The sequence below is a fragment of the Heptranchias perlo genome, chromosome 2 (genome assembly GCF_035084215.1).
Source record: "Heptranchias perlo isolate sHepPer1 chromosome 2, sHepPer1.hap1, whole genome shotgun sequence".
NCBI classification, from domain to species: domain Eukaryota; kingdom Metazoa; phylum Chordata; class Chondrichthyes; order Hexanchiformes; family Hexanchidae; genus Heptranchias; species Heptranchias perlo.
The window spans coordinates 166,376,526-166,448,614 of NC_090326.1; the positions used below are offsets into that span (position 1 = coordinate 166,376,526).

Here is a 72,089-nt window from a genome sequence, read left to right on the forward strand (position 1 = left end):
GTTCAAGCCCCACTCCAGAGGCTTGAGCACATAATTTTGGCTGACATTCCAGTACGGTACGGAGGGAGTGCTGCACTGTCAGAGGTGCCGTCTTTCAGATGAGATGTTAAATGGAGGCCCAGTCTGCCCTCTCAGGTGGACTTAAAAGGTCCCATGGCATTACTTCAAAAATGAGCAGTGGATCTCTCCCTGGTGTCCTGGCCAATTCTTATCCCTCAACCAACATCACTAAAACATTATTTGGTCATAATCACATTGCTGTTTGTGGGACCTTGCTTGTGTTCAAATTGACTGCTGGGTTTCCAACATTACAAAGTCACTATACTTCAATCCATGCCAGTATATTACCCCCAATCCCATCTGCTTTAGAGTCATAGAGAGTCATAGAGTCATACAGCACGGATAGAGGCCCTTCGGCCCATCGTGTCCGCGCCGGCCATCAGCCCTGTCTACTCTAATCCCATATTCCAGCATTTGGTCCGTAGCCTTGTATGCTATGGCATTTCAAGTGCTCATCCAAATGCTTCTTGAATGTTGTGAGGGTTCCTGCCTCCACAACCCTTTCAGGCAGTGAGTTCCAGACTCCAACCACCCTCTGGGTGAAAAAGTTCTTTCTCAAATCCCCTCTAAACCTCCCGCCTTTTACCTTGAATCTATGTCCCCTTGTTATAGAACCCTCAACGAAGGGAAAAAGCTCCTTAGTATCCATCCTATCTGTGCCCCTCATAATTTTGTACACCTCAATCATGTCCCCCCTCAGCCTCCTCTGCTCCAAGGAAAACAAACCCAATCTTCCCAGTCTCTCTTCATAGCTGAAGCGCTCCAGCCCTGGTAACATCCTGGTGAATCTCCTCTGCACCCTCTCCAAAGCGATCACATCCTTCCTGTAGTGTGGCGACCAGAACTGCACACAGTACTCCAGCTGTGGCCTAACCAGTGTTTTATACAGCTCCATCATAACCTCCTTGCTCTTATATTCTATGCCTCGGCTAATAAAGGCAAGTATCCCATATGCCTTCTTTACCACCTTATCTACCTGTTCCGCCGCCTTCAGGGATCTGTGAACTTGCACACCAAGATCCCTCTGACCCTCTGTCTTGCCTAGGGTCCTCCCATTCATTGTGTATTCCCTTGCCTTGTTAGTCCCTCCAAAGTGCATCACCTCGCACTTTTCTGGGTTAAATTCCATCTGCCACTGTTCCGCCCATCTGACCAACCCATCTATATCGTCCTGCAGACTGAGGCTATCCTCCTCACTATTTACCACCCTACCAATCTTTGTATCATCAGCGAACTTACTGATCATACCTTTTACATTCATATCCAAGTCATTAATGTAGACCACGAACAGCAAGGGACCCAGCACCGATCCCTGTGGTACCCCACTGGCCACAGGCTTCCAGTCACAAAAACAACCTTCGACCATCACCCTCTGCCTTCTGCCACTAAGCCAGTTTTGTATCCAAAGTGCCAAGGCACCCTGGATTCCATGGGCTCGTACCTGCTTGACCAGTCTCCTGTGGGGGACTTTATCGAAGGCCTTACTGAAATCCATGTATACCACATCCACTGCGTTACCCTCATCCACACGCCTAGTCACCCCCTCAAAAAATTCAATCAAATTAGTCAGACATGATCTTCCCTTGACAAAGCCATGTTGACTATCCCTGATTAATCCTTGCTTCTCCAAGTGGAGACTAATTTTGTCCTTCAGAATTTTTTCCAATAATTTTCCTACCACTGATGTTAGGCTCACTGGCCTGTAGTTCCCCGGTTTTTCCCTACTCCCCTTCTTGAATAATGGTATTACATTAGCGGTTCTCCAGTCCTCTGGCACATCCCCTGTGACCAGAGAGGTTCTGAATATATGTGTCAGAGACCCCGCAATCTCCTCCTTTGCACACTAACCTCTCATATGGGACTTTATCAAAGGCCTTCTGCAAATCCAATACAACATATCCACTGGTTTTCCCTTTTCTATTCTACTAGTTACATCCTCAAAAAACTCCAGGAGGTTTGTCAAACACTATTTCCCTTTCATAAATCCATGTTGACTTTGTCTAATAAGGTTGATATTTTCTAAGTGTCCTGTTATCACATCCTTTATAATAGACTCCAGCATTTTCCCTCCTATTGATGTTAGTAGGGAAAATGCTAGAGTCTGTTATAAAGGCTGAGATAGATTTTTGGACTCTCGGGGAATCAAGGGATATGGGAATTGGGCAGGAAAGTGGAGTTGAGGTGGAAGATCAGCCATGATTAAATTGAATGGCGGAGAAGGTTTGAGGGGCCGTATGGCCTACTCCTGCTCCAATTTCTTATGTTCTTATCTTCTCCCTAAGGGAGTGCTGCACTGTTGGCGGTGCCATCTTGCAGAGGTGATGTCTGCCCTCTCGGGTGGACGCAAAAGAGCCCGTGGCAGTATTTTGAAGAAGAGCAGGGGAGTTCTGCCTGGTGTCTCGGCCAATTTTTAGCCCTCATCACTAAAACTGATTGGCTACGCATTTCCTACATTACAACAGTGACTACACTTCAAAAGTACGTGATTGGCTGCAAGGGGCTTGGGGACGTCCTGAGATTGTGAAAGGTGCTGTATAAAAAATGCAAGTCAAGTCAATTCACAGAGATTATCTCCCCCTCTAAATCCCTTCAATTCATAGAGGCACTCTATCCTTTTAAACACTCCTCCCACTTCACAGGAAAACTGACTCAGTAACGAACCAGAATCGATCTTGGGACCTTTTGGTTTCCGTGGTTTAACATTTACTGAGCGGTAACCTGGCCTTGATTGACCTTGACGGGCTAACTGAGCTGTGAAGTTCACCATATCCCGAATTGTGGACAAGAACCAGTGCCTTGCTGTTCAGTCCCAGAGTGTTGGATCACCAATTCTCAAATACCTTCCACGTCTTTCTCTGAAACAAACCTAAATGTCTTTCAATTTGAGGCTAGCTGTAATTGTACTTACGGTGTGTAGACCGTGACACATCGAGTGAATCTGCACTCATTGAATATGCTGCCATTAAAGAAAGGAGAAGGTCTCAGTGCTCACATTATACATCAATGAAAGTGCTGAATACGATTAGCTGGTCATTAACAGTAAATGTGCCCCAGAATGTAGACAGACAGAGCTCAGATCTGTGACTCGCTCTCTATTCTACAACGTTCCTACCTGGGCCTGTTGGAGATGAGTATACGGAACACCTATTCGGTTCTCAATGGGGGTTAATAAAGGAACTTGACTTGAATGTGCACACAGCAGCAGCCTGTATGGTCAGTTACTATCAGACACGATGGTCCGCAGGATATCTGTCCCTCATTGTGCTTGTGTCCCTTCAAATTGCTACGGGGAAGAAATTCAACTGATCATTGCCCAATTTTCAGGGGTAAATGTTGGCTGGGCCTGCAGGTTTTGGGTGGCCACCTCACGTGCCTGATCAGCACTGCAAGTGAGCCGATCGCCATATTCGAAGCAGCGCCTTTTAGGTGACCAAGAAGCCTGGCTGCAATGGGCGTAAGTCATCTTGCATATGCAAATCAGGGTCCGAAGGACAGTTGCAGGGCACTAGTGCAAAACTTGGGCATAAAATGGTCAATAGGTCAGCACATTTAAGGTCCTAATAGGGTTGCCAACCTTCCAGGATAGTCCAGGAATCTCCAGGAATTGAAGATTAATTTCCTGGACACTGCTGCTAGCAAATCCAGGAGAAAAATCGTAGGACAATTAATGAAAGATTGACTTTTTTTCCATTTCCATTAAGCACTTTCATTTTATTAATTAGAAAAGTATTGGAGATTCTGATGGTCAGGAATCGTCCAATCGGATAATGAAGAGTCCGTTCGCTTGTTGGTCGGCCGAGGTGGTGACGTCTTCCTGCCTGCAATCCCCCACAGTATAATCTCCAATTCTAACCCCCCATACAGAGATACTCTCCCCTTCTAATCCCCCATACAGAGATACTCTCCCCTTCTAACCCCCCATACAGAGATACTCTCCCCTTCTAACCCCCCATACAGAAATATTCTCCCCTTCTAATCCCCCATACAGAGATACTCTCCACTTCTAACCCCTCATACAGAGATACTCTCCCCTTTTAACCCCCCATACAGAGATACTCTCCACTTCTAACCCCTCATACAGTGATACTCTCCCCTTCTAACCCCCCATACAGAGATACTCTCCACTTCTAACCCCCCATACATAGATACTCTCCACTTCAAACCCGCCATACAGAGATACTCTCCCCTTCTAAGCCCCCATACAGAGATACTCTCCCCTTCTAACCCCCCATACAGAGATACTCTCCCCTTCTAACTCCCCATACAGACATACTCTCCCCTTCCAACCCCCCATACAGAGATACTCTCCCCTTCTGACCCCCCATCCAGACATACTCTCCCCTTCCAACCCCCCATACAGAGATACTCTCCCCTTCTAACACCCATACAGAGATACTCTCCACTTCTAACCCCTCATACAGAGATACTCTCCACTTCGAACCCCTCATGCAGAGATACTCTCCACTTCTAACCCCCCATACAGAGATACTCTCCACTTCTAACCCCCTATACAGAGATACTCTCCACATCTAACCCCCCATACAGAGATACTCTCCACTTCCAACCCCCCATACAGAGATACTCTCCCCTTCTAATCCCCCAAACAGAGATACTCTTTCCTTCTACCCCCCCCATCCAGAGATACTCTCCCCTTCTAACCCCCCATACAGAGATACTCTCCACTTCCAACCACTCATACAGAGATACTCTCCCCTTCTAATCCCCCAAACAGAGATACTCTGTCCTTCTACCCCCCCCCATACAGAGATACTCTCCCCTTCTAACCCCCCATACAGAGATACTCTCCACTTCTAACCCCTCATACAGAGATACTCTCCACTTCCAACCCCCCATAGAGATACTCTCCCCTTCTAACCACCCATACAGAGATACTCTCCCCTTCTAACACCCCAAACAGAGATACTCTTTCCTTCTACCCCCTCATACAGAGATACTCTCCCCTTCTAACCCCCCCCATTTGGAGATATTTTTCCCTCTCTAATACACAGAAGTTCTCCTCACTTTATCCCCTGATAGAGATACTCACCCTCTTTAATCCGTCTTGCAAAGGTACTCTGCATTTTAAATCCCCCCAATATAGGTTTCAGCTGTGACTCGGTGATTACACTTGCACCTCTGAGTCAGAATGATGTGGGTTCAAGCCCCACTCGAGAGGCTTGAGCACATAATTTTGGCTGACATTCAAGTACGGTACGGAGGGAGTGCTGCACACTCAGAGGTGCCGTCTTTCAGATGAGATGTTAAATGGAGGCCCAGTCTGCCCTCTCAGGTGGACTTAAAAGATCCCATGGCATTACTTCAAAAATGAGCAGTGGATCTCTCCCTGGTGTCCTGGCCAATTCTTATCCCTCAACCAACATCACTAAAACATTATTTGGTCATAATCACATTGCTGTTTGTGGGACCTTGCTTGTGTTCAAATTGACTGCTGGGTTTCCAACATTACAAAGTCACTATACTTCAATCCATGCCAGTATACTGCCCCCAATCCCATCTGCTTTAATTTTGCACACTAACCTCTCATATGGGACTTTATCAAAGGCCTTCTGCAAATCCAATACAACATATCCACTGGTTTTCCCTGATCTATTCTATTAGTCATGATGTGGATGTTACTATTCTATTAGTAACATCCTCAAAAAGCTCCAGGAGGCTTGTCAAACACTATTTCCCTTTCATAAATCCATGTTGACTTTGTCTGATAAGGTTGATATTTTCTAAGTGTCCTGTTATCACATCCTTTATAATAGACACCAGCATTTTCCCTCCTATTGATGTTAGTAGGGCAATTAGGGATGGGCAATAAATGCTGGCCTCGCCAGCGACGCCCACATCCCGTGAACGAATAATTTAAAAAAAATTTCCTACATGACAACAGTGACTACACTTCAAAAGTACATGATTGGCTGTAAGGGGCTTGGGGACGTCCTGAGATTGTGAAAGGTGCTGTATAAAAAATGCAAGTCAAGTCAATTCACAGAGATTCTCTCCCCCTCTAAATCCCTTCAATTCATAGAGGCACTCTATCCTTTTAAACACTCCTCCCACTTCACAGGAAAACTGACTCAGTGACGAACCAGAATCGATCTTGGGACCTTTTGGATTCCGTGGTTTAACATTACCTGAGCGGTAACCTGGCCTTGATTGACCTTGTCGGGCTAACTGAGCTGTGAAGTTCATCATATCCCGAATTGTGGACAAGAACCAGTGCCTTGCTGTTCAGTCCCAGAGTGTTGGATCACCAATTCTCGAATACCTTCCACGTCTTTTTCTGAAACAAACCTAAATGTCTTTCAATTTAAGGCTAGCTATAATTGTACTTACGGTGTGTAGACCGTGACAAATCGAGTGAATCTGCACTCATTGAATATGCTGCCATTAAAGAAAGGAGAAGGTCTCAGTACTCACATTATACATCAATGATAGTGCTGAATACGATTAGCTGGTCATTAACAGTAAATGTGCCCCAGAATGTAGACAGACAGAGCCCAGATCTGTGACTCGCTCTCTATTCTACAACGTTCCTACCTGGGCCTATTAGAGATGAGTATACGGAACATCTATTCGGTTCTCAATGGGGGTTAATAGCTCTCAGTAAAGGAACTTGACTTGAACGTGCACACACCAGCAGCCTGTATGGTCAGTTACTATCAGACACGATGGTCCGCAGGATATCTGTCCCTCATTGTGCTTGTGTCCCTTCAAATTGCTACGGGGAAGAAATTCAACTGATCATTGCCCAATTTTCAGGGGTAAATGTTGGCTGGGCCTGCAGGTTTTGGGTGGCCACCTCACGTGCCTGATCAGCACTGCAAGTGAGCCGATCGCCATATTCGAAGCAGCGCCTTTTAGGTGACCAAGAAGCCTGGCTGCAATGGGCGTAAGTCATCTTGCATATGCAAATCAGGGTCCGAAGGACAGTTGCAGGGCACTAGTGCAAAACTTGGGCATAAAATGGTCAATAGGTCAGCACATTTAAGGTCCTAATAGGGTTGCCAACCTTCCAGGATAGTCCAGGAATCTCCAGGAATTGAAGATTAATTTCCTGGACACTGCTGCTAGCAAATCCAGGAGAAAAATCGTCGGACAATTAATGAAAGATTGACTTTTTTTCCATTTCCATTAAGCACTTTCATTTTATTAATTCGAAAAGTATCGGAGATTCTGATGGTAAGGAATCGTCCAATCGGATAATGAAGAGTCCGTTCGCTTGTTGGTCGGCCTAGGTGGTGACGTCTTCCTGCCTGCAATCCCCCACAGTATAATCTCCAATTCTAACCCCCCATACAGAGATACTCTCCCCTTCTAACACCCATACAGAGATACTCTCCCCTTCTAACCCCCCATACAGAAATACTCTCCCCTTCTAATCCCCCATACAGAGATACTCTCCCCTTCTAACACCCATACAGAGATACTCTCCACTTCTAACCCCCCATACAGAGATACTCTCCACTTCTAACCCCTCATACAGAGATACTCTCCACTTCTAACCCCCCAAACATAGATACTCTCCACTTCAAACCCGCCATACAGAGATACTCTCCCCTTCTAAGCCCCCATACAGAGATACTCTCCCCTTCTAACCCCCCATACAGAGATACTCTCCCCTTCTAACTCCCCATACAGACATACTCTCCCCTTCCAACCCCCCATACAGAGATACTCTCCCCTTCTGACCCCCCATCCAGACATACTCTCCCCTTCCAACCCCCCATACAGAGATACTCTCCCCTTCTAACACCCATACAGAGATACTCTAAACTTCTAACCCCTCATACAGAGATACTCTCCACTTCTAACCCCTCATGCAGAGATACTCTCCCCTTCTAACCCCCCATACAGAGATACTCTCCACTTCTAACCCCCCATACAGAGATACTCACCACTTCTAACCCCTCATACAGAGATACTCTCCCCTTCTAATCCCCCAAACAGAGATACTCTTTCCTTCTACCCCCCCCCATCCAGAGATACTCTCCCCTTCTAACCCCCCATACAGAGATACTCTCCACTTCTAACCCCTCATACAGAGATACTCTCCACTTCCAACCCCTCATACAGAGATACTCTCCCCTTCTAATCCCCCAAACAGAGATACTCTTTCCTTCTACCCCCCCCCCCCATACAGAGATACTCTCCCCTTCTAACCCCCCATACAGAGATACTCTCCACTTCTAACCCCTCATACAGAGATACTCTCCACTTCCAACCCCCCATAGAGATACTCTCCCCTTCTAAACACCCATACAGAGATACTCTCCCCTTCTAACACCCCAAACAGAGATACTCTTTCCTTCTACCCCCCCATACAGAGATACTCTCCCCTTCTAACCCCCCCCCATTTGGAGATATTTTTCCCTCTCTAATACACAGAAGTTCTCCTCACTTTATCCCCTGATAGAGATACTCACCCTCTTTAATCCGTCTTGCAAAGGTACTCTGCATTTTAAATCCCCCCAATATAGGTTTCAGCTGTGACTCGGTGATTACACTTGCACCTCTGAGTCAGAATGATGTGGGTTCAAGCCCCACTCCAGAGGCTTGAGCACATAATTTTGGCTGACATTCAAGTACGGTACGGAGGGAGTGCTGCACACTCAGAGGTGCCGTCTTTCAGATGAGATGTTAAATGGAGGCCCAGTCTGCCCTCTCAGGTGGACTTAAAAGATCCCATGGCATTACTTCAAAAATGAGCAGTGGATCTCTCCCTGGTGTCCTGGCCAATTCTTATCCCTCAACCAACATCACTAAAACATTATTTGGTCATAATCACATTGCTGTTTGTGGGACCTTGCTTGTGTTCAAATTGACTGCTGGGTTTCCAACATTACAAAGTCACTATACTTCAATCCATGCCAGTATACTGCCCCCAATCCCATCTGCTTTAATTTTGCACACTAACCTCTCATATGGGACTTTATCAAAGGCCTTCTGCAAATCCAATACAACATATCCACTGGTTTTCCCTGATCTATTCTATTAGTCATGATGTGGATGTTACTATTCTATTAGTAACATCCTCAAAAAGCTCCAGGAGGCTTGTCAAACACTATTTCCCTTTCATAAATCCATGTTGACTTTGTCTGATAAGGTTGATATTTTCTAAGTGTCCTGTTATCACATCCTTTATAATAGACACCAGCATTTTCCCTCCTATTGATGTTAGTAGGGCAATTAGGGATGGGCAATAAATGCTGGCCTCGCCAGCGACGCCCACATCCCGTGAACGAATAATTTAAAAAAAATTTCCTACATGACAACAGTGACTACACTTCAAAAGTACATGATTGGCTGTAAGGGGCTTGGGGACGTCCTGAGATTGTGAAAGGTGCTGTATAAAAAATGCAAGTCAAGTCAATTCACAGAGATTCTCTCCCCCTCTAAATCCCTTCAATTCATAGAGGCACTCTATCCTTTTAAACACTCCTCCCACTTCACAGGAAAACTGACTCAGTGACGAACCAGAATCGATCTTGGGACCTTTTGGATTCCGTGGTTTAACATTACCTGAGCGGTAACCTGGCCTTGATTGACCTTATCGGGCTAACTGAGCTGTGAAGTTCATCATATCCCGAATTGTGGACAAGAACCAGTGCCTTGCTGTTCAGTCCCAGAGTGTTGGATCACCAATTCTCGAATACCTTCCACGTCTTTTTCTGAAACAAACCTAAATGTCTTTCAATTTAAGGCTAGCTATAATTGTACTTACGGTGTGTAGACCGTGACAAATCGAGTGAATCTGCACTCATTGAATATGCTGCCATTAAAGAAAGGAGAAGGTCTCAGTACTCACATTATACATCAATGATAGTGCTGAATAAGATTAGCTGGTCATTAACAGTAAATGTGCCCCAGAATGTAGACAGACAGAGCCCAGATCTGTGACTCGCTCTCTATTCTACAACGTTCCTACCTGGGCCTGTTGGAGATGAGTATACGGAACATCTATTCGGTTCTCAATGGGGGTTAATAGCTCTCAGTAAAGGAACTTGACTTGAACGTGCACACAGCAACAGCCTGTATGGTCAGTTACTATCAGACACGATGGTCCGCAGGATATCTGTCCCTCATTGTGCTTGTGTCCCTTCAAATTGCTACGGGGAAGAAATTCAACTGATCATTGCCCAATTTTCAGGGGTACATGTTGGCTGGGCCTGCAGGTTTTGGGTGGCCACCTCACGTGCCTGATCAGCACTGCAAGTGAGCCGATCGCCATATTCGAAGCAGCGCCTTTTAGGTGACCAAGAAGCCTGGCTGCAATGGCCGTAAGTCATCTTGCATATGCAAATCAGGGTCCGAAGGACAGTTGCAGGGCACTAGTGCAAAACTTGGGCATAAAATGGTCAATAGGTCAGCACATTTAAGGTCCTAATAGGGTTGCCAACGTTCCAGGATAGTCCAGGAATCTCCAGGAATTGAAGATTAATTTCCTGGACACTGCTGCTAGCAAATCCAGGAGAAAAATCGTAGGACAATTAATGAAAGATTGACTTTTTTTCCATTTCCATTAAGCACTTTCATTTTATTAATTAGAAAAGTATTGGAGATTCTGATGGTCAGGAATCGTCCAATCGGATAATGAAGAGTCCGTTCGCTTGTTGGTCGGCCTAGGTGGTGACGTCTTCCTGCCTGCAATCCCCCACAGTATAATCTCCAATTCTAACCCCCCATACAGAGATACTCTCCCCTTCTAATCCCCCATACAGAGATACTCTCCCCTTCTAACCCCCCATACAGAGATACTCTCCACTTCAAACCCGCCATACAGAGATACTCTCCCCTTCTAACCCCCCATACAGAGATACTCTCCCCTTCTAACTCCCCATACAGACATACTCTCCCCTTCCAACCCCCCATACAGAGATACTCTCCCCTTCTGACCCCCCATCCAGACATACTCTCCCCTTCCAACCCCCCATACAGAGATACTCTCCCCTTCTAACACCCATACAGAGATACTCTAAACTTCTAACCCCTCATACAGAGATACTCTCCACTTCTAACCCCTCATGCAGAGATACTCTCCCCTTCTAATCCCCCAAACAGAGATACTCTTTCCTTCTACCCCCCCCCATACAGAGATACTCTCCCCTTCTAACCCCCCATACAGAGATACTCTCCACTTCCAACCCCCCATAGAGATACTCTCCCCTTCTAACCACCCATACAGAGATACTCTCCCCTTCTAACCCCCCAAACAGAGATACTCTTTCCTTCTACCCCCTCATACAGAGATACTCTCCCCTTCTAACCCCCCCCATTTGGAGATATTTTTCCCTCTCTAATACACAGAAGTTCTCCTCACTTTATCCCCTGATAGAGATACTCACCCTCTTTAATCCGTCTTGCAAAGGTACTCTGCATTTTAAATCCCCCCAATATAGGTTTCAGCTGTGACTCGGTGATTACACTTGCACCTCTGAGTCAGAATGATGTGGGTTCAAGCCCCACTCCAGAGGCTTGAGCACATAATTTTGGCTGACATTCAAGTACGGTACGGAGGGAGTGCTGCACACTCAGAGGTGCCGTCTTTCAGATGAGATGTTAAATGGAGGCCCAGTCTGCCCTCTCAGGTGGACTTAAAAGATCCCATGGCATTACTTCAAAAATGAGCAGTGGATCTCTCCCTGGTGTCCTGGCCAATTCTTATCCCTCAACCAACATCACTAAAACATTATTTGGTCATAATCACATTGCTGTTTGTGGGACCTTGCTTGTGTTCAAATTGACTGCTGGGTTTCCAACATTACAAAGTCACTATACTTCAATCCATGCCAGTATCCTGCCCCCAATCCCATCTGCTTTAATTTTGCACACTAACCTCTCATATGGGACTTTATCAAAGGCCTTCTGCAAATCCAATACAACATATCCACTGGTTTTCACTGATCTATTCTATTAGTCATGATGTGGATGTTACTATTCTATTAGTAACATCCTCAAAAAGCTCCAGGAGGCTTGTCAAACACTATTTCCCTTTCATAAATCCATGTTGACTTTGTCTGATAAGGTTGATATTTTCTAAGTGTCCTGTTATCACATCCTTTATAATAGACACCAGCATTTTCCCTCCTATTGATGTTAGTAGGGCAATTAGGGATGGGCAATAAATGCTGGCCTCGCCAGCGACGCCCACATCCCGTGAACGAATAATTTAAAAAAAATTTCCTACATGACAACAGTGACTACACTTCAAAAGTACATGATTGGCTGTAAGGGGCTTGGGGACGTCCTGAGATTGTGAAAGGTGCTGTATAAAAAATGCAAGTCAAGTCAATTCACAGAGATTCTCTCCCCCTCTAAATCCCTTCAATTCATAGAGGCACTCTATCCTTTTAAACACTCCTCCCACTTCACAGGAAAACTGACTCAGTGACGAACCAGAATCGATCTTGGGACCTTTTGGATTCCGTGGTTTAACATTACCTGAGCGGTAACCTGGCCTTGATTGACCTTGTCGGGCTAACTGAGCTGTGAAGTTCATCATATCCCGAATTGTGGACAAGAACCAGTGCCTTGCTGTTCAGTCCCAGAGTGTTGGATCACCAATTCTCGAATACCTTCCACGTCTTTTTCTGAAACAAACCTAAATGTCTTTCAATTTAAGGCTAGCTATAATTGTACTTACGGTGTGTAGACCGTGACAAATCGAGTGAATCTGCACTCATTGAATATGCTGCCATTAAAGAAAGGAGAAGGTCTCAGTACTCACATTATACATCAATGAAAGTGCTGAATACGATTAGCTGGTCATTAACAGTAAATGTGCCCCAGAATGTAGACAGACAGAGCCCAGATCTGTGACTCGCTCTCTATTCTACAACGTTCCTACCTGGGCCTATTAGAGATGAGTATACGGAACATCTATTCGGTTCTCAATGGGGGTTAATAGCTCTCAGTAAAGGAACTTGACTTGAACGTGCACACACCAGCAGCCTGTATGGTCAGTTACTATCAGACACGATGGTCCGCAGGATATCTGTCCCTCATTGTGCTTGTGTCCCTTCAAATTGCTACGGGGAAGAAATTCAACTGATCATTGCCCAATTTTCAGGGGTAAATGTTGGCTGGGCCTGCAGGTTTTGGGTGGCCACCTCACGTGCCTGATCAGCACTGCAAGTGAGCCGGTCGCCATATTCGAAGCAGGGCCTTTTAGGTGACCAAGAAGCCTGGCTGCAATGGGCGTAAGTCATCTTGCATATGCAAATCAGGGTCCGAAGGACAGTTGCAGGGCACTAGTGCAAAACTTGGGCATAAAATGGTCAATAGGTCAGCACATTTAAGGTCCTAATAGGGTTGCCAACCTTCCAGGATAGTCCAGGAATCTCCAGGAATTGAAGATTAATTTCCTGGACACTGCTGCTAGCAAATCCAGGAGAAAAATCGTAGGACAATTAATGAAAGATTGAATTTTTTTCCATTTCCATTAAGCACTTTCATTTTATTAATTAGAAAAGTATCGGAGATTCTGACGGTCAAGAATCGTCCAATCGGATAATGAAGAGTCTGTTTGCTTGTTGGTCGGCCTCGGTGGTGACGTCTTCCTGCCTGCAATCCCCCACAGTATAATCTCCACTTCAAACCCCCCCATACAGAGATACTCTCCCCTTCTAACCCCCCATACAGAGATACTCTCCCCTTCTAACCCCCCATACAGAAATACTCTCCCCTTCTAACTCCCATACAGAGATACTCTCCCCTTCTAACTCCCATACAGAGATACTCTCCCCTTCTAACCCCCCATACAGAAATACTCTCCCCTTCTAACACCCCATACAGAGATACTCTCCCCTTCTAACTCCCCCCATACAGAGATACTCTCCCCTTCTAACCCCCCATACAGAGATACTCTCCCCTTCTAACCCCCCATACAGAGATACTCTCCCCTTCTAACCCCCCATACAGAGATACTCTCCCCTAACCCCCCATACAGAGATACTCTCCCCTTCTAACCCCCCATACAGAGATACTCACCCCTTCTAACCCCCCATACAGAGATACTCTCCCCTTCTAACCCCCCATACAGAGATACTCTCCCCTAACCCCCCATACAGAGATACTCTCCCCTTCTAACCCCCCATACAGAGATACTCACCCCTTCTAACCCCCATACAGAGATACTCTCCCCTTCTAACCCCCCATACAGATACTCACCCTTTCTAATCCCCCATACAGAGATACTCTCCCCTTCTAACCCCCATACAGAGATACTCTCCCCTTCTAACCATCCATACAGAGATACTCACCCCTTCTAACCCCCCATACAGAGATACTCCCCCCTTCTAACCCCCCATACAGAGATACTCTCCCCTTCTAACCCCCCATGCAGAGATACTCTCCCCTTCTAACCCCCCATACAGAGATACTCTCCCCTTCTAACCATCCATCCAGAGATACTCTCCACTTCTAACCCCCCATACAGAGATACTCTCCCCTTCTAACCCCCCATACAGAGATACTCACCCCTTCCAACCCCCCATGCAGAGATACTCTCCCCTTCTAACCCACCATACAGAGATACTCTCCCCTTCTAAGCCCCCATACAGAGATACTCTCCCCTTCTAACCATCCATACAGAGATACTCTCCACTTCTAACCCCCCATACAGAGATATTCTCCCCTTCTAACCCCCCATGCAGAGATACTCTCCCCTTCTCACCCCCCATGCAGAGATACTCTCCCCTTCTAACCCCCCATACAGAGATACTCTCCCCTTCTAACCATCCATCCAGAGATACTCTCCACTTCTAACCCCCCATACAGAGATACTCTCCCCTTCTAACCCCCCATACAGAGATACTCACCCCTTCCAACCCCCCATGCAGAGATACTCTCCCCTTCTAACCCACCATACAGAGATACTCTCCCCTTCTAAGCCCCCATACAGAGATACTCTCCCCTTCTAACCATCCATACAGAGATACTCTCCACTTCTAACCCCCCATACAGAGATACTCTCCCCTTCTAACCCCCCATGCAGAGATACTCTCCCCTTCTCACCCCCCATGCAGAGATACTCTCCCCTTCTAACCCCCCATACAGAGATACTCTCCCCTTCTAACCTTCCATACAGAGATACTCTCCCCTTCTAACCTTCCATAGAAAGGAGAAGGTCTCAGTGCGCACATTATACATCAATGAAAGTGCTGAATACGATTAGCTGGTCATTAACAGTAAATGTGCCCCAGAATGCAGACAGGCAGAGCCCAGATCTGTGACTCGCTCTCTATTCTACAACGTTCCTACCTGGGCCTATTAGAGATGAGTATACGGAACATCTATTAGGTTCTCAATGGGGGTTAATAGCTCTCAGTAAAGGAACTTGACTCGAACGTGCACACACCAGCAGCCTGTATGGTCAGTTACTATCAGACACAATGATCTGCAGGTTGGACATCTGTCACTCATTGTGTTTGGGTCCCTTCAAATTGCTACGGGGAGGAAATGTAACTGATCTTTGCCCATTTTTCAGGGATAAAATGTTCGCTGGGCCTGCAGGTTTCGTGTGGCCACCTCACGTGCCCGATCAGCACTGCAAGTGAGCCGCTCCCCATATTCGAATTGAGGCCTTTTATGTTGGGCCCCAGCTGTTTACAATCTATATCAATGATTTGGATGAGGGGACCAAATGTAATATTTCCAAGTTTATGTCCAAGACACAAAACTAGGTGGGAATGTGAGTTGTGAGGAGAATGCAAAGACGCTTCAAGGGGATATAGACAGGCGAAGTGAGTGGGCAAGAACATGGCAGATGGAATATAATGTTGAAATATGTGAAATTATCCACTTTGGTAGGAAAAACAGAAATGCAGAGTATTTTTTAAATGGTAAGAGATTGGGAAATGTTGATGTTCAAAGGGACCTGAGTGTCCTCCAATTCTCGAATTCCTTCCAATGGCTTTTTCTGAAACTAACCTAAACGTCTTTCAATTTAAGGCTCGCCATAATTGTACTTACGGTGTGTAGACCGTGACACCTCGAGTGAATCTGCACTCATTTGACACGCTGCCATTAAAGAAAGGAGAAGGTCTCAGTACTCACATTATATATCAATGAAAGTGTTGAATACGATTAGCTGGTCATTAACAGTAAATGTGCCCCAGAATGTAGACAGACAGAGCCCAGATCTGTGACTCGCTCTCTATTCTACAACGTTCCTACCTGGGCCTGTTGGAGATGAGTATACGGAACATCTATTCGGTTCTCAATGGGGGTTAATAGCTCTCAGTAAAGGAACTTGACTTGAACGTGCACACAGCAGCAGCCTGTATGGTCAGTTACTATCAGACACGATGGTCCGCAGGATATCTGTCCCTCATTGTGCTTGTGTCCCTTCAAATTGCTACGGGGAAGAAATTCAACTGATCATTGCCCAATTTTCAGGGGTAAATGTTGGCTGGGCCTGCAGGTTTTGGGTGGCCACCTCACATGCCTGATCAGCACTGCAAGTGAGCCGGTCGCCATATTCGAAGCAGGGCCTTTTAGGTGTCCAAGAAGCCTGACTGCAATGGGCGTAAGTCATCTTGCATATGCAAATCAGGGTCCGAAGGACAGTTGCAGGGCACTAGTGCAAAACCTGGGCATAAAATGGTCAATAGATCAGCACATTTAAGGTCCTAATAGGGTTGCCAACCTTCCAGGATAGTCCAGGAATCTCCAGGAATTGAAGATTAATTTCCTGGACACTGCTGCTAGCAAATCCAGGAGAACAATCATCGGGGAATTAATGAAAGTTTGTGTATTTTTTTCATTTCCTTTGAGCACTTTCGTTTATAAATTATAAAAGTATTGGAGATTCTGACGGTCAAGAATCGTCCAATCGGATAATGAAGAGTCTGTTTGCTTGTTGGTCGGCCGGGGTGGTGACGTCTTCCCTCCTGCAATCCCCCACAGTATAATCTCCACTTCTAACCCCCCATACAGAGATACTCTCCCCTTCTAACCCCCCATACAGAGATACTCTCCGCTTCTAACCCCCCATACAGAGATACTCTCCACTTCAAACCCCCCCATACAGAGATACTCTCCCCTTCTAACCCCTCATACAGAGATACTCTCCACTTCTAACCCCCCATACAGAGATACTCTCCACTTCTAACCCCCCATACAGAGATACTCTCCCCTTCTAACCCCCCATACAGAGATACTCTCCACTTCTAACCCCCCATGCAGAAATACTCTCCACTTCTAACCCCCCATACAGAGATACTCTCCCCTTCTAACCCCCCATACAGAGATACTCTATCCTTCTAACCCCCCATACAGAGATACTCTCTCCTTCTAACCCCCCATACAGAGATACTCTCCACTTCTAACACTCATACAGAGATACTCTCCACTTCTAACCCCCCATACAGAGATAATCTCCACTTCTAACCCCCCATACAGAGATACTCTCCCCTTCTAACCCCCCATACAGAGATAATCTCCACTTCTAAGCCCCCATACAGAGATACTCTCCCCTTCTAACCCCCCATTCAGAGATACTCTCTCCTTCCAACCCCACATCCAGAGATAATCTCCCCTTCTAAACCCCCAGATACACTCGACCCTTCTAACCCTCCATACAGTGATACTCTCCCCTCCTAACCCTCCATCCAGAGCTACTCTCCCCTTCTAACCCCCATACAGGGATCCTAGGTGCTAAATTGGGCTGTGTAGCACCCGTTGTTTTGACGCGCCACGGCCTCTCCGACATCCAAGATGGCGTCCTGGATGTGCACGCATGTTTCCTGCGTGACTTGCGCCAGACACCATCTTGGTATAGGAGTTAGCACAGGCTCAGATAACAAACGCTGGAATCATGTAAAGTAGGGAGAAAATGGCTTTAATCAGCGTGCAATGCTGATTTAAAGTGATAGACACCATTTTGGGACTTAACGCTCAACTCAATGCACAGTCTTAACCCCGACCATCTGAATGTGTCTTAGAGTACATGGAGGACCCCCCACCAGCGCTATTTAAAGGGATCATGCAAGATTTACAGGTTTGTGGCTGGATTATTGCTTCAGGCTGCCGAGACATTTGTAACTGTCTTTGGAGGTCTCCTAGACGTCAATACTAGACATAGTCTAATATTTAGAGCCAGGACGTGCAGGAGTGAAGTTAGGAAAGGCTTCCACATGCAAAGGGTGGGAGAGGTTTGGAACGCTCTTCTGCAGACGGCAGTTGATGCTAGCTCATTTGTGAAAGTTAAATCTGAGACTGATAGATTTCTGTGAACCAAGGGTATTCAGGGATATGGGGCTAAGGCGGGTATATGGAGTTAGGTCACAGGTCCACCATAATCTCATTGAATGGTGGAACAGGCTCGATAGGCTAAATGACACTGCTACATGCTGCCCCTTGATATGTGCCACCTTCTGTAAGAAAACGGGACATGTGTTTGGATGATGTGCCTTTTCTTTATTCGTTCATAGGATGTTGGCGTCGCTGGCAAGGCCAGCATTTATTGCCCATCCCTAACTGCCCTTGAGAAGGTGGTGGTGAGCCGCCTTCTTGAACCGCTGCAGTCCGTGTGCAGCTTGTCATGGTTGAATAGCTGCTGTGTGTGTGGCCTGTGAGTTGTGGGTGGGCGGCTTGCAACAGTGGTAATGTGTAAGGTGAGAGGAAGTATCTGGTTGGAAGAGTTGAGTACTGATGGAAGGAGTTTGTTGGTAGGTGGAGGATGGGGGTGTTGTGCGTGGTGCAGTTGGTGGGAGACGCCACTTGACAGTTGACCTCACTCACCTTGACCACTCATGTCAAAGCATTGAACTTCTTCCTGCACTGCATCCATGTTCATGATACTGTGCGCCCGGCATTGACTTCGTCCCCCGCTGCCTCCCACTGCCTTTTGGATATATGTCTCGAGGGCCTCTTACCCACCCAACCCCACCCCCGCCCCCAATGGGAAATGGGAAATAGGATTTCCCTCCTTCTGTCCACCTCTTGCACCAAGGTCTCTAGTGCATCAGCAGAGAACCTTGGTGCACGCACTCTCGCAGGCCTGGTACCAACTCAGTTCGGCAGATTGGTGAGGTCTGGTGTGCAGATTGGAGGGTGTGGCATTTAGTAGTGTGCAACCTTTATTCAATGTTTTAAAAAAATTCATCAGTGTGCAAACATAGGGATAGAATCATAGAATCATAGAAGTTTACAACATGGAAACAGGCCCTTCGGCCCAACATGTCCATGTCGCCCAGTTTATACCACTAAGCTAGTCCCAATTGCCTGCACTTGGCCCATATCCCTCTATACCCATCTTACCCATGTAACTGTCCAAATGCTTTTTAAAAGACAAAATTGTACCCGCCTCTACTACTGCCTCTGGCAGCTCGTTCCAGACACTCACCACCCTTTGAGTGAAAAAATTGCCCCTCTGGACCCTTTTGTATCTCTCCCCTCTCACCTTAAATCTATGTCCCCTCGTTATAGACTCCCCTACCTTTGGGAAAAGATTTTGACTATCGACCTTATCTATGCCCCTCATTATTTTATAGACTTCTATAAGATCACCCCTTAACCTCCTACTCTCCAGGGAAAAAAGTCCCAGTCTATCTAACCTCTCCCTATAAGTCAAACCATCAAGTCCCAGTAGCATACTAGTAAATCTTTTCTGCACTCTTTCTAGTTTAATAATATCCTTTCTATAGTAGGGTGACCAGAACTGTACACAGTATTCCAAGTGTGGCCTTACTAATGTCTTGTACAACTTCAACAAGACATCCCAACTCCTGTATTCAATGTTCTGACCAATGAAACCAAGCATACCGAATGCCTTCTTCACCACCCTATCCACCTGTGACTCCACTTTCAAGGAGCTATGAACCTGTACTCCTAGATCTCTTTGTTCTATAACTCTCCCCAACGCCCTACCATTAACGGAGTAGGTCCTGGTCTGATTCGATCTACCAAAATGCATCACCTCACATTTATCTAAATTAAACTCCATCTGCCATTCATCGGCCCACTGGCCCAATTTATCAAGATCCCGTTGCAATCCTAGATAACCTTCTTCACTGTCCACAATGCCACCAATCTTGGTGTCATCTGCAAACTTACTAACCATGCCTCCTAAATTCTCATCCAAATCATTAATATAAATAACAAATAACAGCGGACCCAGCACCCTGAGGCACACTGCTGGTCACAGGCCTCCAGTCTGAAAAACAATCCTCTACAATCACCCTCTGTCTTCTGTCGTCAAGCCAATTTTGTATCCAATTGGCTACCTCACCTTGGATCCCGTGAGATTTAACCTTACGTAACAACCTACCATGCGGTACCTTGTCAAAGGCTTTGCTAAAGTCCATGTAGACCACGTCTACTGCACAGCCCTCATCTATCTTCTTGGTTACCCCTTCAAAAAACTCAATCAAATTCGTGAGACATGATTTTCCTCTCATAACCATGCTGACTGTTCCTAATCAGTCCCTGCCTCTCCAAATGCCTGTCGATCCTGTCTCTCAGAATACCCTCGAACAACTTACCCACTACAGATGTCAGGCTCACCGGTCTGTAGTTCCCAAGCTTTTCTCTGCCGCCCTTCTTAAACAAAGGCACAACATTTGCTACCCTCCAATCTTCAGGCACCTCACCTGTAGCTGTCGATGATTCAAATATCTCTGCTAGGGGACTCGCAATTTCGTCCCTAACCTCCCATAACGTCCTGGGATACATTTCATCAGGTCCCGGAGATTTATCTACCTTGATGCGCGTTAAGACTTCCAGCACCTCCCTCTCTGTAATATGTACACTCCTCAAGACATCACTATTTATTTCCCCAAGTTCCCTAACATCCATGCCTTTCTCAACCGTAAATACCGATGTGAAATATTCATTCAGGATCTCACCCATCTCTTGTGGTTCCACACATAGATGACCTTGTTGATCCTTAAGAGGCCCTACTCTTAAGTGTGCAAACATAGGGTTGGGACTTGCATCTGTGTTTTACGTGCGCGATGTGACTCTGCAAATCGTAAACTGTTATTTTCAGCAAATATCAGGTACCAGATACCTTTAAGAGATCTCAAAGAAACATCCTCCCTTTAAGAGATTGAGCTCCCTCTGGTGGTGCAAAGTGAAAATTGCATTGATTCCACGTACAAGGTCTGGAATGGAACACTGATTGCAGGTTAGTCCTCGGGTGGGCCGAAACTTGCGTCCTGTCTGCGCAGCGGCCATTGGGCGCGGGGTAATAGCACATCACGCTACCTATGCTCAAAAGCAGCCCCAATCCAGTGTTTTCCCCACTCTCCCCTTCTAACCCCCCATACAGAGATAGTCACCCACTCAAACCACCCATACAGAGATACTCTCCCCGACTAACCCCACATAAAGAAATACTCTCCCCTTCTGACCCCCCTACAGAAATACTCTCCCCCTCTAACCCCCCATACAGAGATACTCACCCACTCTAACCCCTCATACAGAGATACTCTCCCCCTCTCATCCCCCATACAGAGATACTCTCCCCCTCTAATCCCCCATACAGAGATACTCACCCACTCTAATCCACCATACAGAGATACTCACCCACTCTAACCCCTCATACAGAGATACTCACCCACTCTAACCCCTCATACAGAGATACTCACCCACTCTAATCCACCATACAGAGATACTCACCCACTCTAACCCCTCATACAGAGATACTCACCCACTCTAACCCCTCATACAGAGATACTCTCCCCCTCTCATCCCCCATACAGAGATACTCTCCCCCTCTAATCCCCCATACAGAGATACTCACCCACTCTAATCCACCATACAGAGATACTCACCCACTCTAATCCACCATACAGAGATACTCACCCACTCTAACCCCTCATACAGAGATACTCACCCACTCTAACCCCTCATACAGAGATACTCACCCACTCTAACCCCTCATACAGAGATACTCACCCACTCTAATCCACCATACAGAGATACTCACCCACTCTAATCCACCATACAGAGATACTCACCCACTCTAATCCCCCATACAGAGATACTCACCCACTCTAATCCACCATACAGAGATACTCACCCACTCTAGTCCACCATACAGAGATACTCACCCACTCTAACCCCCCATACAGAGATGCTCTCCCCCTCTAATCCCTCCATATATCGAGATACTCTCCCCCTCAAATCCAAAGATCTACTCCTCCTCTACCCCCCATACAGAGGTACTCTCCCTCTCTAATCCCTTTTACACAGGTACTCTCCCCCTGTTACATTGCACCAATAGTGGTGTCAGCCACGGCTGAGTGGGCAGCACCCTCGCCTCTGAAGGTTGTGGGTTCAAATCCATCTACAGAGACTTGAGCACACAAAGTATATTGAAGGTTGAGATAGATAGATTTTTGGACTCTAGGGGAATCAGGGTACATGGGAATCGGGCAGGAAAGTGGAATTGAGGTTGAAGATCAGCCATGATCTGATTGAATGGTGGAGCAGGCTCGAGGGGCCATATGGCCTACTCCTGCTCCTATTTCTTATGTTCTTATCCAGGCTGACACTCCAGTGTAGCACTAAGGGAGTGCTGCACTGTTGGCCGTGTCTTGCAGAGGTGATGTCTGCCTCTCGGGTGGATGCAGAAGAGCCCATGGCAGTATTTTGAAGAAGAGCAGGGGAGTTCTGCCTGGTGTCCCGGCCAATTTTTATCCCTCATCCAACATCACTCAAACTGATTGGCTGCGCATTTCCTACATTACAACAGTGACTACACTTCAAAAGTACATGATTGGCTGTAAGGGGCTTGGGGACCTCCTGAGATTGTGAAAGGTGCTACATAAAAAAATGCAAGTCAAGTCAATTCACAGAGATTCTCTCCCCCTCTAAAACCCTTCAATTCATAGAGGCACTCGATCCTTTTAAACACTCCTCCCAATTCACAGGAAAACTGACTCAGCGCCGACCCAGAATCGAACTGGGTCAGCACTTTTGGTTTGTGTGGTTTAACATTAACCAAGCGGTAGCATGGCCTCCATTGACCGGGATAAAGTGAGCTGTGAAGTTCAACATATCGTGAATTGTGGACAAGAACCAGTGAGTGGGAGGAGAGTCCAAGAGGTGAGCGCAGTGTAAAAGGAGAGTCTGAGAGCGGGAGGAGAGTCCGAGAGCGGGAGGAGAGTCCGAGAGGTGAGCACAGTGTAAAAGGAGAGTCCAAGAGCGGCAGGAGAGTCCGAGAGGTGAGCGCGGTGTAAAAGGAGAGTCCGAGATGTGAGCGCAGTGTAAAAGGAGGGTTCCGAGAGGTGAGTGCAGTGTAAAAGGGGAGTCCCGAGAGCGGGAAGAGAGTCTGAGAGGTGAACGCAGTGTAAATCTAAGGCAAGTCATGGCAGCAGAGCTCGCACCCATGATATGCTCCTCCTGCACTATGTGGGAAGTCATGGACACTGCCAGTGTCCCTGGCGACCATGTGTGCAGGAAGTGTGTCCAGCTGCAGCTACTGGCTAACCGCATTTCGGAGCTGGAGCTGCGGGTGGATTCACTGTGGAGCATCTGCGATGCTGAGACTATCGTGTATAGCACGTTCAGTGAGGTGGGCACACCGCAGGTAAAGATTATGCAGGCAGAAAGGAAATGGGTGACCGCCAGGCAGAGTAAAAGGACTAGGCAGGTAGTGCAGGAGTCCCCTGGGGCGTTCTCCCTCTCAAACAGATATACCGCTTTGGATACTGTTGGGGGAGATGGCTTATCAGGGGAAAGCAGCAAGAGCCAAGTTTGTGGCACCACGGGTGGCTCTGCTGCACAGGAGGGGAGGAATAAGAGTGGCAGGGCTATATTGATAGGGGATTCAATTGCCAGGGGAACAGATAGGCGTGTCTGCGGCCGCAAACGTGACTCCAGGATGGTATGTTGCCTCCCTGGTGCTAAGGTCAAGGATATCACGGAGCGGCTGCAGGGCATTCTGGAGGGGGAGGGTGAACAGCCAGCACTCGTGGTCCATATCGGTACCAACGACATAGGTAAAAAAAAGGGATGAGGTCCTGCAAGGTGAATTTAAGGAGTTAGGAGATAAATTAAAAAGCAGGACCTCAAAAGGTAGTAATCTCAGGATTACTACCAGCACCACGTGCTAATGAGTATAGGAACAGGAGAATAGACCAGATGAATGCGTGGCTGCAAGGATGGTGCAGGAGGGAGGGATTTAGATTCCTGGGACATTGGGACCGGTTCTGGGGAAGGTGGGACCTGTACAAGCGGGATGGGTTACACCCGAGCAGAACCGGGACCAATGTCCTCGTGGGGATGTTTGCTAGTGCTGTTGGGGAAGGTTTAAACTAGAATGGCAGGGCGATGGGAACCTGAGCAGGGAGACAGAGGAGGGGGAAACAAGGAAAGAAACAAAAGACAGAAACGGAAGAAGCAATAGTGGAAGGCAGAGAAAATAAGGGCAAAAAACAAATAGGGCCACAGTGCAAAATAAAACTAAGATGACTAGCAATCTGAAAAAGACAAGTCTTAATGCACGGAGCATTCGCAATAAGCTAGATGAATCAACAGCGCAGATAGATATTAACGGGTATGATATAGTTGCGATTACGGAGACATGGCTGCAGGGTGACCAAGGATGGGAACTGAACATCCAGGGGTATTCAATATTTAGGAAGGACAGGCAAAAAGGGAAAGGAGGTGGGGTAGTGTTGTTAGTAAAGGAGGAAATCAATGCAATAGTGAGGAAGGATATTGGCTCGGAAAATCACAATGTGGAATCTGTATGGGTGGAGCTAAGAAACACCAAGGAAACGTTGGTAGGGGTTGTCTATAGGCCCCCAAACAGTAGTGGAGATGTAGGGGAGGGCATTAAACAGGAAATTAGAGACGCACGCAAGAAGAGTACAACTATAATCATGGGTGACTTTAATCTACATATAGATTGGTCAAACCAAATTAGCAATAATACTGTGGGGGAGGAATTCCTGGAGTGTGTACGTGATGTTTTTCTAGACCAATACGTTGAGGAACCAACTAGAGAACAGGCGATCCTAGACTGGGTATTGTGCAATGAGAAAGGATTAATTAACAATCTTGTTGTGCGGGGTCCCTTAGGGAAGAGCGGCCATAACATGATATAATTCCTCATTAAGATGGAGAGTGAAGTAGTCGAATCCAAAACTAGGGTCCTGAATCTAAATAAAGGAAATTATGAAAGTATGAGGTGTGAGTTGGCTAGGATAGATTGGGGAACTTTACTGAAAGGGATGACGGTGGATAGGCAGTGGCTAATATTTAAAGAATGTGTGCAGGAATTACAACAATTATTCATTCCTGTCTGGCGCAAAAATAAAACAGGAAAGGTGGCTCAACTGTGGCTTACAAAAGAAATTAGGGATAGTATTAGATCCAAAGAGGAGACATATAAAATTGCCAGAAAAAGCAGCAAGCCTGAAGATTGGGAGCAGTTCAGAATTCAGCGAAGGAGGACAAAGAGATTGATTAAGAGGGGAAAAATAGAGTATGAGAGTAAACTAGCAGGGAACATAAAAACTGACTGTAAAAGCTTCCATAAATATGTCAAGAACAAAAGATTAGTGAAGGCAAATGTAGGTCCCTTACAGTTAGAAATGGGGGAAATTATAATGAGGAACAAAGAAATGGCAGAACAATTAAACACATACTTTGGTTCTGTCTTCACAAACGAGGACACAAATAACCTGCCAGAAATGTTAGGGGGAACCAAGGGTCTAGTGAGAGGGAGGAACTGAAGGAAACCAGTATTTGTAAAAAAAAGTGCGAGGAAAATTAATGGGTCTAAAGGCTGACAAATCCCCAGAGCCTGATAATCTACACTCCAGAGTACTAAAGGAAGTGGCCCTGGAAATAGTGGATGCATTGGTGGTCATCTTCTAAAATTCTATAGACTCTGGAACAGTTCCTACAGATTGGAGGGTGGCAAATGTAACCCCACTATTTAAAAAAGGAGGGAGAGAAAAAACAGGGAATTACAGACCAGTTAGCCTATCTGGATATCTATCTCTCATTGTGCTTGTGTCCCTTCAAATTGCTACGGGAATAAATTCAACTGATCATTGCCCATTTTTCAGGGGTAAATGTTGGCTGGGCCTGCAGGTTTTAGGTGGCCACCTCACGTGTCCGATAAGCACTGCAAGTGAGCCGGGCCCCATTTTCAAAGCGGGGCCTTTTAGGTATCCAAGATGCCTGGCTGCAATGGGTGTTAGACATCTTGCATTTGCAAATCAGGGTCCTAAGGACAGTTGCAGGACCCAAGTGCAAAGGTCCTAATAGGGTTGCCACACCCCCAGGATTGTCCTGGAATCTCCAGGAATTGAAGATTAATTTCCTGGACACTGCTGCTTGCAAATTCAGGAGACCGATCATAGGGGAATTAATAAAAGTTTGTGTATTTTTTCATTTCCTTGGAGCACTTTCGTTTATTAATTATAAAAGTATTGGAGATTCTGACGGTCAAGAATCATCCAATCGGATAATGAAGAGTCTGTTCCTTGTTGGTCACCCTACGTGGTGACTTTCTCCTTCCTGCAATCTCCCACAGTACACTCTCCCCTTCTAACCCCCACACAAATTGGGGTTGTATTCTCTGGAGTTTTGAAGGTTAAGGGGTGATCTGAGCGAAGTTTATAAGATATTAAGGGGAACAGACAGGGTGGATAGAGAGAAACTATTTCCGCTGTTTGGGGATTTTAGGAGTAGGGGGCACAGTCTAAAAATTAGAGCCAGACCTTTCAGGAGCGAGATTAGAAAACATTTCTACACACAAAGGGTTGTAGAAGTTTGGAACTCTCTTCCACAAACGGCAATTGATATTAGCTCAATTGCTAAATTTAAATGTGAGATCGATAGCTTTTTGGTAACCAAAGGTATTAAGGGATATGGGCCAAAGGCAGGTATATGGCGGAGCAGGCACAAGGGGCTGAATGGCCTACTCCTGTTCCTATATTTCTATGTTCGAACTCCCCATACCGAGATACTCTCTCCTTCTAATGCCCCATACAGAGATACTCTCCCCTTCTAATCCCGCATACAGTGATACTCTCCCCTTCTAACCCCCCATACAGAGATACTCTCCCCTTCTAACCCCCCCATAGAGATACTCTCCCCTTCTAACCCCCCATACAGAGATACTCTCCCCTTCTAACCCCCAATACACAGATACTCTCCCCTTCTAAACCCCCATACAGAGATACACTCCCCATCTAACCCCCAATATACAGATACTCTCCCCTTCTAACACCCCATTACTGAGATACTCTCCCATTCTAACCCCCCATACAGAGATCCTGGGTGCCAAATTGGGCCGTTGTTTTGGCGTGACACGGCCTCTCCGACATCCAAGATGGCGTCCTGGATGCACACGCAAGTTTCCAACGTGACTTGCGCCAGACACCATCTTGGTATAGGAGTTAGCGCAGGCGCAGATAACAAACGCTGGAATCATGTAAAGTAGGGAGAAAATGGCTTTAATCAGCGTGCAACGCTGATTTAAAGTGATCGACACCATTTTGGGACTTAACGCTCAACTCAATGCACATTCTTAACCCCAACCATCTGAACGTGTCTTAGAGTGCCTGGAGGTCCCCTCACCGGTGCTATTTAAAGGGAATGTGCAAGATTTACAGGTTTGTGGCTGGATTATTGCTTCAGGCTGCTGAGACATTTGTAACTGTCTTTGGAGGTCTCCGAGATGTGGGGACATAGCCTAACATTTAGAGCCAGGATGTGCAGGAGTGAAGTTAGGAAAGGCTTCTACACGCAAAGGGGGGAGAGGTTTGGAACGCTCTTCTGCAGACGGCAGTTGATGCTAGCTCACTTGTGAAAGTTAAATCTGAGACTGATAGATTTCTGTGAACCAAGGGTATTAAGGGATATGGGGCTAAGGTGGGTATATGGAGTTAGTTCACAGGTCCACCATAATCTCATTGAATGGTGGAACAGGCTCGAGGGGCTAAATGACACTGCTACATGCTGCTCCTTGATATGTGCCACCTTCTCCTGCAAGAAAGCGGGACATATGTTTGGGTGATGAGCCTTTTTTATTCGTTCATAGGATGTGGGCGTCGCTGGCGAGGCCAGCATTTATTGCCCATCACTTATTGCCCTTGAGAAGGTGGTGGTGAGCCGCCTTCTTGAACCGCTGCAGTCCGTGTGCAGCCTGTCATGGTTGAATAGCTGCAGTGTGTGTGGCCTGTGAGTTGTGGATGGGCGGCTTGTAACAGTGGTAATGTATAAGGGTAAGAGGAAGCATCTGGTTGGAAGAGTTGAGTACTGATAGAAAGAGTTTGTTGGTATGTGGGGGATGGGGGTGTAGTGCGTGATGCAGTTGGTGGGAGACGCCACTTGACAGTTGACCTCACTCACCTTGACCACTCATGTCAAAGCATTGAACTTCATCCTGCATTGCATCCATGTTCATGATACTGTGCGCCCGGCATTGACTTCGTCCCCCGCTGCCTCCCACTGCCTTTTGGATATATGTCTGGAGGGCTTCTTGCCCCCATACCCCACCCCCTTCCCACCCGCCGCGGATATAGGATGTCCCTCCTTCTGTCCACCTCTTGCACCAAGGCCTCTAGTGCATCAGCAGAGAACCTTGGTGCACGCACTCTCCCAGGCCTGGTACCAACTCAGATCGGCAGATTGATGAGGTCTGGTGTGCAGATTGGAGGATGTGGCATTTAGTAGTGCGCAACCTTTATTCAATGTTTTAACATAACTCATCAGTGTGTAAACATAGGGATGGGATCTGCATCTGTGTTTTACATGTGTGATGTCTGAACTCCGTTCAGACTCTGCAGACAGTAAACTGTTATTTTCAGCAAATATCAGGTACTAGCTACCTTTAAGAGATCGCCAAGAAACGTCCTCCCTTTAAGAGATTGAGCTCCCTCTGGTGGTGGAAAGTGCAAATTGCATTGATTCTACGTCCAAGACCTGGAATGGAACACTGATTGCAGGTAAGTCCTCGGGCCGGCCGAAACTTGGGTCATGCCTGCGCAGGGGTCATTGGGCGCGGGGTAATAGCACATGACGCCACCTATGCCCAAAAATGTTCGCTGATGATTGCAAACTGTTCAGTTCCATTCGCAACCCCTCAGATAGTGAAGCAGTCCATGCCCGCATGCAGTAAGACTTGGACAACATCCAGGCTTGGGCTGATAAGTGGCAAGTAACATTCGCACCAGGCAAGTGCCAGGCAATGACTATCTCCAACAAGAGAGAGTCTAACCACCTCCCCTTGACATTCAACGGCATTACCATCACCGAATCCCCCACCATCAACATCCTGGGGGTCACCATTGACCAGAAACTTAACTGGACCAGCCACATAAATATTGTGGCTACAAGAGTCGGTCAGAGGCTGGGTACTCTGTGGCGAGTGACTCATCTCCTGACTCCCCAAAGCCTTTCCACCATCAACAAGGCACAAGTCAGGAGCATGATGGAATACTCTCCACTTGCCTGGATGAGTACAGCTCCAACAACACTCAAGAAGCTCAACACTATCCAGGACAAAGCAGCCCGCTTGATTAGCACCCCATCCACCACCCGCGCACTGTGGCTGCAGTGTGTACCATCCACAGGACGCACTGCAGCAACTCGCCAAGGCTTCTTCAACAGCACCTCCCAAACCCGCGACCTCCAGCACCTAGAAGGACAAGAGCAGCAGGCACATGGGAACAACACCACCTGCACGTTCCCCTCCAAGTCACACACCATCCCCACTTGGAAATATATCGCCGATACTTCATCGTCACTGGGTCAAAATCCTGGAACCCCCTTCCTAACAGCACTGTGGGAGCACCTTCACCACACAGACTGCAGCGGTTCAAGAAGGCGGCTCACCACCACCTTCTCAAGGGCAATTAGGGATGGGCAAAAAATGTCAGCCTCACCAGCGATGCCCACATCCCATGAAAGAGTAAAAAAAAATGGCCCTCAATCCAATGTTTCCCCCACTCTCTCCTTCTAACCCCCCATACAGAGATGCTCTCCCCTTCTAGCCCCCCCATACAGAGATGCTCTCCCCTTCTAGCCCCCCCATACAGAGATACTCACCCCGATGAACCCCACATAAAGAAATACTCACCACTTCTAACCCCCTATACGGAGATGCTCTCTCCCTCTAATCCTCCCATATATCGAGATACTCTCCCTTTCTAACCCCCCATACAGAGTAACTCTCCCCCCTCTAACCCCCCATACAGAGGTGCTCTCCCCCTCTAACCCCCATACAGAGATGCTCACCTCCACTAATGCCCCCATAAATCGAAATACATAAATTTACATAACGTACAGGGTGGATCAAGGGGAACCAGTGGACGTAGTGTATTTAGACTTCCAGAAGGCATTCGACAAGGTGCCACATAAAAGATTATTGCTCAAGATAAAGAATCACTGGATTGGGGGTAATATTCTGGCATGGGTGGAGGATTGGTTATCTAACAGGAAGCAGAGAGTTGGGATAAATGGTTCATTCTCGGACTGGCAACCAGTAGCCAGTGGTGTTCCGCAGGGGTCGGTGCTGGGTCCCCAACTCTTTACAATCTATATTGACGATTTGGAGGAGGGGACCGAGTGTAACATATCAAAGTTTGCAGATGATACAAAGATGGGAGGGAAAGTAGAGAGTGAGGAGGACATAAAAAACCTACAAGGGGATATAGACAGGCTGGGTGAGTGGGCGGAGATTTGGCAGATGCAATATAATATTGGAAAATGTGAGGTTATGCACTTTGGCAGGAAAAATCAGAGAGCAAGTTATTATCTTAATGACGAGAAACTAGAAAGTACTACAGTACAAAGGGATCTGGGGGTCCTAGTGCAAGAAAATCAAAAAGTTAGTATGCAGGTGCAGCAGGTGATCAAGAAGGCCAACGGAATGTTGGCGTTTATTGCTAGGGGGATAGAATATAAAAACAGGGAGGTATTGCTGCAGTTATATAAGGTATTGGTGAGACCGCACCTGGAATACTGCATACAGTTTTGGTGTCCATGCTTAAGAAAAGACATACTTGCTCTCGAGGCAGTACAAAGAAGGTTCACTCGGTTAATCCCGGGGATGAGGGGGTGGACATATGAGGAGAGGTTGAGTAGATTGGGACTCCACTCATTGGAGTTCAGAAGAATGAGAGGCGACCTTATTGAAACATATAAGATTGTGAAGGGGCTTGATCGGGTGGATGCGGTAAGGATGTTCCCAAGGATGGGTGAAACTAGAACTAGGGGGCATAATCTTAGAATAAGGGGCTGCTCTTTCAAAACTGAGATGAGGAGAAACTTCTTCACTCAGAGGGTGGTAGGTCTGTGGAATTTGCTGCCCCAGGAAGCTGTGGAAGCTACATCATTAAATAAATTTAAAACAGAAATAGACAGTTTCCTAGAAGTAAAGGGAATTAGGGGTTACGGGGAGCGGGCAGGAAATTGGACATGAATTTAGATTTGAGGTTAGGATCAGATCAGCCATGATCCTATTGAATGGCGGAGCAGGCTCGAGGGGCCTATTGGCCTACTCCTGCTCCTATTTCTTATGTTCTTATACTTTCCCCCTCAAATCCAAAGATCTACTCCTCCTCTACCCCCCATACAGAGGTACTCTCCCTCTCTAATCCCTTTTACACAGGTACTCTCCCTGTTACATTGCACCAATAGAGGTGTCAGCCACGGCTGAGTGGGCAGCACCCTCGCCTCTGAAGGTTGTGGGTTCAAATCCATCTACAGAGACTTGAGCACACAAAGTATATTGAAGGTTGAGATAGATAGATTTTTGGACTCTAGTGGAATCAGGGTACATGGGAATCGGGCAGGAAAGTGGAATTGAGGTTGAAGATCAGCCATGATCTGATTGAATGGCGGAGCAGGCTTGCGGGGCAGTATGGCCTACTCCTGCTCCTATTTCTTACATTCTTATGTTCTTATCCAGGCTGACAATCTAGTGTAGCACTGAGGGAGTGCTGCACTGTTGGCAGTGCCTTGCAGAGCTGATGTCTGCCTCTCGGGTGGACGCAAAAGGGCTCATGACAGTATTTTGAAGAAGAGCAGGGGAGTTCTGCCTGGTGTCCCGGCCAATTTTTATCCCTCATCCAACATCACTAAAACTGATTGACTACACATTTCCTACATTATAACAGTGACTACACTTCAAAAGTACATGATTGGCTGTAAGGAGCTTGGGGGTAGCCTGAGATTGTGAAAGGTGCTATATAAAAAATTGCAAGTCAAGTCAATTCACAGAGATTCTCTCCCCCGCTAAATCCCTTCAATTCATAGAGGCACTCTATCCTTTCAAAAACTCCTCCCACTTCACAGGTCAACTGACTCAGTGCCGACCCAGAATCGAACTGGGTCGGCACTTTTGGTTTGTGTGGTTTAACATTAACCGAGCGGTAGCATGGCCTCCATTGACCAGGATATAGTGAGCTGTGAAGTTCACCATATCGTGAATTGTGGACAAGAACCAGTGCCTTGCTGTTCAGTCGCAGAGTGCTGGATCACCAATTCTCGAATTCCTCCCAACGGCTTCTTCTGAAACAGACCTAAATGTCTTTCAATTTAAGGCTAGCTATAATTGTACTTACGGTGTGTAGATCGTGACACATCGAGTGAATCTGCACTCATTGAATATGCTGCCATTAAAGAAAGTAGAAGGTCTCAGTGCTCACATTATATATCAATGAAAGTGCAGAATACGATTAGCTGGACATTAATAGTAAATGTGCCTCATAACGTAGACAGACAGAGCCCAGATCAGTGACTTGCTCTCTATTCTACAACGTTCCTACCTGGGCCGATTGGAGATGAGTATACGGAACATCTATTAGGTTCTCAATGGGGGTTAATAGCTCTCAGTAAAGGAACTTGACTTGAACGTGCACACACCAGCAGCCTGTATGGTCAGTTACTATCAGACACAATGATCTGCAGGTTGGACATCTCTCTCATTGTGCTTGTGTCCCTTCAAATTGCTACGGGGAAGAAATTCAACTGATCATTGCCCATTTTTCAGGGGTAAATGTTGGCTGGGCCTGCAGGTTTTGGGTGGCCACCTCACGTGCCTGATCAGCACTGCAAGTGAGCCGGTCGCCATATTCGAAGCAGGGCCTTTTAGGTGACCAAGATGCCTGGCTGCAATGGGTGTTAGACATCTTGCATATGCAAATCAGGGTCCGAAGACAGTTGCAGGACCCGAGTGCAAAGGTCCTAATAGGGTTGCCAAACCTCCAGGATTGTCCTGGGGTCTCCAGGAATTGAAGATTAATTTCCTGGACATTGCTGCTCGCAAATCCAGGAGAACAATCATAGGGGAATTAATAAAAGTTTGTCTATTATTTTTCATTTCCTTTGAGCACTTTCGTTTGTTAATTATAACAGTATCGGAGATTCTGACGGTCAAGAATCTCCAATCGGATAATGAAGAGTCTGTTTGCTTGTTGGTAACTTCAGGTGGTGAAGTCTTGCTTTCTGCAATCTCCCACAGTATACTCTCCCCTTCTAACCCCCCATACAGAGATACTCTCCCCCTCTAACCCCCCATACAGAGATACTCTCCCCTTCTAACCCCCCATACAGAGATACTCTCCCCTTCTAACCCCCCATACAGATATACTCTCCCCTTCTAACCCTCCATACAGAGATACTCTCCCATTCTAACCCCCCATACAGAGACACTCTCCCCTTCGAACCCCCCATACAGAGATACTCTCCCCTTCTAACCCCCCATACAGAGATACTCTCCACTTCTAACCCCCCATACAGAGATACTTTCCCCTTCTAACCCCCCATACAGAGATACTCTCCCCTTCTAACCCCCCATACAGAGATACTCTCCCCTTCTAACCCCCCATACAGAGATACTCTCCCCTTCTAACCCCCCATACAGAGATACTCTCCCCTTCTAACCCCCGTACAGAGATATTCTCCCCTTCTAACCCCCGTACAGAGATACTCTCCCCTTCTAACCCCCCATACAGAGATACTCTCCCCTTCTAACCCCCCATACAGAGATACTCTCCACTTCTAACCCCCCATACAGAGATACTCTCCCCTTCTAACCCCCCATACAGAGATACTCTCCCCTTCTAACACCCCATACAGAGATAATCTCCCCTTCTAACCCCCCATACAGAGATACTCTCCCATTCTAACCCCCCATACAGAGACACTCTCCCCTTCTAACCCCCCATACAGAGATACTCTCCCCTTCTAACCCCCCATACAGAGATACTCTCCACTTCTAACCCCCCATACAGAGATACTCTCCCCTTCTAACCCCCCATACAGAGATACTCTCCCCTTCTAACCCCCCATACAGAGATACTCTCCCCTTCTAACCCCCCATACAGAGATACTCTCCCCTTCTAACCCCCCAAACAGAGATACTCACCCCTTCAAACCCCCCAAACAGAGATACTCTACCCTTCTAACCCCCCATACAGAGATACTCTCCCCTTCTAACCCCCCATACAGAGATACTCTCCCCTTCTAACCCCCGTACAGAGATATTCTCCCCTTCTAACCCCCGTACAGAGATACTCTCCCCTTCTAACCCCCCATACAGAGATACTCTCCCCTTCTAACCCCCCATACAGAGATACTCTCCACTTCTAACCCCCCATACAGAGATACTCTCCCCTTCTAACCCCCCATACAGAGATACTCTCCCCTTCTAACACCCCATACAGAGATAATCTCCCCTTCTAACCCCCCATACAGAGATACTCTCCCATTCTAACCCCCCATACAGAGACACTCTCCCCTTCTAACCCCCCATACAGAGATACTCTCCCCTTCTAACCCCCCATACAGAGATACTCTCCCCTTCTAACCCCCCATACAGAGATACTCTCCCCTTCTAACCCCCCAAACAGAGATACTCACCCCTTCAAACCCCCCAAACAGAGATACTCTACCCTTCTAACCCCCCAAACAGAGATACTCTCCCCTTCTAACCCCCAAAACAGAGATACTCTCCCCTTCTAACCCCCCATACAGAGATACTCTCCACTTCTAACCCCCCATACAGAGATACTCTCCCCTTCTAACCCCCCATACAGAGATACTCTCCCCTTCTAACCCCCCATACAGAGATAATCTCCCCTTCTAACCCCCCATACAGAGATACTCTCCCATTCTAACCCCCCATACAGAGACACTCTCCCCTTCTAACCCCCCATACAGAGATACTCTCCCCTTCTAACCCCCCATACAGAGATACTCTCCCCTTCTAACCCCCCATACAGAGATACTCTCCCCTTCTAACCCCCCAAACAGAGATACTCACCCCTTCAAACCCCCCAAACAGAGATACTCTACCCTTCTAACCCCCCAAACAGAGATACTCTCCCCTTCTAACCCCCAAAACAGAGATACTCTCCCCTTCTCACCCCCCATGCAGAGATACTGTCTCCTTCCAACCCCCCACACACAGATACTCAACCTTCGAACTCCCCATACTGAGATACTCTCCCCTTCTACGGTCCCATCCAGAGATAATCTCCCCTTCCAATTCCCCATTCAGAGATACTCTCCCCTTCTAACACCCAATACACAGATAATCTCCCCTTCTAACCACCCAAACAGAGATAATCTCCCCATCTAACACCCCATACAGAGATAATCTCCCCATCTAACACCCCATACAGAGATACTCTCCCCTTCTAACCCCCCATACAGAAATTCTCTCCCCTTCTAACCCCGCGTATAGAGATACTCTCTCCTTCCAGCCCCCCCATATCGAGATACTTTCTCCTTCCAGCCCCCCATAGAGATACTCTCTCCTTCCAGCCCCCCATATAGAGATACTCTCTCCTTCCAGCCCCCCATATAGAGATACTCTCTCCTTCCAGCCCCCCATATAGAGATACTCTCTCCTTCCAGCCCCCCAAATAGAGATACTCTTTCCTTCCAGCCCCCCATACACAGATACTCTCCCCTTCTAACCTCCCCATACGAGATAATCTCCCGTTCTCACCCCGTCATACAGAAATAATCTCCCCTTCTAATGCCCCACACAGAGAAGTTCTCCTATTCTAACCTCCCATACAGAGATGCTCTCCCCTTCTAGTCCTCCCATATGTCGAGATACTCTCCCCTTCTAACCCCCCATACAAAGATGCTCACCCCCACCAATCCCCCCATATATCGAGATACTGTGTCCCTCAAATCCACAGAGGTACTCCTCTTCTACCCCCCAAAAAGAGGTACTCTCCCTCTCTAATCCGTTTTACACAGGTACTCTCCCTGTTGCATCGCACCAATAGAGGTGTCAGCCACGGCTGAGTGGGCAGCATCCTCGCCTCTGAAGGTTGTGGGTTCAAATCTACAGAGAATTGAGCACACAAAGTATATTGAAGGCTGAGATAGATAGATTTTTGGACACTAGGGGAATCAATGGATATCGAAATCGGGCAGGTAAGTGGAATTGAGGTTGAAGATAAGCAATGATCTGATTGAATGGCAGAGCAGGCTCGAGGGGCCATATGGCCTACTCCTGCTCCTATTTCTTATGTTCTTATATTCTTATCCAGGCTGACAATCTGGTGCAGCACTAACAGAGTGCTGCAATGTTGGCGGTGCTGTCTTGCAGAGGTGATGTCGGCCCTCACGGGAGGACGCAAAACAGCCCATGACAGTATTTCAAAGACGAGCAGGGGAGTTCTGCTTGGTGTCCCGGCCAATTTTTATCCCTCATCCAACATCACTCAAACTGATTGGCTGCGCATTACCTACATTACAACAGTGACTACACTTCAAAAGTACATAATTGGCTGTAAGGGGCTCGTGGACGTCCTGAGATTGTGAAAGGTGCTATATAAAAAATGCAAGTCAAGTCAATTCACAGAGATTCTCACCCCCTCTAAATCCCTTCAATTCATCCAGGCACTCTATCCTTTTAAACACTCCTCCCACTTCACAGGAAAACTGATTCAGTGCCGAACCAGAATTGAACTGGCTCAGCACTTTTGGTTTGTGTGGTTAAACATTAACCGGGCGGTAGCATGGCCTCCATTGACCAGGATATAGTGAGCTGTGAAGTTCACCATATCGTGAATTGTGGACAAGAACCAGTGCCTTGCTGTTCAGTCCCAGATGTGGAGATGCCGGTGATGGACTGGGGTTGACAATTGTAAACAATTTTACAACACCAAGTTATAGTCCAGCAATTTTATTTTAAATTCACAAGCTTTCGGAGGCTTCCTCCTTCGTCAGGTAAATGTTCAGGAGCTCCTTGAAGCCTACGCATTTATACATCACAGAACAATACATGGTGTTTACAGACTGCCCCTGCAACTGCCCGTTGCCAAGGCAATCACCGTGTTCAGACAGAGAGGTGTCACCTGCAGAACCCCCGAATACACATTCAACAAAAAAACAAACAGGAAAAAAAAACAGAGAGAGGCAGAAACATCCGGAAGGCAGAGAAAGCCAGCAAATGACCCATTATATTAAAAACAGATAACATTTGTTCGCTGGTGGGGTAACGTGTAGCGTGACATGAACCCAAGATCCCGGTTGAGGCCGTCCTCATGGGTGCGGAACTTGGCTATCAATTTCTGCTCGACGATTTTGCGTTGTCGTGAATTGGTGATCCAGTCCCAGAGTGCTGGATCACCAATTCTCGAATTCCTCCCAACGGCTTCTTCTGAAACAGACCTAAATGTCTTTCAATTTAAGGCTAGCTATCATTGTACTTACGGTGTGTAGACCGTGACACATCGAGTGAATCTGCACTCATTTGACACGCTGCCATTAAAGAAAGGAGAAGGTCTCAGTGCTCACATTATACATCAATGAAAGTGCAGAATACGATTAGCTGGTCATTAACAGTAAATGTGCCTCATAATGAAGACAGACAGAGCCCAGATCTGTGACTCGTTCTCTATTCAACATTCCTACCTGGGCCTATTAGAGATGATGTGGAGATGCCGGTGATGGACTGGGGTTGACAATTGTAAACAATTTTACAACACCAAGTTATAGTCCAGCAATTTTATTTTAAATTCACAAGCTTTCGGAGGCTACCTCCTTCCTCAGGTGAACGATGTGGAAATGAAATCCTCAAAATGAAGTCGCATTTATAATTCACAGAACAATGCTTGGTGATAACAGACAGTTTTTTCAACTGCCTGTTGCCAAGGCAATCAGTGTGCAGACAGACAGGTGTTACCTGCCAGGTCTCAGAATATACAAATCACCAAAAAAAACAACAAACAAAAATGAGTATAGATGAGTAGATTAGAGATGAGTATACGGATTATAGATTAGAGATGAGTATACGGAACATCTATTAGGTTCTCAATGGGGGGTTAATAGCTCTCAGTAAAGGAACTTGACTTGAACGTGCACACACCAGCAGCCTGTATGGTCAGTTACTATCAGACACAATGATCTGCAGGTTGGACATCTCTCTCATTGTGCTTGTGTCCCTTCAAATTACGACGGGGAAGAAATTCAACTGATTATTGCCCATTTTTCAGGGGTAAAATGTTCGCTGGGCCTGCAGGTTTTGGGTGGCCTCGGCACTGCTACAAGCAAATCCATAAGATGAATCATAGGGGAATTAATAAAAGTTTGTGTATTTTTTTCATTTCCTTTGAGCACTTTTGTTTATTATTTATAAAAGTATTGGCGATTCTGACGGTCAAGGATCATCCAATCGGAGAATGAAGAGTCCGTTCGCTTGTTGGTCGGCCTAGGTGGTGACGTCTTCCTTCCTGCAATCCCCCACAGTATAATCTCCACTTCTAACCCCCCATACAGAGATACTCTCCCCTTCTAACACCCATACAGAGATACTCTCCACTTCTAACCCCCCATACAGAGATACTCTCCCCTTCTAACCCCTCATACAGAGATACTCTCCCCTTCTCACCCCCCAAACAGAGATATTCTCCCCTTTTAACCCCCCATACAGAGATACTCTCCCCTTCCAACCCCCATACAGAGATACTCTCCCCTTCCAACCCCCATACAGAGATACTCTCCCCTTCCAACCCCCATACAGAGATACTCTCCCCTTCTAACCCCCCATACAGAGATACTCTCCCCTTCTAACCCCCCATACAGAGATACTCTCCGCTTCTAACCCCCATACAGAGATACTCTCCCCTTCGAACCCCCATACAGAGATACTCTCCCCTTCTAACCCCCCATACAGAGATACTCTCCCCTTCTAACACCCCATACAGAGATACTCTCCCCTTCTAACCCCCATACAGAGATACTCTCCCCTTCTAACCCCCCATACAGAGATACTCTCCCCTTCTAACCCCCCATACAGAGATACTCTCCCCTTCTAACCCACCATACAGAGATACTCTCCCATTCTAACCCCCCATACAGAGATACTCTCCCCTTCTAACCCCCCATACAGAGATACTCTCCGCTTCTAACCCCCATACAGAGATACTCTCCCCTTCTAACCCCCCATACAGAGATACTCTCCCCTTCGAACCCCCATACAGAGATACTCTCCCCTTCTAACCCCCCATACAGAGATACTCTCCCCTTCTAACCCCCATACAGAGATACTATCCCCTTCTAACCCCCCACACAGAGATAATCTCCCCTTCTAACACCCGATACAGAGATACTCTCCCCTTCTAACCCCCCATACAGAGATACTCTCCCCTTCGAACGCTCATACAGAGATACTCTCCCCTTCTAACCCCCCATACAGAGATACTCTCCCTTTCGAACCCCCCATACTGAGATACACTCCCTTTCGAACCCCCCAGACAGAGATACTGTCCCCTTCTAATACCCCATACAGAGATACTCTCCCCTTCTAACCCCCCATACAGAGAGACTCTCCCCTTCTGATCCCCTATACAGAGATACTCTCCCCTTCTAAACCCCCACACAGAGATAATCTCCCCTTCTAACACCCGATACAGAGATACTCTCCCCTTCTACGGCCCCATACAGAGATAGTCAACCCTTCCCTGACCCCGTACCGAGATACACTCCCTTTCTAATACAACAGACAGAGATACACTCCGCTTCTAACACCCCAGACAGAGATACTCTCCCCTTCTAACACCCCATACAGAGATACTCTCCCCTTCTAACACCCCATACAGAGATAATCTCCCCTTCTAACCCCCCATACAGAGATAATCTCCCCTTCTAACCCCCCATACAGAGATACTCTCCCCTTCTAACACCCCATACAGAGATACTCTCCCCTTCTAACACCCCAGACAGAGATACTCTCCCCTTCTAACCCCCCATGCAGAGATACTCTCCCCTTCTAACCCCCATACAGAGATACTCTCCTCTTCTAACCCCCATACAGAGATACTCTCCCCTTCTAACACCCCATACAGAGATACTCTCCCCTTCTAACACCCCAAACAGAGATACTCTCCCCTTCTAACACCCCATACAGAGATACTCTCCCCTTCTAACCCCCCATACAGAGATACTCTCCCCTTCTAACCCCCCATACAGAGATACTCTCCCCTTCTAACACCCCATATAGAGATACTCTCCCCTTCTAATCCCAGATACAGAGATACTCTCCCCTTCTAACACCCCATACAGAGATACTCTCCCCTTCTAATCCCAGATACAGAGATACTCTCCCCTTCTAACACCCCATACAGAGATACTCTCCCCTTCTAACCCCCCATACAGAGATACTCTCTCCTTCTAACCACCCATACACAGATACTCTCCGCTTGTAACCCCCATACAGTGATCCACTCCCCCCTCACCCCCCAAGCAGAGATGCTCTCCCCTTCTAACCCCCATACGGAGATATTCCCCCCTTCTAACCCCCCCATACAGAGATACTCTCCCCTTCTAACCCCCCATAGAGAGATCCTGGGCGCTAAATTGGGCTGTGTAGCACCCATTGCTTGAGTGCTACATGGCCTCTCCGACATCCAAGGTGGCGTCTTTGATGCGCACGCAGGTTTCCAACGTGATGTGCGCCAGACGCCATCTTGGTATAGGAGATAGCGCAGGCGCAGATAACGTATGGTGGAATCATGTAAGGTAGGGAGAAAATGGCTTTAATCAGTGTGCAACGCTGATTTAAAGTGATAGACACCATTTTGCTACGTAACGCTCAACTCAACGCACGGTCTTAACCATAACCATCTGAACGTGTCTTAGAGTGCCTGGAGGTCCCCCCTCAGGTGCTATTTAAAGGGACCATGCAGGATTTACAGGTTAGTGGCTGGATTATTGCTTCAGGCTGCTGAGACATTTGTAACTATTTTGGAGGTCTGCTAGACTTCAATACTAGGATGCGGGGACATAGTCTAACATTTAGAGCCAGGACGTGCAGGAGTGGAGTTAGGAACGGGTTCTACACGCAAAGGGTGGGAGAGGTTTTGGAACGCTCTTCTGCAGACAGCAGTTGATGCTAGCTCACTTGTGAAAGTTAAATCTGAGATTGATAGATTTCTGTGAACCAAGGGTATTAAGGGATATGGGGCTAAGGCGGGTATATGGAGTTAGGTCACAGGTCCACCATAATCTCATTGAATGGTGGAACAGGCTCGAGAGGCTAAATGCCACTGCTACATGCTGCCCCTTGATATGTGCCACCTTCGCTGCAAGAAAGCGGGACGTGTGTCTGGGTGATGTTCCTGTAATGGTTGAATAGCTACCTGTGTGTGTGGCCTGTGATTTGTGGGTGGGCGGCTTGAAACAGTGGTAATGTGTAAGGGTGAGAGGAAGCATCTGATTGGAAGAGTTGAGTACTGATGGAAGGAGTTTGTTGGTATGTGGGTGATGGGGGTGTAGTGCGTGGTGCAGTTGGTAGGAGACGCCACTTGACAGTTGACCTCACTCACCTTGACCACTCATGTCAAAGCATTGAATTTCTTCCTGCACTGCATTCATGTTCATGTTACTGTGCGCCTGGCATTGACTTCGTCCCCCGCTGCCTCCCACTGCCTTCTGGAAATATGTCTGGAGGGCCTCTTGCGCCCCCCCCCCCCCGCCCCCGCCCACCCCCCCGCGGATATAGGATGTCCCTCCTTCTGTCCACCTCTTGCACCAAGGTCTCTAATGCATCAGCAGAGAACCTTGGTGTATGCACTCTCGCAGGTCTGGTACCAACTCAGATCGGCAGATTGGTGAGGTCTGGCGTGCAGATTGAAGGATGTGGCATTTTGTAGTGCGCAACCTTTATTCAATGTTTTAACAAAACTTATCAGTGTGCAAACATAGGGATGGGACCTGCATCTGTGTTTTATGTTTGTGATGTTTGATCTCTGTTTAAACTCCGTGCAGACAGCAGACTGTTATTTTCAGCAAATAACAGGTACTAGCTACCTTTAATAGATTTCGAAGAAACATCCTCCCTTTAAGACATTGCGCTCCCTCTGGTGGTGGAAAGTGCAAATTGCATTGATTCCACGTACAAGGCCTGGAATGGAACGCTGATTGCAGGTCAGTCCTCGGGTGGGCCGAAACTGGGGCCTGCCTGCGCGGCGGCCATTGGGCGCGGGGTAATAGCACATCACACTACCTGCGCCCAAAAAAGGCCTTTCCCAATTTTTCCCCCACTCTCCCCTTCTAACCACCTATACAGAGATACTCTCCCCTTCTAATGCCCCATACAGAGATACTCTCCCCTTCTAACCCCCCATACAGAGATGCTCTCCCCTTCTAATCCCCCCATATATCGAGATACTCTCCCCCTCAAATCCACAGAGGTACTCCTCCTCTACCCCCCATACAGAGGTACTCTCCCTCTAATCCCTTTTACACAGGTACTCTCCCTGTTACATCGCACCAATAGAGGTGTCAGCCACGGCTGAGTGGGCAGCACCCTCGCCTCTGAAGGTTGTGGGTTCAAGTCCCACTACAGAGACTTGAGCACACAAAGTATATTGAAGGCTGTGATCGATAGATTTTTGGACTCTAGGGGAATCAAGGGATATGGGAATCGGGCAGGACAGTGGAATTGAGGTTGAAGATCAGCCATGATCTGATTGAATGGCGGAGCAGGCTTGAGGGGCCATATGGCCTACTCCTGCTCCTATTTCTTATGTTCTTATCTTCTTATACAGGCTGAAAATCCAGTGCAGCACTAAGGGAGTGCTGCACTGTTGGCGGTGTCTTGCAGAGGTGATGTCTGCCCTCTCGGGTGGACGCAAAAGAGCTCATAGCAGTATTTTGAAGAAGAGCAGGGGAGTTCTGCCTGGTGTCCCGGCCAATTTTTATCCCTCATCCAACATCACTGAAACTGATTGGCTACACATTTCCTACATTACAACAGTGACTACACTTCAAAAGTACATAATTGGCTGTAAGGGGCTTGGGGGCATCCTGAGATTGTGAAAGGTGCTATATAAAAAAATGCAAGTCAAGTCAATTCACAGAGATTCTCTCCCCCTCTAAATCCCTTCAATTCATAGAGGCACTCTATCCTTTTAAACACTCCTCCCACTTCACAGGTCAACTGACTCAGTGCCGACCCAGAATCGACCCTGGCACCTTTTGGTTTCCATGGTTTAACATTAACCGAGCAGTAGCCCGACCTCTACTGAGCTTGATGGGCTAACTGAGCTGTGAAGTTCACCATATCTTGAATTGTGGACAAGAACCAGTGCCTTGCTGTTCAGTCCCAGAGTGTTGGATCACCAATGCTTGAACTGCTTCCAACGGCTTTTTCTGAAATAAACCTAAATGTCTTTCCACTTAAGACTGTCTATAATTGTACATACCTCGTGCAGGCCGTGGCACCTCTAGTGAGTCTTGGGTCATTGAATATTCTGCCATTAAAAAAAGGAGAAGGTCTCAGTGCTCACATTATACATCAATGAAAGTGCTAAATGCAGCTAGCTGGTCATGTACAGTAAATGTGCCTCATAATGTAGACAGACAGAGCCCAGATCTGTGACTCGCTCTCTATTCTACAACATTCCTACCTGGGCCTATTAGAGATGAGTTTACAGAATATCTGTTGGGTTTTTAATGGGGGTTGTTAGTACTTCTTAGTAAAAGAACTTGACTTGAATGTGTATATAAAAAGTGTAAATTTAACACTTGGTGACTTCCCACTGTGAATTTCTGGTGTTGGATGTAGTTTTCAAAGGGCTGCACCTAAACTTTGACGGGATGCAGCCAGTTAAAGGTACACTTTGAGCCTTTCCTAAGGTTTTCAACAGGGAAAATAGTCGCAGCCAAAATACATACATATGAAAATGTCAGACAGGAAAAGGCCAACTGGTCCGTCTAGCCTGTTCCATGCTTTATACATCACAACCAAGACATACCCTACCCACTAGGTGCCATGTAATCTGCTGGAAAACGTGAAAGGCCAGATAAAAAACCCAAGCCCTATTAAGGAGGCAGAGAAAAAATTGGAAAACTCCTCTCCGATCCCTCTAGGTGATTGAAACTAATCCAAGGGACCAGAACAAGGGGGCATGACTTCAAAATTAGAACTAGGCCATTCAGGGGTGATGTCAGGAAGCACTTTTTCACACAAAGGGTAGTGGAAATGGAACTCTCACCCCCAAAAAGCTGCTGAGGCTGGGGGTCAATTGAAAAATTTTAAGACTGAGATCGATAATTTTTTGTTAGGTAAGGGTATTAGGGGATATGGAACCAAGATGGACGAAGTTAGGATACAGAGCAGCCATGATGTAATAGAATGGCAGAACAGTCTTGAGGTGTTGAATGGCCTACTCCAGTACCTATGTTGCATTGACCATGACTTATATTACTTGGTAGCCGCCTCTTGTACAACACAATCTCTGCCCTAGCTAGGAACCGGTCCAGCTCATTTCAAGACTACGTCTATGCTTCCATCACAAGATGGCACAGAACAGAACGGAATAGACCCAAACTGGAGGGGGAACTCGGAAATTATAAGCCTCACATTTCCTTTGGAGGAGGCTGCACTGAACATCCTTACACGGGGAGAGTAGGGGAATGTGCAGCTGCAGGTCTCGCTGAAGCTCAGGACTAGTACTATCCAGTTCTCATATCTGATGCCTCATCTCATTCACTCCCACACAACAGCAGACAAATACCACATGCAATGCTGCATTGCGAGCTCTGTATGATGTTGAGTCTTGGAACATTTTAACTTGTCCCTTTTTCTACCATTGAAGGCCTTCCATCAATGCCAGTGGCGCAGAGAACGTGAGTTCAAACCCCACCACAGCACTTTGAGAGTTTTAATTCAGTTTTTAAAAAAAATCTGGAAATAAAAAGCCAGCATCTGTAAAAGTAACAATGAAGCAAAAAAACAACTGGTTCACTAATGTCCTTTACGGAAGGAAACCTGCCGCCTTTACCCAGTCTGGCCTAAATGTGACTCCAGTCCCACATCAACGTGGTTGACTAACTGCCCTCTGAAGTGGCCTAACAAGCCACTCAGTTGTATCACAGGGATGGGCAATAATTGCTGGCATTACCAGCGTCATCCACATCCCGAGAATGAATATTAAAAAAATACAAGCCCAAGCCCCTGGTAAGTATTCCAGGCATCTTTACCTCTTAAACATGTGAGAGGAATCTACACGGGCATTAAGTTCGAGCAATAAATTGTGCTGTAGGGAGTCGATTGTTTGGGCAATCCCATTGACCAGAAAATGTCCCCATACATCTCTTTTATGAGTGGCTTTTGAGATAATTGTTCACGCTCTCAGTTCCTTAGTGACTTTCGCCTCATGTATATATATGAATTTGTAGTATAAATTGAACTGTGTTGGTGTGTTCGCCTAATAAAATAATTAACTTCTTCCTGGTGCTAATTCTTCAACAGGACCTGTCTGCGCTAATCCCCTCACCCTGTCCTTTCCCCGTTTCATTTTTCATTATTGTTACTGAATTCCCGATCAGGGGAAACAATCTTTCACTATTTACCCCTTAAAAATCTTTTATAATTTTGAAAACCTCTATCACTTCTTCAAATTCTCTCCACAAGTGAAAAGGCCCCAAATCTTGTCGTAACCTGTAGCCTGTCAATCCTGATGTCATTCTAGTAAATCTCGGCTGTATCTCTAATAGCCTTCCTTCTGCGTTTTTAAGTTTGTACGAGTTGGATACTGCGTCATTTAATCATACTGAACCATCGCTGTACAGAACAAATGGTACAGGCAGTGGGACTACTTGTCCCGCTAAGATAACAATGTTGGTGCCCAGTGACACCACTTCCCTCATTTGATGAACCTTGCGTATAGTTGATGTGTATGTTCCTAATATCCCAGGTGCCTTCCACCCCTACTGCTCAGCACTCACTTCACTGGGCACAGAGTAGGACTCGCGATTCTGTGCACGATACCATGCGGGCTCCAGCACCCAAACTACTCTAGTAGTTGTAGCACATGGGTCTCACTATCAACCCCACCTTGTGCAGAATCATAGATGAGAACCAATGTCCTGGTGCTCTGTAGCACAGCACTTTTGAACATCAATGTGCCCTGCTGCTCTGCCACCTTCAAACCACATTTTTGGAACGTAGTCTGTTGAAAAATTTTCTTATCTCTAGTCACTCTGTCATTCTCATAGCGACATCATTTAGGTGGCCTCATTAGTATTAAGGCCCGGTTACCTAGACCGGAGTCATCCAGTGAATCTGCATCGAATATGGCAGAGATATTTCCAAAGCCTATTAAACAGAGAATAAAATGTATTCAGTACATGCCTTGTACATCAAAAGCCCTAAACACTGAGTGGTTCTATCAAAATTTGAATCTCGTAACGGGGAACGAGCTCTTACTGCTTGTCATTTTTAGATGATTGAAGAGATTATGGGTTTGAAGAAAATCAAAGATTTGGATGTCTACAAGGCACCTAGGCGCCGTGTGACACACCCAAGACTCCTCCAATCACCCTCACTGCTCCCATCCCCCAGTGTTGCTGCCTGAGCTGAGGGTTGGATGATTACAAGAGGTGCGGATGTGGGTACCATCTTGACAAACTGAAGGCAAGCCTGAAGCGCGCGTCAACCCGAATTCTCGCTATGAACCCCAAATGACGAAACTCCTTGTCTAGGAGTATGAATCTGTGAATATACCCCTTAAAAGTCTTGCAACTCAAACCCTCTTATTTTTGTCATAGAATCATACAGCAAAAAAAGAGGCCATTCGGCCCATCGTGCCTATGCTCTTTGAAAGAGCTATGCAATTAGTCCGATTCCCCTACTCTTTCCCCATACCCCTGCAAATGTTTCCTTTTCAATTTATATATCCAATTTCCTTTTGAAAGTTACTGTTGAATTTGCTTCCACCGCCCTTTCAGGCAGTGCATTCCAGATCATAACAACTCACTGTGTAAAAAACAATTCTCCTCATCTCCCCTCTGGTTCTTTAGCCAATTTTCTTAAATCTGAGTCCTTTGGTTGCCGACCCATCTGCCAGTGGAAACAGTTTCTCCTCACTCTATTATTTCATGTAATTCCATGAGTTAGATGACTTCATTAATATTAAGGCCTTGTTACCTTGTTGTAATCGGTCATCATTCTCCAGTGAATCGTCAATCAGGCTAGAATTGAGATTTGGTAAGCCTAGTATTGTACAGAGAAGAGAATCACTCAGTACAAATTTAACACTTCAACTAAACACTACTATCAAAATTATGAATGTAATCATATGAAGGAATACATTGGGTTGCTGTGGACAAATCTTACATACAATTCCATAGAATTTACAAAACAGAAACAGGCCATTCAGCCCGACAGATCTGTGCCGGTGTTATTGCTCCACACAAACCTCCTTCCACCTTACTTCATCTAACCCTATCAACATATCCTTCTATTCCTTTCTCCCTTGTAAGATTCTCAAAATTCACAGATCCCCCAAAATTCGGAGAAAAACCCTAAAGAAAATGACTTTGGACTCTTTTCTAACCATTTCAGGGTGATGAAATGTATTGGGCCTAACAGAGGCTGATTCTAGGTCAAGAACCAAGATTTGGTATTTTTAAAAAAAAGGCATGTTTGGGCTTGAAAAGGAAAAGGCTGCAACAGGAGTTGGGATCAACCTCTGTGATAGACGGTTTGAGTATTGGAGTTAATCAAACTGTCTGGGGAACTGTGTGACCTCACTCAGCCCCTATCAGACATTTACATTCAGACAATAGACCCACGGAAGAGCAGTCCCCACCCAAATTACAGGACCCATCCAAAACATGCATAAAACAAATCCAATCACCCCACTCCATGGAAATTTCAGGCCCAGTCAGGAAACTCGAAACCTGAGCACAATGACTACAATCAAGCAAGAGCTCAACAACTCATGAAACCATCCCGAAACCACTTCACACATTCATAAACTAGTTACTCTTAACGAGCCAGCCAAAATCTTACAATAAACCGGGTCAGATTTGGTGTGTAGATAAGGAGGCTTTAATTAGTATAATTGAAGGCCCGTTTCCTCAAGAAGGCAGTTCAGCCAGGAGTTCGACAGCTCGGAAGATGACAGTTCAACAAGGCGAGGGGGCAACAGAAAGAAGTTCAACAGAGAAGGTCAGCAGCTCTAGAAGCAGGCCGACACACAAGAAGAAACCAGAGCAACAGCCCCAGTGACCATCAGACACCTCGCGGCAACAAGGGCCTTACGAAACAACCAACCGAATATTACCACCAACCAACCAGGTAATATTGGGCCACCGCGACCAAAGAAAACCAACTCGGGAGAAAACCGAAGATCCGCAAAGTGTCCACTCTACAATCTATTCCTGACTTACCTCTGGGTAAGTTTTCTACTCAAAAGACTCTAAATCCTATCCCTTTACGAAGAAAAGTGAGTACTCACCCGATAGATCCAATACGCACCCTACCGCATCAGCGGACTCGCGAAGACTGACCAGCTACGCAGTTGAAGTCCTCCATCACCTCCGGGGTATGGCAGACACCAACCAACACATACAGCGAACCCCGAAATCGCGAACCAGCTCAACTGCCAAGGATTCGTTTGGTGAGGATTATCCCTGGTCCCTTAGAGCCCAACTTAGCTAGTAAAGTGGGATTGGGAGGAGTGGGGTATCTTTCTACTCTAATTTCCCTCGTGTGTATCAAAGTGTTCCCCATTTTATTAGAGTGTTAAGATTGTTGTGTTATATTTCCTCTCTTGAATAAAGATCAAAGTTTCTTGCACCAAAACCAGTTGTCTGCTGCACTTTTGTCACAAGGTCTAGAACCAAGGGAGTGGGAGCAATTCGAACCGCTCAGAAGTCAGAGGTGAAGCTGACACACACCACCACCCCCTACACCCTCATGTACTTTTCAAGCTTCCCCTTAAATGTATCTATGCTAGCCGCCTCAATGTGGTAGCGAGTTCCACATTCTCACCACTCTCTGAGGAAAGAAGTTTCTCCTGAATTCCTTATTGGATTTATTAGTGACTATCTTATATTTATGACTCCTAGTTTGGACTCCCCACAAGTGGAAACATTTTCTCTACGTCTACCTGTTGAAACCCTTCATAATTTTAAAGACCTCCATCAGGTCACCTCTCAGTCTTCCCTTTTCTAGAGAAAATAGCCCCAGCCTATTTTGAAGAAGAGCAGGGGAGTGCTCCCCAGTGTCCTGGCCAATATTTATCCCTCACCAACCTCACTAAATCAGATTATCTGGTTATTATTGAATTGTTGTTTGTGTGGCCTTTCTGTGTGCAAATTGACAGCCCCGTTTCCTACATTACAACAGTGACTACGCTTCAAAAGTACTTCATTGGCTGTAAAACGCTATGGGACATCCTGAGGTCATGAAATGGGCTATATAAAAAAATGCAAGTCAAGTTCATTCCCAGAGATTCTCTGTCCTTCTAAATCCCTTCAAGTCACAGAGGCACTCTATCCCTTTAAGCACTCCTAACAATTCACAGGTCAACTGACTCAGTGCCGACGCAGGAACGATCCTGGAACTTTTTGGTTTCTATGGTTTAACATTAACCATGCGGTAGTCTGGCCTCCACCGACCTTGATGGGCTAACGGTGCTGTGAAGTTCACCATATCTTTTTTTTTATTCGTTCACGGGATGTGGGTGTCGCTGGTGAGGCCAGCATTTATTGCCCATCCCTAATTGCCCTCGAGAAGGTGGTGGTGAGCCGCCTTCTTGAACCGCTGCAGTCCGTGTGGTGACGGTTCTCCCACAGTGCTGTTAGGAAGGGAGTTCCAGGATTTTGACCCAGCGACAATGAAGGAACGGCGATATATTTCCAAGTCGGGATGGTGTGTGACTTGGAGGGGAACGTGCAGGTGGTGTTGTTCCCATGCGCCTGCTGCTCTTGTCCTTCTAGGTGGTAGAGGTCGCGGGTTTGGGAGGTGCTGTCGAAGAAGCCTTGGCGAGTTGCTGCAGTGCATCCTGTGGATGGTGCACACTGCAGCCACAGTGCGCCGGTGGTGAAGGGAGTGAATGTTTAGGGTGGTGGATGGGGTGCCAATCAAGTGGGCTGCTTTATCTTGGATGGTGTCGAGCTTCTTGAGTGTTGTTGGAGCTGCACACATCCAGGCAAGTGGAGAGTATTCCATCACACTCCTGACTTGTGCCTTGTAGATGGTGGAAAGGTTTTGGGGAGTCAGGAGGTGAGTCACTCGCCGCAGAATACCCAGCCTCTGACCTGCTCTCGTAGCCACAGTATATGGCTGGTCCAGTTCAGTTTCTGGTCAATGGTGACCCCCAGGATGTTGACGGTGGGGGATTCGGCGATGGTAATGCCGTTGAATGTCAAGGGGAGGTGGTTGGACTCTCTCTTGTTGGAGATGGTCATTGCCTGGTACTTGTCTGGCGCGAATGTTACTTGCCACTTATGAGCCCAAGCCTGGATGTTGTCCAGGTCTTGCTGCATGCGGGCTCGGACTGCTTCATTATTTGAGGGGTTGCGAATGGAACTGAACACTGTGCAGTCATCAGCGAACATCCCCATTTCTGACCTTATGATGGAGGGAAGGTCATTGATGAAGCAGCTGAAGATGGTTGGGCCTAGGACACTGCCCTGAGGAACTCCTGCAGCAATGTCCTGGGGCTGAGATGATTGGCCTCCAACAACCACAACCATCTTCCTTTGTGCTAGGTATGACTCCAGCCACTGGAGAGTTTTCCCCCTGATTCCCATGGACTTCAATTTTATTAGGGCTCCTTGGTGCCACACTCGGTCAAATGCTGCCTTGATGTCAAGGGCAGTCACTCTCACCTCACCTCTGGAATTCAGCTCTTTTGTCCATGTTTGGACCAAGGCTGTAATGAGGTCTGGAGCCGAGTGGTCCTGGCGGAACCCAAACTGAGCATCGGTGAGCAGGTTATTGGTGAGTAAGTGCCGCTTGATAGCACTGTCGACGACACCTTCCATCACTTTGCTGATGATTGAGAGTAGACTGATGGGGCGGTAATTGGCCAGATTGGATTTGTCCTGCTTTTTGTGGACAGGACATACCTGGGCAATTTTCCACATTGTCGGGTAGATGCCAGTGTTGTAGCTGTACTGGAACAGTTTGGCTAGAGGCGCAGCTAGTTCTGGAGCACAAGTCTTCAGCACTACAGCTGGGATGTTGTCGGGGCTCATAGCCTTTGCTGTGTCCAGTGCACTCAGCCGTTTCTTGATATCACGTGGAGTGAATCGAATTGGCCGAAGACTGGCTTCCGTGATGGTGGGGATATCGGGAGGAGGCTGGGATGGATCATCCACTCGGCACTTCTGGCTGAAGATGGTTGCAAACGCTTCAGCCTTGTCTTTTGCACTCACGTGCTGGACTCCGCCATCATTGAGAATGGGGATGTTTGCAGAGCCTCCTCCTCCCGTTAGTTGTTTAATTGTCCACCACCATTCACAACTGGATGTGGCAGGACTGCAGAGCTTTGATCTGATCCGTTGGTTTTGGAATCGCTTAGCTCTGTCTATAGCATGTTGCTTCCGCTGTTTAGCATGCATGTAGTCCTGAGTTGTAGTTTCACCAGGTTGGCACCTCATTTTTAGGTACGCCTGGTGCTGCTCCTGGCATGCTCTTCTACACTCCTCATTGAACCAGGGTTGATCCCCTGGTTTGTTGGTAATGGTAGAGTGAGGAATATGCCGGGCCATGAGGTTACAGATTGTGCTGGAATACAATTCTGCTGCTGCTGATGGCCCACAGCGCCTCATAAATGCCCAGTTTTGAGCTGCTAGATCCATTCTGAATCTATCCCATTTAGCACGGTGGTAGTGCCACACAACACGTTGGATGGTGTCCTCAGTGCGAAGACGGGACTTCATCTCCACGAGGACTGTGCGGTGGTCACTCCCACCAATACTGTCATGGACAGATGCATTTGCGACAGGTAGATTGGTGAGGATGAGGTCAAGTAAGTTTTTCCCTCGTGTTGGTTCGCTCACCACCTGCCGCAGGCCCAGTCTAGCAGCTATGTCCTTCAGGACTCGGCCAGCTCGGTCAGTAGTGGTGCTACCGAGCCACTCTTGGTGACGGACATTGAAGTCCCCCACCCAGAGTACATTTTGTGCCCTTGCTACCCTCAGTGCTTCCTCCAAGTGGTGCTCAACATGGAGGAGGACTGATTCATCAGCTGAGGGAGGACGGTAGGTGGTAATCAGCAGGAGGTTTCCTTGCCCATGTTTGACCTGATGCCATGAGATTTCATGCGGTCCAGAGTCAATGTTGAGGACTCCCAGGGCCACTCCCTCCTGACTGTATATCACTGTACCGCCACCTCTGGTGGGTCTGTCCTGCCGGTGGGACAGGACATACCCAGGGATGGTGATGGAAGAGTCTGGGACGTTGGCTGAAAGATATGATTCTGTAAGTATGGCTATGTCAGGCTGTTTGCTTGACTAGCCTGTGGGACAGCTCTCCCAATTTTGGCACAAGTCCCCAGATGTTAGTGAGGAGGACCTTGCAGTGTCGACTGGGCTTGGTGTTTTGCCGTTGTCGTGTCTGGTGCCTAGTGGTCTGATGCCGGGTGGTCCGTCCGGTTTTATTCTTATTATGACTTTTCGTAGCGAGATTTTACAACTGAGTGGCTTGCTAGGCCATTTCAGAGGGCAATTAAGAATCAACCACATTGCTGTGGGTCTGGAGTCACATATAGGCCAGACCGGGTAAGGACGGCAGGTTTCCTTCCCTAAAGGACATTAGTGAACCAGATGGGTTTTTACGACAATCCGGTAGTTTCATGGCTATCATTACTGATACTAGTATTTTAATTCCAGATTTTTATTTAATTAATTGAATTTAATTAATTAATTGAATTTAAATTCGCCAGCTGCCATGGCGGGAACTCATGACTCTGGATTTTAGTCCAGGCCTCTGGATTACTCGCTACATAACCACTATGCTACCGTACCCTTATTGTGGGCAAGAACCAGCGCCTTGCTGTTCTGTCCCACAGAGTGTTGGATCACCAAAGCTCGAACTCCTTCCAATGGCTTTTTTCTAAAACAAACCTAAATGTCTTTCATTTTAAGACTACCTCTAATTGTACTTACATGTTTGCTGTGGCACATCAAGTGAATCTCCTGACATTGAATATTCTACCATTAAAGAAAGGAGAAGGTCTCAGTACTCACATTATACATCAATGAAAGTGCTGAATACGATTAGCTGGTCATTAACAGTAAATGTGCCTCATAATGTAGACAGACAGAGCCCAGATCTGTGACTCGCCCTCTATTCTACAACGTTCCTACCTGGGCCTATTAGAGATGAGTATACGGAACATCTATTAGGTTCTCAATGGGGGTTAATAGCTCTCAGTAAAGGAACTTGACTTGAACGTGCACACAGCAGCAGCCTGTATGGTGACACGATGGTCTGCAGGTTGGACATCTGTCTCTCATTGTGCTTCTGTCCCTTCAAATTATTACAGGGAACAAATTCAACTGATCATTGCCCATTTTTCAGTGGTAAAATGTTCGCTGGGCCTGCAGGTATTGGGTGGCCACCTCACATGCCTGATCAGCGTTATAAGTGCAAGATTTCACAACACCTCCGTCTTTGTAGGCCAGATAACATACTGCTTGAGGAATGAGTCCTGTATATTTTTGAAATTCCTTTCCCTTGTCTCTGCACCAATCGATAAATGGATAATTAAAATCTCCCAGAACAATAATTTTGTTCTCCCTACTCATCTCTCTAATGACTGCAATTTCCTCTTTGATTTTCTTCCCACAAATTTGGAGGTCTGTAATACACTCCTATTAATGTAAAACTAATGTTTTACCTTTGAGTTCCAACCATATTGACTCTGCCTATAGCCCTTTCGTATCTATATCAACCCTTTCTACAGCATGTGTTCCCTCTTTTACCAATATTGCCACTCCCCCTGCTAAATATGTTATATCCTCATACGTTTATTTTCCATTCATGTCCACTTTGTAGCGAGGTTTCTGTTAATGCTATTATCTAGATCTTCCTGTAACATCATAGATGAGAACCAATGTCCTGGTGCCCTGTGGCACAGCATGTTGGACCATCAATGTGCCCTGCTGCTCTGCCACCTTCAAACCACATTTTAGGAACATAGTCTATTGAAAACTTTTCTTATCCCTAGTCACTCTGCCACTTGTATAATGACGTAATTTAGGTGACTTCATCAGTATTAAGGCCCAGGTACCTGGGCTGGAGTCATCAACGTCATCAAGTGAATCTGCATCGAAAGCGGATGAGATATTTCCAACGTTTGCTAAATAGAGAATAAAATATATTCAGTACATGCCTTGCACATCAAAAGCCCTAAATGCTGATTGGTTCTATCAAAATGTGAATCGCGTAATGGGGAACGAGCTCTTACTGCTTGTCATTTGTGGACGGTAGAAGAGATTATGGTTTAAAAAATCATAGATTTGGATGTCTACAAGGCACCTCGGCCCTGTGTGACACACCCAAGACTCCTCCAATCACCCTCACTGCTCCCATCCCTCAGTGCTGCTGCCTGAGCTGAGGGTTGGATAATTACAAGAGGTGCGGATGCAGGTACCATCTTGACAAACTGAAGGCAAGCCTGAAGCTCGCATCAGCCCGAATTCTACCTATGCACCCCAACTCCCTTGTTCAAAAAAGGGTGCAAGGATAAACCCAGCAACTACAGGCCAGTCAGTTTAACCCTAGTGGTGGGGAAACTTTTAGAAACGATAATCTGGGACAGAATTAACAGTCCTTGGACAAGTATGGATTGATTAGGGAAAGCCAGAGCGGATTTGTTAAAGGCAAATCATGTTTAACTAACTTGATGGAGTCTTTTGATGAGGTAATAGAGAGGGTAGATAAGGGCAATGCAGTTGATGTGGTGTATATGGACTGTCAAAAGGCGTTTGATAAAGTGCCGCATAATAGGCTTGTCAACAAGATTGAAGCCCAAGGAATAAAGGGAGCAGTAGCAGCATGGATACAGAATTGGCTAAGTGGCAGGAAACAAAGAGTAGTGGTGAATGGTTGTTTTTCGGACTAGAGTGAGGTGTACAGGGGTCGGTACTAGGAAACTTTTGAACTGAAGTAACCTGAGTTCAGTCGCTGGCCCGAGCTGGCTGGAACCGGTTTGAATTAGCTAAGTTTTGTGAAAGACAAAGGATATGTGATAAGACACAAGTCCTTATTTAGAAAAGGAGTAATGAGGTAGTGCTACCTAAGTCCTTGGGACAGAGCCAATGAGGAGAAGACACAGACTAGACGAGCAAGCCTAAAACAAAGGGAAAGAGAGACAGCACAGCTTGAAGAGATAAGATTCGGAATAAGAATGAAGAATCTGGGGCGTGGAGCCAGAGAGAAGACTCCGGAGACCAACCATCGCGGAAGTGGAAGAACCTACGTCAGGGACGTAGAGACGACGTCGAAAGAGAGAGAGAACGGAACGCCTGGCCATCGTCAGCTCTCCTTTTCGGGTATTATCCTTTATATTCTGTGACCACTCAGGGAGTGTCAGAGAAACCTAGTGGGTGTGCGTTTAGATCCTAGTTTGGGTATAAAACTGTATAACCTGGTGCAAACTGCATGTCTATATCTAACCAGACGTATAGCGTTTAGATCCTAGTTTGGGTATAAAACTGTATAACCTGGTGCAAACTGCATGTCTATACCTAACCAGACATATAAGCTATATGTATATGATCTAACAACACAAATAAAGCGAATTGAGAGTTAAGAGAGAATTGACTCTTCTCCTCTTTGTACTAAGCCAATAACCGTAACCGGTGACCTCTGGTCAACAATAGTGATAGACTTCAAGAGGAGTTGGTGGCATGGGTGGACACGTAGCAGATGAAATTTAATGCAGAAAAATACGAAGTGATACATTTCGGTAGGAAGAATGAGGAGAGGCAATATAAACTAAAAGGGTTACAGGAACAGAGAGATCTGGGGGTATATGTACACAAATCGTTGAAGGAGGCAGGGCAGGTTGAGAAAGCCGTTAAAAAGCATACGGGATCCTGGGCTTTATAAATAGAGGCATAGAGTACAAAAGCAAGGAAGTCATGATGAACCTTTATAAAACACTGGTTTGGCCACAACTGGAGTATTGTGTCCAGTTCTGGGCACCGCACTTTAGGAAAGATGTGAAGACCTTCGATAGGATGCAGAAGAGATTTACTAGAATGATTCCAGGGATGAGGGACTTTAGTTACGTGGATAGACTGGAGAAGCTGGGGTTGTTCTCCTTGGAACAGAGAAGGTTGAGAGGAGATTTGATAGAGGTATTCAAAATCATGAAGGGTCTAGACAGAGTAGATAGAGGGAAGCTGTTCCCATTGGCGGAAGGGTCAAAAACAAGAGGACATAGATATAAGGTGATTGGCGAAAGAACCAAAGGTGACAAAAGGATAAACCTTTTTACACAGCAAGTGGTTAGGATGTGGAATGCACTGCCCGAGGGGGTGGTGGAGACAGATTCAATCATGGCTTTCAAAAGGGAATTGGATAAGTACTTGAAAGGAAAAAATTTGCAGGGCTACGGGGATAGGACAGGGGAGTGGGACTAGCTAGATTGCTCTTGCTTAGAGCCGGCACAGACTTGATGGGTCAAATGGCCTCCTTCCGTGCTGTAACCTTTCTATGACTATAACAGATGAAGGTCTGTGTTTGGGAGCGTGAATCTGTGAATATACCCCTTAAATGTTTTTCAATTCAAAACCATTCTATGGTTTCATTTGATTCCATGAGTTAGAAGATCTCATTAATATTAAGGCCTTGTAATCTTGTTGAAAGTTGCCATAATTCGTGAATGAATCTTCAATTGTGGTCGAATTGAGATTTGGTAAGGCTAGTATTGAACAGAGAAGAGAATCACTCAGTACAGATCCTGCACTCCAACTGAACACTACTATCAAAATGCGAATGTGAAGGAATCCATTGGGCTGCTGTGGACAATTCTGAGCCATTTATTTAAGTTCAGGAATCTATAGCATATGTACATAGTGGTCAGAAAAGGACGTGTTACGAAGAAACAGACTCCCCAACTGCGCCACACATCATTCCTCAGATCTCGGGTCAAGTAGAGGACGCGTCTCGTCCCTGCTCCACAATCAGTTGATTAGTCTCTGAATGGGCCAGATCTTGCTGGAGTGGGGCATATCATGGCATACGCCATTAGTTAGACATTTTCCTGCACCCTTCAGCTCAAAGATTTTTCACGCCCTAACTTGCTGGAGGTGCGAGCTGATAACGGCGCGGTGAAGGCAACGGGGCACCTGGGATATTAGAATGAACAGTGGGACCAACAGGCTATCTCCTTAACCAATCAGATTTAAGGATTGAGAGAGAAACAGAGGAATGACTGAAAAGGAGAGTGAATTAGAGTGGGTGAAATAGAGTCAAATCAGGTATAGGAAGAGAAATAAAGAGAGGGAAAGAAAGATTGGTTTAAGAGATAGAAAAAAAAGAGACAGAAAGAAAAAACATTTTTTAAATTGTAAAATTTAAAATTTGACATTTTTAAAATCTCCAACAAGAATTCACTACTTGAAGGAATGAGACTCCACAGTTTAAATTGGCACCTCCCCTGACATCCCAGAAGGAATTGAAAAATCGTTGCTTGGAGCATCACCGGGAGCATCTACGTTCCACAATCCCATTGGGTTACACTGGCTCAGACAGACCTGGGCTGCTTCAATTTTTACTTTAAAGGCTTTCAGATGTTGGATGGAAAACAAAATATGGAACAAAAACAATTGGCTTCTAAAGGAGGCTCTGAGAACCTCGGGTGCAGTTAAACATGTGAGTAGAGTAGTGGTTACGTTACTGCACCGGTAATCCAGAGGGCTGGACTAATAATCCAGGTAAAACATAAGTTCAAATCCCACCCCATTGCAGTGGTTCAAGAAGAAGCCCCATCACCACCTCCTCAAGGGCAACTAGGGATGGGTGATAAATGCTGGCCTTGCCAATGATACCCACATCCTGAAGAATGATTTTAAAAAATGCTTGGTAGTATTTCACATAAAATTCAGCCTTTTTTTTCATTGGGATTACAGGTCATCAACATGAACCATCAGTTGCAAGGGTCAACTGAAGGCTGTCGGGACCAATCAGTTTAGTTGGAGGATGGAACTAAGGTTGTTAGAACCAATTTTTTACTCCCCCTGCTGGTTGTGCACAAAACAGGGGCAGAAAAGGCCTAAGATAAATTGATTGTTTCTGAGACTTGCAATTATAAGTTGTTTTATTTAGTGTTTGTCCTCAAAGATGTTGGCTCTGATAATCCATGGCGCAAGATCCCGCTTGTTATGCCAGGATCACATCTGCTGCTGCCCTCCAGCACTGACCCTTCTGGGGTTTGAGGAGTCAGTGGCAGGGGCGACTTCATTTGCATGGGGCCAACAGGCACCCAAGACACAATGGGTGGATCTCTGGCACCCATCAACCCAATGCTGCCGGCACCTGCCAATCTTTGAGGGGCTGCTCGGGCTCACCCTCCACTTCGAGTCCCCACGCAGTGCCCCCTCAGCCCCCCCCTGTAAGAACGTTTAACAATACGTTAACAATACAGCACCCCTCAGTACTATGCTGAAGAGTCAACCTAAGATTTTGATCTGAAGTACCTGGAGTAGGGCTTGAACCCACAACCTTCTGACTCAAAGGTAAGGTTATGCAGAGGTCAGAAAAGATGTTGGCAGTGTGAAGGATTCACGACAGTGCCATTGATTGACTTGCAATGGTTATCTGTCCTCCACTGAATGCTTATCCTGATGGACTAACTGGGCTGTGACTACTACCCTGTGACAAACTAATGGTGAGATCCACTGGGGCAAATAACATGGGGAAATCAGAGCTCTCTGTTACTCTGACAGGTCGGGTGTCAGCCGTGACTCTGTCGGTAGCATTCTCACCACTGAGTCAGAAGGTCATGGGTTCAAGTCCCACTCCAGAGACTTGAGCCCATGATCTAGGCTGACGTTTCAGTGCAGCACTGAGGGAGTGTTGCACTGTTGGCAGTATTGTCTTTTGGATGAGACGTTAAACCGAGGCCCTGTCTACTCTCTCAGGTGGATGTAAAGGATCCCATAGCACTATTCAAAGAAGAGCAGGGGAGTCCTGGCCAATATTTATCCCTCAACCAACATCGCTAAAGCAGATTATCTGGTAATTTATCTCATTGCAGTTTGTGGGACCTTGTTGTGTGCAAATTTCCCTACATTACTACGGTGACTACACTTCAAAAAGTGCTTCTTGGCTGTAAAGCGCTTTGGGATGTCCTGAGGTTGTGTAAGGTGCTATAGAAATGCAAGTTCTTTCCGTCAAATCAAATTTAAAGGCAAAACAAAGCTGACTTTAGAACATCTTTCAATTCAAGACTTTCCTGATTCATCTACTTACTGTGTCTGGTAAGATTTGCAGCCGTGCATGGGAGACATACAGCACCGCCTGAATATGACCTCATAGGAGCTGAGATATTTGTCATGAAGCAGAAAAAAAAAGAAGCACTCAGTAGAAACACATCAAAAAAAATCTAAATGCTAATGTCAAAGATATCGATTGCTGTTTGTAGTCAGTTTACTTTGGACAAATCCTGGAACTAGTTGTTTTGGTTCAGGAATCTACAAGGTTATGAAGAGGCCAGAAAAGATTGGGTTTTGAAGAAACTAAAACCATAGAATCATAGAATCTTACAGCACAGAAGGAGGCCATCAGCCCGATGTACCTGTGCCAGTGCTTTGAAAGAGCTATCCAATTAGTCCTACACCCCAGCTTTCTCCCCATGACCCTGCAAATTAGTCCTCTTCAAGTACATGTCCAATTGCCTTTTGAAAGTTCCTCTGGACTCCGCTTCCACCATTCTTTCAGGTAATGCGTTCCAGATCTTAACAACCCTCTGCATGAAAAAATTTCTCCTCATTTCCCCTCTTGTTCTTTTGCCAATGATTTTAAACCTATGGCCTCTGGTTACCAACCCACTTGCCAGAGGTAATAGTTTCTCTGTATTTGCTTTATCAAAACCCTTCATAATTTTGAATACCTCTATTAGCTCTCCCTGTAACCTTCTCTACTCTAAGGAGAACAATCCCAGCTTCTCCAATCTCTCCACATAACTGAAGTCCCTCATCTTTGGTATCATCCTGGTAAACCTCCTCTGCACCCTCTCTAAGGCCTTGACGTCCTTCCTAAAGTGTGGTGCCCAGAATTGAACACAATACTCCAGCTGAGGCCTAACCAGTTATTTGTAAAGGTTTGGCATGACTTCCTTGTTTTTGTATTCAATGCCCCTATTTACAAAGCCAAGTATCCCATATGCTTTCTTATCCCATACACTTATCAACCTGCTCTGCCACCTTCAGAGATTTGTGAATATGTACTCCCCCTCAAACTAGTACCATTTAGATCATACTGCCTCTCCATGTTGTTCCTCCCAAAGTTCATCACATCACAATTATCCACATTAAATTGCATCTGCCCTGTGTCTGCCCATTTCACCAGTCTGCCACTGTCCTCCTGACGTCTGCTACTATCCTGTTCACTATTTGCTACGTTGCCAAGTTTTGTAACATCCGCAAACTTCAAAATTGTACTCCCTATACCCAAGTCCAGGTCACTCATAACAAGAAAAGCAATGATCCTAATACCGATCCCTGGGGGACCCCATTGCATACTTCTTTCCAGTCAGCAAAACATCCGTTCTACTCTCTACCTCTTATCCCTTAGCCAATAACGTACCCAAGTTACCACCGTCCCTTTAATATCATGTGCTTCTATTTTCCGAATATGTCTGTTATGCGGGACTTTATCAAATGCCTTTTGAAAGTCCATACATACAACATTTACTGCACTACCTTCATCAACCTCTCTGTACTTCATCAAAGAACTCAGTCAGGTTAGTCAGACACTAATTTGCCTTTAGCAAGTCCGTGCTGGCTGTCCCTTATTAACCCATTTTCTCCAAGTGAGAATTAATTTTGTCCTTGACAATGGTCTCTAGTAGTTTTCCCACCACTGATGTTAGACTGATTGGCCTGTAGTTACCAGGTTTATCCCTCGCCCCTTTTTGAACAGGGATGTAACATTTGCAATCCTCCAGTCCTCTGGCACCACTCCCATATCCAAGCAGGATTGAAAAATTGTGGTCAGAGTTCCTGCTATCTCCAAACTTGCTTCCCTCAGCAACCTAGGATGCATCCCATCTGGACCAGGTAACTTGTGAGTGATGCCAACCTATTTTGCACCTCCTATCTATCCATTTTAGCCTATCCAATATCTCTACTCCTTCCTTCTCTACTGTGACATTAACTTCATCCTCTTCTTTTGTGAAGACAGATGCAAAGTACCATTCAATACCTCAGTCATGTCCTCTGCCTCCACAAGATTTTCTTTGTTGTCCCTAATCAGCCCTGACATTCCTTTAACTGTCCTTTTACTTTTTATGTCTTTACAAAAGATTTTTGGGTTCCCTTTTATGTTACCCGCTAATCTTTTCTCATACTCTCTCTTTGCCCTTCTTATATCCTTTTTTCAATTTCCCCCTGTACTCTCTGTATTCTGCCTGGTTTTCTACTGTATGTTGTAACTGACATTTGTCATAAACCCTTTTCTGTTTTATTTTAACCTCTATTTCCTTTGTCATCCAGGGAGCTCTAGTTTTGCATGCCTCATCTTTCCTCCTTATAGGAATATGGTTGGTTTGTACCTGAGTTATCTCCGCCTTAAAGGTCTGCCATTGATCATTTACTGTTTCCTTGGCCAATCATTTTTCCAGTCCACCTGTGCTCAAATCACTGAGATTGGCTCTCTTCCAGTCATCTTTGATTTTTCTTTGTCCCTTTCCATAACTACTTTAAACCTAATTATATTATGATCACTATTACCCAGATGTTCTCCCACTGAAACCCACTCCATTTACCCTATTCCATTCCCGAAAACTAGATCTAGCACTGCTTCCCCCCTCATTGGGCTAGAAATGTACTGATTAAGAAAGTTCTCCTGTACACATTTTAGGAATTGTTCACCCTACTTGCCCTTTACACTGTTTTTCACCCAGTCTATAATAGAGTAATGAAGTCCCCTACTACTACTGTTTTATTATTTTTACATTTCTCTGAAACTTGCCTACAGATTTGCTCCTCTAGCTCCTCCTCACTATCTGGGGGTCTATGGTAAACACCTAGCAATGTAACAGCTCCTTTTCTCTTCCTTAACTCTAACCAAATAGATTCAGTCTTTGAACCCTCTAGTATATCATCCCTCTATAGAACTGTAATATTATCCTTGATCAATACTGCCACCCCCCTCCTTTCTTTTTTCTTCCCTATCCCTCCTGAATACATTGTAGCCAGGAATGGCAATAAAAAGGGAACTGAATAAGTACTTGAAATGAAAAAATGAGCAGGGCTACGGGGATAGGGCGGGGCAGTAGGACTAGCTGGATAGCTCTTGCATAGAGCCGGCGTGGACTTGATGGGCCGAATGGCCTCCTTCCATGCTGTAACCTATGATTCTACGTTAGTTCCAATTCCTGTCCATGTTTAAGTTAGGCCTCTGTTATAGCCACTATATCATAACCCCATGTGGCAATTTGTGCCAGCAGCTCAGCCTCGCATTAATAGACCCGCATTCAAACACCATACTCGTCGGTTTTGCTTTTTTCCTCCATGTAATTCCTGTTCTTAGAAACACAGAAACATAGAAAATAGGAGCAGGAGTAGGCCATTCGGCCCTTCGAGCCTGCTCCACCATTCAGTATGATCATGGCTGATCCTCTATCTCAATACCTTATTCCCGCTTTCTCCTCATACCCCTTGATGCCTTTTGTGTCTAGAAATCTATCTAGCTCCTTCTTAAATATATTCAGTGACTTGGCCTCCACTGCCTTCTGTGGTAGAGAATTCCACAGGTTCACCACCCTCTGAGTTAAGGAATTTCTCCTCATCTCAGTCCTAAATGTCCTACCCCGTATTCTGAGACTGTGACCCCTCATTCTGGACTCCCCAGCCAGGGGAAACATCCTGCCTGCATCCAGTCTTTCTAGCCCTGTCAGAATTTTATATGTTTCAATGAGATCCCCTCTCATTCTTCTAAACTCGAGTGAATACAGGCCGAGTCGACCCAATCTCTCCTCATATGACAGTCCCGCCATCCCAGGAATCAGTCTGGTGAACCTTCGCTGCACTCCCTCTATGGCAAGTATATCCTTTCTTAGGTAAGGAGACCAAAACTGCACACAATACTCCAGGTGTGGTCTCACCAAGGCCCTGTATAACTGCAGTAAGACATCCTTGCTCTTGTACTCAAATCCTCTTGCAATGAAGGCCAACATACTATTTGCCTTCCAAACTGCTTGCTGCACCTGCATGTTTGCTTTCAGTGACTGGTGTACAAGGACACCCAGGTCCCTTTGTAATCAACATTTCCCAATCTATCACCATTTAAATAATACTCTGCCTTTCAGTTTTTCCTTCCGAAGTGGATAACTTCACATTTATCCACATTAAACTGCATCTGCCATATATTTGCCCACTCACTCAACTTGTCTAAATCGCCTTGAAGCCTCTTTGCATCCTCCTCACAACTCACAATCCCACCTAGTTTTGTGTCGTCAGCAAACTTGGAAATATTACATTTGGTTCCCTCATCTAAATCATTGATATATATTGTGAATAGCTGGGGCCCAAGCACTGATCCCTGCAGTACCCCACTGGTCACTGCCTGCCACCCCGAAAAAGATCCATTTATTCCGACTCCCTGTTTCCTGTCTGTTAACCAATTTTCAATTCATTCAGTCCAATTCTTTCTACACTATTCTTTATTCTGTTGCTGTTTGCCCCTCCCAGTTTTCTGTGCACCTTGTCTCTCCTCTCTGGTGCTATGTCCTGGTTCCCCTCCCCTGCCAAATGAGTTTAAACCCTCCCCAATAGCAGATTTATTCATGTTTCATCTGATCATTTTCCACATGGATTGGACCATTTTTAGATCCAGTTAATGGCTGGGCCACCAGAAAGCTCTTTCAGAGAGTTGGCACAGGTATAATGGGCCGAATGGCCTCCTTCTGTGCCATTCGTTGATTTGCAGTGATTTTCCATCTTTTCCGATAGTAGCCTCCAACTCCATGCTTCTCCCAATGAGCTGAAGCCCACTCTAAGTCATAGCAATATGGAACAACACTGCTCTGTGTTGCTCAGCCGAGTTCAAACACAGTTTGAAGACAGAACACAAATGAACCGAAATATTTTTCAATTCAAGACTTTGCTCATTGTTATACTCACCAAATGCAGGAGGTTGGTTCCTCATGGGTATGGGGCATGAAGCGGTACTTTGGTTTTGTAAACTTGACCCCGTTGAAGATGAGATGTTTGCTAAATCTGACATCAAACAGAGAATAGAAGCACTCAGTACAGACTTTGCACACCTACAAACCTAAATACGGATGTGCTGAATGTTGCTATCATAAGGGTATGGGAGTGTAGTGGTTATATTATTGGACTGGTAATCCAGAGCCCACCATGGCAGGGGGGGTTGGAGGAGGAGGAGGGGGAAAGGTCAGCTGACCTCACTTATGATTTCCCCCTTTGGGAACCTCTGGCTGCTGGTTGTCCATCGGCACTCAGAGGATCCTGACCACCGAGATCTGTAGCTGCCTCTGAATTCCCAGCCCCTACCACCGGCACGAGGCCCTTGCAGGGGTGGCCATTTAAATGGCCCAGGTTAGGAAGTAGAAGCAATCCCAGGGTTAGAAAGGTGCGGCGTGCCACTCCTATTTAGTGTGCAACCTGAGAGGGCCCATGGCATTGAAGGCAAAATGGTGGCATTGTTAGAGGAGTGGCTGAAAGATAGAGAATTTTTATCGGGCCTTCTCTTGTTTTCCACCTACATTGGGGATTTGAAGATGGGTCTAGAAGAAATAAAACAAAAATCTGCTCACAATACCAAAAAAATCGACGATTTGAGCACTTTATCTCGGCTGACATTTCAGTGCAGTATTGAGGGAGAGCTGCACTGTCGGTGGTGCCGTCTTTAGCATGAGATGGAAAACTGAGGTCTCATCTACCCTCTCAGGTGGGCATAAAAAATCCCATGGCAATTCTCAAAGAAGAGCAGGGGAGTACTCCCTCGTGTCCTGGCCAATATTAATCCCCCAACCAACATTACTGAAGCTGTTTAATTTGTCATTTATCTCTTTGTTCTTTGTGGGACCCTTGCTGTGCACAAATTGGCTGCCTTGTTTCCCTACGGGATGTCCTAAAAGATGCTACATACAAATGCAAGGCCTTTCTTTTGAAATGTGAAGACAAAACAACACAGAGCTCAAATAACTTTCAATTCCAAACATTCCTTATGTACTTACTCCAATTACCCGCGTATCTGGCCATAGGCTTGGAACTTGAATCTGTCCTTGCTGAAGATGAGAGACTTTCCAAATCTGTCATTAACCAGAGAATACAAGTAAGTCATCAAATGATTAGAGGATTCTCAGATGCCATGTAGATCACAAGATAGTTATGGATGAGACAAAAAGCCATTTGGCCCATCTTAATTCTCCAGATTTTTTCCCCCTAATTGTTCTGGGTTTTTATCTGGTTTTTCATCTCTCCCAGGAGATCACATGGCTTTTTGGTGGGGTGGGGAATGTATATATTGTGATGCACAAGGCATCGTAGTTGTGTGGGACAGGCCGGATGGACCAGTGGGTCTTTTCCTGTCCTTCATTGTTCGTATGTTCGTATATCAGGCATAACAAACATAAGAGAGTCTGGAGAAAAGACAATTCCGCTTATCAAGCCTACTCCATACAGAGACGGATCCCTATCTGACTATCCTGTCATGGACCTTCCCATCCCAACACACACCAGCTGTGCATCCACATTTTAAGACATTAAATTCTATTCTCTACGCCTCCTAACAAAATATTCTTGCAGTGCTATGAGAAAGGATATCACTGAACGGGTGCAGGACCTTCTGGGGGGGAAGGGGAACAGCCAGAAGTCGTGGTCCATGTTGGAACCAATGACATAGGTAGGAAAAGTGTTGAGGTCCTACAGGCAGCTTCAGGAGTTAGGAAAAAGATTAAAAAACAGGACCTTACAAGTGGCAATCTCTGGATTACTCCCAGTGTAACGTGCTAGTGAGTACAGAAACAGGAAGATAATGCAGCTGAATGCGTTGCTGGAGAAGTGGTGCAGGAGGGAGGGCTTCAGATTCCTGGGGCATTTTGGGAACAGTTCTGGGGCAGGAGGGATCTGTACAAGACGGATGGGTTGGGTTGAACAGGGCTAGGACCAATGTACTCACGAGGAGATTAACTAGTGCTATGGGGGAGGGTTTAAACTAATCAAGGGCAATTAGGGATGGGCAATAAATGCCGGCCCCGCCAGCGACGCCCACATCCCATGAATGAATAAAAAAAAATTTGGCAGGGAGAAGGGAACAAGGAAGTAGCAGCAGAGAGAAGAGACAAGGTGCATTGAAAACTAGGAGGGACAAATAGCTATGGAATAAATAATAGTGTAGAAAAAGCAGGAATTAGATGGATGAAAAAAGCAAAGCCAACTAGCATGGTGTTGGAATACATGTGTGTTAATGCGAGGAGTTTTACAAATAAGTTTGACGAGCTACAGGCATAAGTTGCCACGTGAGTTTATGATATAGCGGATATAATGGAGACCTGGCTTAAAAACATTCCAGGCTACAATGTATTCAGGAGGGATGGGGAAGGAAAAAAGAAAGAAGGGAGGTGGCAGTATTGATCAAGGATAAAATTTCAGTTCTATAGAGGGATGATATACTGGGTTCAAGACTGAATCTATCTGGTTTGAATTAAGGAACAGAAAGGGAGTTGTTACATTACAGGGTGTTTACTATAGACCCCCAAATAATGAGAAGGAGATAGAGGAGCAAATCTGTAGGCAAATTTCAGAGAAATGTAAAAGTAATAGAGCAGTAATAGGAGACTTCAATTACCCTAATATAGACTTTTTTTAAAATTCGGGATGTGGGCGTCGCTGGCAAGGCCGGCATTTATTGCCCATCCCTAATTGCCCTTGAGAAGGTGGTGGTGAGCCGCCTTCTTGAACCGCTGCAGTCCGTGTGGTGACGGTTCACCCACAGTGCTGTTAGGAAGGGAGTTCCAGGATTTTGACCCAGTGACAATGAAGGAACGGCGATATATTTCCAAGTCGGGATGGTGTGTGACTTGGAGGGGAACGTGCAGGTGGTGTTGTTCCCATGCGCCTGCTGCCCTTGTCCTTCTAGGTGGTAGAGGTCGCGGGTTTGGGAGGTGCTGTCGAAGAAGCCTTGGCGAGTTGCTGCAGTGCATCCTGTGGATGGTGCACACTGCAGCCACAGTGCGCCGGTGGTGAAGGGAGTGAATGTTTAGGGTGGTGGATGGGGTGCCAATCAAGCGGGCTGCTTTATCTTGGATGGTGTCGAGCTTCTTGAGTGTTGTTGGAGCTGCACTCATCCAGGCAAGTGGAGAGTATTCCATCACACTCCTGACTTGTGCCTTGTAGATGGTGGAAAGGCTTTGGGGAGTCAGGAGGTGAGTCACTCGCTGCAGAATACCCAGCCTCTGACCTGCTCTCGTAGCCACGGTATTTATATGGCTGGTCCAGTTAAGTTTCTGGTCAATGGTGACCCCCAGGATGTTGATGGTGGGGGATTCGGCGATGGTAATGCCGTTGAATGTCAAGGGGAGGTGGTTAGACTCTCTCTTGTTGGAGATGGTCATTGCCTGGCACTTATCTGGCGCGAATGTTACTTGCCACTTATTAGCCCAAGCCTGGATGTTGTCCAGGTCTTGCTGTATGCAGGCTCGGACTGCTTCATTATCTGAGGGGTTGCGAATGGAACTGAACACTGTGCAGTCATCAGCGAACATCCCCATTTCTGACCTTATGATGGAGGGAAGGTCATTGATGAAGCAGCTGAAGATGGTTGGGCCTAGGACACTGTAGGACTACAGAAAAAACAGTGTAAAGGGCAGGGAGGGTGAAGGATTCCTAAAATGTGTACAGGAGAACTTTCTTAAATTGGTATGTTTCTAGCCCAAAGAGGAAGGAAGCAGTACTGGATCTAGTTCTCGGGAATGAAGTAGGGCAAGTGGAGTGTGTTTCAGTGGGAGCACATCTGGGCACTAGTGATCCTAATATAATTAGGTTTAAAGTTGTTATGGAAAGGGACAAAGAGAAAAATCAACGGTGAAAATACCCAACTGGAAGAGAGTCAATTTCAGTGATTTGAGAAGGGATCTAGCTCAGGAGGACTGGAAACAAAGACTGGCCAGGAAAACAGTAAATGAGCAATGGCAGACCTTCAGGGAGGAGACAGTTCGGGTACAAACCAAGCACATTCTCATAAGGAGGAAAGATAGGACATCTAAAGCTAGAACTCCCTGGATGACAATGGTAATAGATGTTAAAATAAAACAGAAAAAGGTTTATGACAAATGTCAGGTACAGTAGAAAACCAGGCAGAATACAGAGATATTGAAAAAGGATATAAGAAAAGATTAGCGAGTTACATAAAAGGGAACCCAAAAATCTTTTATAAATATATAAAAAGTAAAAGGATATTTAAAGGAATGGTGGGGTGATTACGGACAAAGAAGGAAATCTTCTTTTGGAGGCAGAGAGCATCATTGAGGTACTGAATTAATATTTGCATTAATCGTCGCAAAATAGGATGAAGTTAATGTCGCAGTAGAGGAGGGGGGAGTAGAGATATTGGATAGGATAAAAATAGTTAGAAAGGAGGTGCAAAATAGGTTGGTGTCACTCAAAGTTAACAAGTCACCTGGTCCAGATTGGATGCATCCTAGAGACCACTGTCAAGGACAAATTTAATCCTTACTTGGAGAAGCAGGGATTAATAAGGCACAACTAGCACAGACTCGTTACAGGCATGTTAATGTCTGACTAACCTGAATGAGTTCTTTGATGAAGTATCAGAGAGGTTTGATGAAGGTAGTGCAGTAGATGTTGAACATATGACATTTGATAAAGTACCACATAAGAGACTTAATTGGAAAATTGAAGCACGTGGGATCAAAGAGACGTTGGTAACTTAGGTACGTAATTGGTTAAGGGATAGGAGGCAAAGAGTAGTGGTGAACAGATGTTTTTCTAATTGTGAGAAGTATGCAGTAGGATCCCTCAGGGATCGGTATTAAGACCATTACTTTTCTTGTTATATATAAATGACCTGGACTTGGGTATAGGGAGAACAATTTCGAAGTTTGCGGATGACAAAAAACTTGGCAACATAGTAAATAGTGAACAGGATAGTAGCAGACTTCAGGAGGACATAGACAAACTGGTGAAACGGGAAGCCACATTTTAATGCGGATAAGTGTGATGTGATGCACTTTGGGAGGAACAACATGGAGAGGCAGTATAATCTAAATGGTCCTATTTTGAGGGGGGTGCGAGAGCAGAGGGACCTGGGGGGTACATATTCACAAATCTTTGAAGGTGGCAGGGCAAGTTGATAAATGTATGGGATAAGAAAGCGTATGGGATACTTGGCTTTGTAAATAGGGGCATTGAATACAAAAATAAGGAAGTCATGCTAATCCTTTACAAGTCACTGGTTAGGCCTCAGCTGGAGTATTGTGTACAATTCTGGGCACCACATTATTGGAAAGAGTGCAGAGGAGGTTTACCAGGATGATAGCAGGGATGAGGAACTTCAGTTATGTGGAGTGATTGGAGAAGCTGGGTTTGTTCTTCTTAGAGCAGAGAAGGTTAAGGGGAGATCTAATAGAGGTATTCAAAATTATGAGGGGTTTTGATAGAACAAGTAGGGAGAAACTATTTCCTCTGGCAAGTGGGTCAGTAACCAGAGGCCTTAGATTTAAAATAATTGTCAAAAGAATAAGAGGGGAATTCTTTTCACACAGAGGGTTGTTAAGATCTGGAACGCACTACCTGAAAAAGTGGTGGAACCAGATTCCATAGGAACTTTCAAAAGGCAATTGGACATGTACTTGAAGAGGACTAATTTGCAGGGTTATGGGGAAAAAGCTGGGTGTGGAACTAAATGGATAGCTGTTTCAGACAGCCAGCACAGAAGCAATGGGCCAAATTGCCTCCTTCTGTGCTGTAAAATTCTATGATATGAGTATGATAGAATCATAGAATTTTACAGCACAGAAAGAGACCATCGCTCCTGTACTGGCTCTCTGAAAAACTTATCCATTTAGTCCCATGAACATCTCTGTCACCCTGAACTCCTCTCTCCTCAACTAATAATCTTTTAATGATGTCAACTTGCCCCAAATCACCACATTTATTGTTTGAGCCCAGATTACTGGGGACCAATTCTGGAGCCAGTTATTTTACACATCTAAAAGTCAGAAAGATTTTGCTGTGAAGTAACTCAACCGTAGCTTCCTCCAATGAGCCCCAGTTCAACGCCCTGCTCACCAGCACCCACTGCACCCTCCTCCAGCCCTGCCACCCAACCCTCTGCACCCACCTCCAGCCCTACCCGCTCCCTCTACAGCCTTCTCCAGACCTGCATGCCCACCCGCTCCCTTTGCACCTTCCTCCAGCCCTACCCACTCGACCTTCTGCACCCTCGTCCAGCCCTGCCCACCCGCTCCCTCTGCACCCTCCTCCAGCCCTACCCACTCAACCTTCTGCACCCTCGTCCAGCCCTGCCCACCCGCTCCCTCTGCACCCTCCTCCAGCCCTACCCACTCGACCTTCTGCACCCTCGTCCAGCCCTACCCACCCAACCTACTGCACCTTCCTCCAGCCCTGCGTGCTCACCCACTCCCTCTGCACCCTCCTCCAGCCCTACCCACCCGTTCCCTTTGCACCCTCCTCCAGCCCTACGCACTCGACCTTCTGCACCCTCGTCCAGCTCTACCCACTCGACCTACTGCACCCTCCTCCAGCCCTGCATGCTCACCCGCTCCCTCTGCACTCTCCTCCAGCCCTACCCACCCGCTCCCTCTGCACCCTCCTCCAGCCCTACCCACCCGCTCCCTCTGCACCCTCCTCCAGCCCTACCCACCCGCTCCCTCTGCACCCTCCTCCAGCCCTACCCACCCGCTCCCTCTGCACCCTCCTCCAGCCCAACCCACCCGCTCCCTCTGCACCCTCCTCCAGCCTTACCCACCCGCTCCCTCCATAGCCTCCTCCAGCCCTGCATGCCCACCCGTTTCCACTGCAGCTTCCTCCAGCCCTGCCCACCGCTCCCTCTGCACCCTCTTCCAGCCCTACCCACCCGGCCCTCTGGACTCTCCTCCAACTCTACCCACCCGACTCTCTGCACCCTCCTCCAGCCCTGCATGCCCACTGGACCCTCTGCAGAACAGGCGCAGCATCATCAAATTTCTTCGACCCCCAAGTCTTTCCTCATTCTCGGACTTACTCCATCTGGTGGGATATCTCCTCAAGGGCATGCTATCCTCATCCTCCTCCGAATACTGACTCCCTGAAGGTGAGGATCTTCGATATGCTGTTATTAAAATGAATAGAATTACTTCCTATAAATCTTGCAAGTAACTTGTGAAAACAATATTTCAGTGAGCGAGTGGCCAAGCTATGGAACAGACTCCCTAAGGGGACGGTGGAAGCAGATAGTGTTGATTCATTCAAATGCAAATTAGATAGATTTCTTTTGGAAAATAATATTTTGGAATGCAGTATGGGAGTAATTTGAGACATGTCATGTGGCAAGTGTAACAGGCTTGGGAGGAACACGTGACTTTGGACCTATGGTTCCCAAGGTTTTC

General features: G+C 46.3%; 1 long non-coding RNA gene across 2 annotated transcripts; it reads right to left on the bottom strand.

Annotated features, from left to right (window-relative positions):
• Positions 1–16,041: 16,041 nt before the first annotated feature.
• LOC137334641 (uncharacterized) lies at positions 16,042–47,472 on the bottom strand. 2 transcript variants are annotated; one of them, XR_010966196.1, is made up of 4 exons: positions 47,447–47,472; positions 46,559–46,615; positions 43,719–43,766; positions 16,042–16,089 (listed from the first exon to the last, which is right to left on the bottom strand). It is a non-coding gene; the product is annotated as an uncharacterized lncRNA (long non-coding RNA). The 2 variants fall into 2 exon arrangements; XR_010966195.1 differs by lacking the exon at positions 16,042–16,089 and adding an exon at positions 37,726–37,773.
• Positions 47,473–72,089: the final 24,617 nt, after the last annotated feature.